This window comes from Salarias fasciatus, chromosome 9, assembly GCF_902148845.1.
Source record: "Salarias fasciatus chromosome 9, fSalaFa1.1, whole genome shotgun sequence".
Taxonomy (NCBI): Eukaryota; Metazoa; Chordata; class Actinopteri; order Blenniiformes; family Blenniidae; genus Salarias; species Salarias fasciatus.
The window spans coordinates 4,363,396-4,435,484 of record NC_043753.1 but is presented as its reverse complement, the minus strand read 5'-3'; the positions used below and the strand labels follow the sequence as shown (position 1 = coordinate 4,435,484).

Here is a 72,089-nt window from a genome sequence, read left to right as displayed (position 1 = left end):
GGATCTCCACCTGTTTAAACAAGGAGACATAGTGAGTATTTAGGGTTTGAATAAAATTTGACTTGATTTAAGACATTAAGACAAAAATTACATCGTCCGTACTCATACATGTACATCTAAGAAGCAGTAGATGATGAAGTAGATTTATTTATTTTTTACAAATCAATTACCTTGGACAACTGGGAGTCCCTTCTTGATGGAATAACAGACTCTGATGTGGAGCTGGACGGTGACAGCAGTGAATCTGCAGATGATGAACCGGGCCTGGACAGCGAAGAACTTTGGGGGGGCAGTGGTGGTGTGCTCAGCTCCAGACTGGATCTCTTTGCAGTTTCTCTACTGCATTTAAGCAAAAGCGTTGTACACTGGGGTCCTCTGTGGACTCACTCAGCCTTCATGTTTGAAGATTTCAACGGTTACCTTCTAAAACAAGTAAAAAGTAGTCAAGCTGTTCCACAACAAATATGCAAACAAGTGGCATTATCCCGTGCTTTCCCCTGTTTAGCAAAGCAGTTCTTGACAAATGCACCAGCAGAAGTTAAAGATTTCTGCAATGAAATGAGACAAGGACCCCAGCATGCCAAGGGGTATAGAAGGTTCACTGAGGTGACTGCCCTTGGTCCACCCAATGTGGGATTCATATCTCTTGGTGACCAAGCTTCGAATGTAATCTGCTGATCTTGTGCAAAATTGAAAATATTTCTACAGGAAGAATGGAATGAATATTACTGGATATAATTGCTCATGAAATGTTGTAAAAATGCAAGACTTAGGAAAAAAAAAAAAGAAAGTCCATTGTCATGATGAGCTGGAAACCTGCTTTTATTCAATCATGTGTTTTCCTGTAATTTCATTATTGAATCATGTTGTCTATTTAAATGTCTCACATTTGTTGCACCACAAGTACAATTTGTACATATTTTCGTTAATATTTGCAACAGTTCAGTTTCCATGATGATTAGGTTGATATTACATTTTCCTACTAAGAATATTGTACGTAACATTACTGTCATATATTGTTCTGATAAATACCCAAATCATACAATTTTCATTTTGTTCAAATTTACCAAGGATCTTATATCTGGTTTCACTATTGTATGCTTTACATACAAGTTTCAGACAAAGGAGATAATTTTTTTATCTGTATCTTTTCCATATGGGCTTCCTCTGGTTGGTTTACGATCACAGCGACTATCGTCTGATCTGGCTCCGACTTTCGGGGACCACGCCATCTTTAGCTCATGAAAAATACTGTTCCTTCTTTCTGGACATGAACTTCATGCTCCGCACGTTTGTTGGAACAGCTGGACTCAGGAGGAGAAAACCAAGAGAAGTTAAGATAAGATAAAACTTTATTGATCCCACGGTGGGGAAATTTCACTGTTACAGCAGCCCAGAAGAAGAAGTATCACAGTATCAAAGTATAATACCAGACGATTCCCACGGAAATTGTGACTTTGTGCCTGCAAGCTGCTGCCGAGTGTGTGTGTGTGTGTGTGTGTGTGTGAGTGAGTGAGTGAGTGAGTGAGTGAGTGAGTGAGTGAGTGAGTGAGTGTTGTGTGGACTGAGCTCTGCAGCATGTTAGTGATCAGCATGTTGATGAGAGCTCTTCTCCTCCTGGAGGCTTCAGCTGTTTGGACTTTACATTTCTAAACTCTTCCAGTCTGAACCTTCTTCAGCTCTCAATGACTTCAACATCAGACTTTGTCCTCTAATCTCACTTCTTTCTCTCTTTATTCAGGTTGTGGAGCTGCAGTTTGTCAGAGATCAGCTGTTCTTCTCTGGCCTCAGCTCTGAAGTCCAACCCCTCCCTCCTGAAACATCTGAAACTTCTGAGCCTGAGTTGGAACCGTCTGCAGGATTCAGGAGTTGAGCAGCTGTGTGGTTTTCTGGAGAGTCCACTCTGCAGTCTGGAGGATCTGTGGTCAGTTGACTGTCTGTTACTGTTGTAGAAGGAGAAATGTTTGTCAGCAGCTGTGATCTGAGACTCTGATCCTGCAGTGAGAGAGTGGACTGAGCTCAGCAGCAGGTTACTGATGTGTGTGTGGACATGAGGAGGTGTGTGACTGTTGTGTTGACGTCGATCAGTCAAACTTTATTTATCAAACACTTTTCATACTTTAAGCAGCACAAAGTGCTGAAAACAAGCTCCAACCATGACGGGACGACAACTAAACAAAGGAAAACCAAATCAGAGAACCCATCCCTTCAACACTCCATATGCAGACACACACACATACTCACACACACACACACACACACACACACACACAGTAAGGAGATCTGGCATGGCACTGAAGATCCTGGAAAACACCACGGTTTGGGGTCGTCCACACTGGGAGGGGTCACAGGTCATGACTGTCGGGGGGGTCTGCACTCGAGGTGGGGAGCCCCCCAACCGGCCGGGCCAAAGGGCCCCATGGACCCCCCAATATACTGGACCCCCTGAGGAAACACTGGGGTAATAAAAGTATGAAAAACAATAAAGAACAGAATGAAAGGCCTAAATTAGGATCAATAAAATAAAGTGAGCATTTAAAAGAGTAAAAATACATCAATAAAATAGATGTAAAACTGACATACTAAAATTACCTAAAATTGACATGAAAAATACAGCAAATGAGCAGCAATAACATAACAAAGGAAGAATTTAAAGAATTTAAAAGGTCAGTTAAAAGCCTGTGTAAAAGGTGAGTCTTTAACCTTCTTTTAAAACTCCCAGCAGTCTCTGCAGTCCTGAGCTTCTCCAGCAGGCTGTTCCACAGATGGAGGCCATCGTGGCTAAAAGCTGCCTCACTGTGAGTTTTTGTTCTTCTTCTGATGTGGATCAGAGGAGCTGCTGGAGGAGCTCAGGATCCACGAGGGTCGATGTGGTCAAAGCTGATCAGATCAATAAGATGGAGCAAGGCCGTTAAGACATTTAGAAAGTAGTTAAAGAAGCTTAAAATCCACCCTGAAGCAGACAGGGAGCCAATGCTCCGACTTTAAAGCTGGTGTCATGTGGACCCGCCCTCTGGTCCTCATCAGCAGGTGTGGCTGAGTTTTGCATGAGGATGATGTGAGTGATGAAGATCCACAACAACAGAACAGCTCATTGATCAGGACACAGTAATGTGGAGCTGCTCATTTCTCCATCAACACATCTGGTTGGTTCCTCCTCATTGATTCTGCTGCTTTCTCTCTTTATTCAGGTTGAGGGGGTGCAGTTTGTCAAAGATCAGCTGTTCTTCTCTGGCCTCAGCTCTGAAGTCCAACCCCTCCCACCTGAAGGAGCTCTACCTGAGTGAGAACCAGCTGCGGGCTCCAGATGTGCAGCAGCTGGTTGATCTCCAGCAGAGTCCAGACTGCAGCCTGCAGACTCTGAGGTCAGTAGATGGTTGGAGTGAGTCCATGCTGCTTTCAGCAGGTTTGTACTAAACACAGTCAGTGTGAGAACAAAGATCCAGTGTTTGACTCTCAGTGAGGCTGTGAGAGGAGAACGCTGAGCAGCTTCAGGATTGGACAGCAGAGGACACACAGTCAGCCAATCAGAGGAGCCACAGGCTTGTTGTGTTGGTGTGACAGTGGTGGTCCTTCATGAGCTCTGAGCTGCTGACTGCTGCTCTGAACAGGACTGAAGTCCTCGCTGCTTCACAGAGACTCTGATCATCTCCTCTCATCTCTCTGCAGGTGGAAGAACTGAGAGCAGAGAGGAAGCTGTGTGTCCTGAAGATCTACTGAGGAGAGCAGAGCTTCATCCAGACTGAGTGACAGAGGAACCACCAGAAGATCTGCTGAGTGTCAGTGGAGCAGTGTGAAGAGCTGAGAGAGTCCAGCATCGAACCAGGGTTCCTCTGGATGTGACGCAGAACCATCAGTGTGTGGACTGAACCTTCTGAGGACAATGAGACTCTGTAGCCTTCAGAGAGTGAACTGGTCTGTGTGGAGTTTCTCAGCTTCTGTAAAGTGGACCAGGAGCTGCTCAACACTCCATCAACAGGGTTCCTACGCAGTATGGAAAGTATGGAAAAGTATGGAATTTGATTTTATAATTTTCCAGATCTGGAAAAGTATGGAAAATTGAAACTATTGTATGGAAAAATATTCATGTTTCCAAGACTTCTATCATTGTTATATTTTCTAAAAAGTGATAAACAAACACAAAAAGAAAGAAAAAGGATATAGAAAAGACAGAATGCATCGATCTGTTGGCAGCAGCTAAAAATGTTTGTGTGAGAGCACACAGATGGTTACGGTCCTGGAAAACATTTGGGCAGATTTCTCAGCTGACATTACACTCCGGCCCAGTAGGTGGCAGGCTGGCAGCAATGCACCTGTAAACTGTATGCCAACATAGATATATATACAAACCCTAGATGGCTCATGCGCGTTGTAACCCAGTGGGGACTAACGTCGTCACATGGCGGCCATCTTGGGACAGGGCCGCTCACTCACTCATCACATTAAAGGGCAACTCCGGTTTTTTGACACCTGGACCTTATTTCTAGGTGTGTCATGCTCATGTACTCACTCAGACAGACATGGTGCAGCTCGGAGTCCTTCAGAAGTTATTTAGATCCACCCGATTTAGCGGGGGCCACGGCAGGGGAGCTTCAGCGCGGGACATCATCTCTGCAAAATCGCTCATTTCGGCTATATTCCTTCATCCATCGCCAGTGTTGTCATAAAGTCAGCTCGTCTACCGTCTTCAGGTGGGTCAGCTGACAGTTTTCGCTTACACCACAATTAGCTCGGATGGGAATGTTGGAGCTCCTCTCCCCAGCAGAAAGGCACTCTGAGTTGCTGCCGTGCCGGGCGGGGGGCTGCAGCCTCCCGGCGAGTCGGACACCCGGGCGCCGTGACAGCCGAGGCCGACTCAAAGTGCCTCTCTGCTGGGGAGAGCAGCTCCGCGACGTTCCCATCCGAGCTAATTGTGGCTAAGTTAGCCCAGCGGAGGTGCACTGCTCGTGGGCTGCGGGGCGCTCCTGGAAGTCTCTCCTCACCGAGAGTCTCTGGACGTCTCCAAGCCGGGCGAGGAGCGCTGTGCGCGGGCCGTTGGGCACGCACACAGCCAATGGGAGAGGCTCCAGCATCCGAGCTAATTGTGGCTAAGTTAGCACGTTGTCAGAGAAGAGCGAAGCACAGCAGATCCCATCAGAGCAGAGCAGAGCTTTGAGCATCCAACCCCGGATCGAAAGGCAACCCGGGGCCGCCACGGGCCCCCCCCACCCCCCCACCCCCCCACCCCCCCGCTGCACGGCGCCCAGCGGCGCCACCGAGGCGGACGATTCCCCCAACCCAGCGGTCCAGCCTCCAGGCCCGGTCGGGCTCCGCAGGCGGGCGACCGGATCCACGCGCCAGCCGCCCCTGGCTGTCCGACCGTGGTGGTAGCTGAGCTGACTTTATGCAGCCTCCCGCCGTGACAGCAAGGCCGACTCAGTGCCTCTCTGCTGGGGAGAGGAGCTCCAACGTTCCCATCCGAGCTAATTGTGGCTAAGTAAGCGAAAACTGTCAGCTGACCCACCTGAAGTCAATTGAGCGTCAACTTTGAAATAGCTGGTGATTGCTCAATTTTTGTTCAATTTTCAAATGACTTGGTTTGTTAGAAACGCCAGACAAGTAGATATTTAACTGTATGCAAAAAGAAAAGTTGTGATTTTAACATTTAGTCTGAATCATAGCAACATAACGTTAGTAATAAATCAAACCGTCTGTAAATCTGTCAAGAATTCAATGAGTTGAGTATTTTAGTGTAAATCACTCACCTTCCCTTAGATTACACAGAGCGCCCCGGTGTGGCCCACTGTCCAAAGATGGCCGCCAGTGAACGACGTTGTTGACTCCGCCTTGAAGGCCTCAGTATGCTCCTTTGTCACCGCGACGTCGTTCCTACGACGTCTGTGCCGCGCCCTACGTTGGTCCTACGCTAGGGCTTGACGTGCGCCTCCCAAAAATCCTGACTTTGCGTCGAGGCGACGCGTGGTGACGTGAACGTCGAGGGCTGTGATTGGTCCGCTTTCGTGTTGTTTATAGAATGAAGTAGAACTCTCCCCGAATGCTTTTCTGATCCGAACAGTGCTTTGGGAGAAATTTAGATCCAAAATTGAGCGGCGCACATCCCTGTACTGTTAGCCGTGTTCAGAGTTGGAGTCCGTTACTCAAAAAAGTAAAGAGTTACCCGTTACTAGTTACTTTTGAAAAAAGTAGTGCCTTACACTACTTGATTACTCTATGGAAATAGTAATGAAGTTACACTACTCGTTACTGCATAGTGCTCCGGAGCTGTGCTCCCTCATCTCTCTCCGTGGAGCGCTGCCATGCGCAGGTCTGTGGATCAAAACGTTTTTTTTTAACAGATTGAAAAGAAAACGCGTCTTTTAAAATGTTTTATAACCATTCGGATTGACTTCACGTGCTAACACGCCGTCCCCTGGACCACTGGAAGGAGGATTTTGTCCATTTGCGTAGTCCGGCTCTGACTGACTTCCAGCTAAGCTTCGAGCTAAGCTACTGCGATGCTAACAGCTGGATACCAGAGACACAGGGATTTCTGAGCTTGTCTAACTTTGTTAATGTTAGGGAAAGGGCGTGGGTTCCTAATCTTCGGAGTATTCATTTAAAAGGGGCATTTACAGTAGGAGGGAGTGCAGTGTTGTCAGTGGGGCACAAATTTATATAAGGCAACCAATGTTACTGTGACGGTTCCATCAGCCCTGACCCGGAAGAGAGAGCGAGCAGTTGCACGCATGGCCGCCTTTCATCTACTGGTGGTAATAAAAAAACTCCGCTTAAATAATATTTTGGTTGCTCTATTTGCAGTCATTGTAAAAGTAACGATCGTAGCGTTTCATTTGTAACGCTGGTTTAACTACCAATTTAGAGAGAGTAGTGCCATTACACTACTCGTTCCCATCAAAAGTAATTTAACTACTTGTAACGCTCGTTACTTGTCGTTACATACCCAACTCTGGCCGTGTTAGCACTGTTAGCAGACAGGGCTATGCGTAGAGCCGCTCCTAAAATGGCTTTAATTGTCCAAAAACTCATTAGTTTCACCAATATTTCATCATGGTCCGCTCAGCCTCTCCTCCACCACAGCCCGGTGTCACCAGATATGTCAGATATGCAGATATATGTTCGGTAAGTGCACGTGTCTAGATATCTATGTCTATAGATCTATGTCTAGGTAAAAGCCGGAGCTACGCATTGTTGTTGTGACTGCCTAGCGGCTTGGTGGTGAAACTGCAGAGGAGGGTGTTCCCTTGACGCAGAAGCAAGATATGTTCAGTAGCGGCGTAGGGTTGCCGGCGTAGGAACGACGTCGCTGTGACGGGAAAGCATACTGAGGCCTTAAGGCATCTACTTCTTATATGATATCTATGGATGCCAACCACCAAGCAAAACCAACAGAAGAAGAAATAGGGCAGGTGAACCAGCTACTGCTCGTGAGCGAGCTAACATGGGAAGATGTAAATTTCCAGAGGAGTAGGGCTGGGTACCGTTTAACGGTACCTCAGTGGTACTGACCGAAAAACTCCAGTATATACCGGTACTGAACAAGAGACGTGCGTACAGGTATCAGTTTTGGTTCTTAAAGTGGCTGCGCGGTCAATAAACATGCGCGGAAATGATGGTTCAGTTCTTCTCTTTTACTGAAAAAAACGGTGCATCCATCATTGAACATGTTACCACGTCTTACCGGCTCACACTCTTTCTAACAACATGCAGAGAGCCTGCAGCCCTTCTTCCTCTGTGGTGTCTGTGTAAAATAAGGTTGAACATGCAAACAGCACACCTCGTGGCATGAAGTGCAAATGCAGTCATGGTGTTGTCTGTGCGCCGTGAAGGCAGGTACCGAAAAAAGTACCGTTCAGGAACTGGTACCATACGTGAGGTATCGAAAAAGTATCCCGAAAAATATCTAACGTTCCCAGCCCTACAGAGGAGTGGCTAAAAAATCCCAAATACAAAGGCTGGTTGGCAAAGGATTCCTGGCAGACGAGAAAAGCAAAATGCAGACTTTGCATGAAGTCCTTCGACATCTCCAACATGGGGGAAGCGGCGGTGCTGAGCCACATGATGGGGAAGAAACAGCTCAGGATGGAAACCAAGGAGTTCCTTGTCACAGCTGTGACAAAGCTGCTGGATAAAGGGCACAGAGCATTCAGTCGCTCTGCTCCCCAGCTCTGGAACGCTCTCCCTCCCGACCTCCGCACCATTGACTTCCTGCCACTGTTTAAATCCCGACTCAAAACTCACCTCTTCAGACAGTCCTACTTCAACAATGGCTCATAGTCGCACTCACCATTCAATGTTGTTGCCTTAAGTTTATGTTGTTAAAACTGCTTTTAATTTTTCTCTGTGTTTTAATGTTCAGCGTCCTTGGGTGTTGTGAAAGGCGCTTTTAAATTGAATAAAATATTATTATTATTATAAATGCCCCCTTAAAGGAATACTCCAAAGATTTTGGACCCACACCCTTTCCCTATCATTGACAAAGTTAGACAAGCTCATAAATACCTTTTTTGTGGCTGGTTCCCAGCTGTTAGCATCGTAGTTAGCTTAGCTCAATTGCTGGAAGTCAATAGAAATCGGAGCCGGACTGACGAAAGTGGACAAAATCCTCCTTCCAGTGGTCCAGGGGACGGCGTATTAGCACACGAAGTAAATCCGAATGGTTATAAAACATTTTAAAAGACGTGTTTTCTTTTCAATCCATTAAAATAACGTTTTGATCCACACAGATCTGCGTATGGCAGCGCTCTGGAAGGATATACCCGAGCACAGCAGTAGCAGCCGTAGACTCAGCCGCTGTGCGCCGGTATATCCTTCCGCAGAGCACTATGCTTACTAAAATGTCACAAATTATTTGATGTTTTTGACGAGAAGTCTGGAAATTTGGGTATGGAAAAAGTATGGAATTTTGAAAAGGCAAATATGTAGGAACCCTGCACACTTGAAGACAACAAAAGACAGATCGCACAAGATCTTCCTCTTCTGATCTTACAGTGTGTGGTGTGTTCCAGAGTGCTGATGTTAGCAGCTGGGAAATAACGCTCAGTTCCTGCTACAACATCTGGGAATAAATGGGTTATTCTGCAGAATGTTTTGAACAAACCTCTTAGAGGGGCTGAAGAATATTGCTGTTTTTCACAATGATTCTTTCTTTGTGTTTTTGTTTGGGGCTACCAGAACATTAAACTTCTAACATGCAGACAAGGCATGACAGCTGATCTTCTATCATTTATTTAACAGCTTTATAACTCATCAACACTCCAGCATGACCTGCATGGCTCTGTGCCTGTACGTCCTCCATGGCATTCTGGGTAAATGAGCTCTTATCAAACTATATTCGCCTCTCACACCCCAGTGAGCTGGAGATGCTGGAGACGTTTTGAGGAATTGTCCTTTGACACCAAATCAGGAAGGTGGGAGACTTCTTGAAGCAACTTCCCTTTTTGACTTCAGATCAAGACTCTGAGAAGCAGCAACTCTGCTGATGTTCACATTTCAGTTGATTTGACGACCTGAACTGCAGCTGATCAGCTGGAATACACACATTGAGTGAGAAACTTTTTAACAGTCAACATTTTGACTTTAGATGTTTGTTGAAATGCATAATGGGTTTTTTCTCTCTTATGTGAAGAATTAAGGCTGCATCACCAACTTTTTGTTCTTCAGACTGGTGTCAGAGTGTTTCTGTAGCTGAAAATAAGGACCTGCAATCGTTGCGTCAGGCGCAAAGCTCTTCCAGAACGAGCTGCTCCATTGGTTAACATCAAAACAAGCAGACCCCTTGAACTGTTGTGTATGGACTACCTATCGCTCGAACCTGATAAAAGTAACACAAAAGACACCTTAGTGTTGACTGACCATTTTACTAAATTTGCCGTGGCTATTCCAACTGCCAACCAAAAGGCTAAAACTGTTGCAAAATGTCTGTTTGACAACTTTATTGTTCACTACGGTATACCTGAGCGCTTACACACAGATCAGGGGCCCGACTTTGAATCGGATCTCATTAAAGAGCTCTGTGACATAGCTGGCATACAAAAGACCAGGACCACCCCTTACCATCCTCGTGGTAACCTGGTTGAGCGGTTTAACCGCACGTTGCTCAGTATGTTAGGAACTCTTGAACCAGAGCAGAAGCAGAGATGGAAGGAATACGTGAAGCCGTTAGTCCACGCTTATAATTGCACCCGCAATTATGTCACGGGCTACACACCATATGAGCTCATGTTCGGTCGCTCTCCAAGATTGCCCGTGGACCTGGCTTTCGGCCTTCCCACTCGAGACGCTCAGTCCATGTCGCACTCTCAATACGTGCAGGCTCTTCATTCTCGGTTGGAAGAGAGCTATAAACTCGCTTCTAAGAATGCTGCTTGATCTGCAGATAAAAACAAATCTCGTTTTGATCAACGAGTAAAACCGTCTATTTTGGAGGAAGGTGATCGGGTGCTCGTCCGCAACGTGAAACTCCGTGGTAAACACAAACTGGAGGACAAGTGGGAGAAAGACATTTATGTTGTGCTCAAACGAGCAGGAGACCTCCCTGTTTACACAGTCCAACCGGAGAAGGACACATCTGGACGAACCCGCACATTACACAGAGACTTGTTACTGCCATGTGGTTTTCTGCCCGAAACCACAGATCCCAAACCGCAACCCGCTGCACCTGTTCGCAGACCTCAAACCAGGAGTCTGAAGAAGCCGGTTGTGGATCCAGATCGCCTGAGTGATGAAGAGGAGGAATGGAGTTATTCGGAGCCCACAGTTCTACCACCTGTGAGGTTCAGTGTTGAAAGTTCTTTTCCTGGCCCGTCCTCAGGCAGTAACCCAGTCCCTGAAACAATACACTCGCCTGTAGTTGACTTACCTGACACTGGAGAGTCCCCTGGTCCATTCGAAGTTGCTGTTCCATCCTTGTCCAGTGAGGGGGAGGATGAAGTCCCTGGTGAACCTGAGGGGGGAGTTTAGCATGTACCTGATCCATACCTACTTGAAGGTCCAGTTCCCCCTGAGACGGTGTCACCGAAGGGTGACCCACTGTCGGGCGGTCCAGCAGAGACATCTCCTAATGCTGCAATAATAGAGCCATTCTCTACTGAGGTGCCTATTTCGATACCTGAGATGATCTCAGAGCCCACCGGTTCTGTTTCGCCTGTTCGCCGTTCTTCGCGACAGCGACAGCCACCTGACCGTTTACAGTACCCTTCCTTAGGCAATCCTTTGATCTCGATCGTGCAAACTCTTTTTCATAGTTTAGCCCATGCCTATGGTGAAGTATTTGATGTCCCGTCGTCTAACGCTGTGTGTTCCCGCATACATGTAGTTTAGCATGCACCGGAGTTGCATGGTTTTAGGAGGGGAGGGTGTAACCCAGGCGTCAAATCCTGACAGCCTGTCATTATGCTGTTCACTCTTGTCCACATCCAGTCATTTACAGATCTGCTGCACTCACTCTCTCTCAAATCCCGCGGCATTTGACATGTTCCCGTTGGCTTGGTGACGCATTACTGTCTGTCAGAGTAGAAAAAGAGTGAGAAAATGTATATTGAGCTGATATTCTGTTTTCTTGTGCAGCTGGTTGAGACTGTTCAGAAAAGAAATTGCTACAGGAAAAGCTAACGTAAAGCTGATGTTTATATTTGTTTCTTAAACTAAGCACTTTATTTTGTTCTTTCTTTCTTCTGATATACATGCTGCCCTTACATGGGCTTGTCATATTTTGTTCTTTGGTAATGTTTCTGTGGATTTGTTAGAAAGGAGAAGAAAATCTGTATTTGCAAATCATGTAGGATTGCTGGCTGTGGAACCTTATCAAGCAACAATTAACTATGCGAAATATCCTGTTTGTGTTAAACAGTATCTCTTATCAAAGGAAAAAGAACTGGGGATCAGACCAGTGGTTCAATCATTGCTGAAACGAGGAGTGTCATGTCTGTCTCCAAACACCACACCGATAAACCCCATTTTTGAAACCAGGAACAAAGAAGTACAGATTTGCACAGGACCCGAGGAAAAATAAATAAATTTCAGCGTCATTCCTTTAACTCCGGCTGTACCAGATGTTAATGCTATCTTAGTATCAGTAGCAGCCAGAGTGAAATGGTACACAGTTGTGTATTTGTATTCTGCTGTACACAGGAATACATAGGATTTGTTTAGTTTCACCTTCTGTGACCAACAATATCGCTTTACAAGATTAACGTTGTTTGTTTTTTTTTCAGACAGTCCAACCGTCTACGCTGCAGCTGTGAGACAGCAGCTTTCAAAGCTGACATGACCTGCTGACTCGGTTTTGTTTGGCGTACATCGACAACATCATTATTGTCTCTTATACAGAAAATTGAATTTGAGTTTGTGAAAATTATCAACCAGTTATTCTGTTTTTTATTCAAGTGTGTGTCTACGCTTCCTGATTAAGTTTGTGTGGCTTTATTTTGAATATTTAGAATGAGACTCTGTCTTTGAATGATTTTACTATTCATTTATACCTTTTCTTGTATTTTATACACTTTTTTAAAAACCTTCCTTCCTTTTGAGTTGTATTTTCAGATCTATATATTAGAACTTGGGTGGATGTGAAGGTTTTCCAGTGATCACGTTAACTGGGAAATATCAGAGAATTTCACGATGCTTATCACAAAGGACACGACATGTTTCAAAGTTTTGAGAGCAGTAACTTAAAATTTCAAGTTAGGAGCAGATTTGGTTATCTTCAGGTCACAAATAGTAGTGCTTTTGATTATTTGCTTTATATGTTAAGATAAAACCTGAGTTTCTTGTTTAGATCATAATTTTTAGGTTCACCTCTGGAGAGCTTTAAAAAGGTCATATAACCATCTAAAGTGCTACAGACACCCGGACATATCTGTTTGTAGTAAAATGTAATATCTAACAGACTGTTTGAAAATTGTATGATTGAAAAATGTTAATGAGTTAAATGTTAATGAGTCTATTTTTTTCCCTTTCTGCAGCTCCGGCTCACAGAATGAACCTTCGATCACTTCGCCGTCATAATCTTTGAGTTTATATACGCAGAGTACGCACAATGCATTCTGACACCGTAAATACTTCATCCGTGAAACTCTGTTCGTATTTTTTTATCGAAGGCCCCTCGCAACTTGGATATTCTGACAACATCGCCGACCTTAAATCCTGTCTTTATTTTTTTTTTTTTCTCTTGTCTCGTGGTGTAGGCGTACCGTACAAATTGTGAAACACTTGAAGGCCCTTAGTCACATCAACCGGGCGCATTTTTATACTGCTGTGGTGAGTGTTGTTATAGCTTTTTACTAAGTCTGGTAGGACTTCCACGCACCGTCTAGTGTTCTTAGCAGTGAAATTCTAGTCTTTAGCATTCGGTTAAATCTTTCAACCACGCTCAAAGGTGAGCCCGTCTTCCTATCGCAAAGGTCTGCCTGAAACTGTTTGAGAGGTCTTGTAACAAAAACTCTGTTCCTTGGAAAATGTATCCTAGCCGGTTTATGCAGAGTATCGGAGTCTTGAGATGATAAAAAGTCTTTCACATCTTCCACCCTAACTTTCTTTCTTTCTACCCCGCCGAAACTACCAGGATGACTCGGCTTGTAATATAACCTCTTCATAACACTTTTCTCCGCCATCTCTAAGTACAATTTAAATTCACCCCCCTCTAACCGTCTGTCTGAACTTCAAAAGACCTCAGACGGAAGGAAGTTTGGGGGGGGGATAAATGCGCAGTGGACATACGGTGGACAAATGGTCCACAAATGGCGAGGGGAGGGGTTTATTTGGGGGCCATAAATCTTTCGACTTGACATATAATATCATATCTGTCTCTCTGGTAGATTTTCAGATGATAGACCTCAGGCGTGGTTTCATAGCTGTATAGATCGACGTGTGGCGATACTCCACCACTCTTAAATTTGACTAACAACCCCCAGCCATCATCAAGACGCCACGTCTTTTTCATCAACAGATCTTTCTCCATGTTTTTTCCCTGCCGAGTAACGATTCCACTGCTATGATCACACTTATGTGAAACATTTTATATACAGTACAGTACAATGCACGCCCACTTTCCCCGTCTCACATCTGTTTCTCATATTACTACATCTTGTTCTCATCAGCCTTCAGCCCGCAACATACAATGGCAACCTTGTGTTTTAGTAAATTTCCCGCTCTTTTCCTCATGATCACACCCGTAGGGTATGAGCTCACTCAGGAAGGCGGGCCTTAATGTAAACAGACATCGGTATGCATGTTATTATTATCACATCTGGTTCTCATCAGCCTTCAGCCCGCAACATACAATGGCAACCTTGTGACAGGCTAACTTTCCCGCTCTTTTTCTGCTGACACTGACACGTGATATTTACATTACTACATCTGGTTCTCATCATCATCCCTCAGCCTGACATAAAAAACTTTCCCTCCAAAAAAAAAAAAAAAAGCCCGCGATTCTTACCTCCCTGAACTCCCACTCAAAGAGAACCCTGCTCTCTGGATGGAAGTTCAACACATTCATGCAGACTACAGAGCAGCCAGTACACATCTACAATATAGCATATGCAAATGTTGACTCACTCTTACGCCTATGGAAAGACAGAACCCCTTTTTTAAATTTCCCGCCTTTTACTCAGACATGACCTCATTCCGGAAGAATGGCGGGGGCGGGGGCGAGGGCGGGGGGGGGCAGGCGGGGGGGTGCTGGGGGCGGGACTTTTATTTTTCAGGTATTTTTTTTTGATGATTAAATTTATATGACGTCATACCATTTTGACAGAAAGTATATCCTTTATTCTCTGAGGGGCCACCTTGTGGTTAAATAAAAACAGCAATGCAGGTCACAGAACAAATACTGAAAGATAGACCTTCTTAAAAACTTTGTGTAAAAGGTAAACTAAGCTTTACATGTTTAGTGTGTTATCATTTATATTAACTATTGAGTTTTTAAAATATGTTCTTTACCATTTCTGGTTAAATAAAAACATACTGGCAAAAATACAAAAAAAAAAAAAATCATAGTACAGTATCTTATGGTTTGTGTACATGCACAAAATGTAGTTTTCAATCCAAACAGTATTCATGTTCATAGCCCTGATGAAGGCACACATTGAAACATCGGCTTTGATTCAGCATACAACAACTTTATTTCAGTTAAATTGTTAAGACTGTGTAACCCAGGTTTATTTCATTGCTCAAGTTAGATTTTCAGTATTAATGAGGTTTTTTTCATATATTGTTTCTATCCCAGGTGCAGTGAATGCACCGCAGTGCAACAAGTAGTTTTGTCCTATGCACCTTGAATGCACCTCGTGCAGCTTCCGTCTTACTTTCGATTCTAGGGGAGTCGGAGGAGACGTGACTCGGATGAATCTGTGTGTTTTTTGTTGGAAATATTTCATTTTTTGTGACAAGGAAGCATCTTTGTTGAGTCCGGGTGACGCCTTAAGCAGAGAGTTGAAGAATATTCCGGTGAGTGGCCGAAAATGTGTGTAAATTGCATCGTGTTCCACCATGAGGGAAAAAAAAAGTGAAACTGAGTGTATGCAAACCTATTTAAAAAAAAAAAAAAAAAAACCAGTCGGGATATGTTTTTTTTTTTTTTCACAGAAATGAGGAAATGTGTTTTGACTTTGGTGAGATGTTAATTTCTGTAGAAAAATGTAGGAAGTGAGTTGTGCATCTACACGTTTTTTTCCTGCAGACGCAATGTGGATTGAATCAACACACTGTGTAGAGTGACACGTGGGCCTGAAGTGACTGTTTTTTTGTGTTTTTATAGATAAAATGTTGTATTGGCCTATAATTGTGAAACTGGGGAACAAGAAAAAAAGAGAGATTTATTGGAAGATGTTCTTTATTATTTTGTGACAGAGAATCAATTGTAAAATCTACTTGCTCATTCATTGATGGCTCTGCATGTTTTGTGCAGGCTGGTTTTTTTTTTTATATTAGATTGATAAGATCGGATTGAGGATCTGATCTGTGCTGTCCATGGGCCGGACTGCATCTGCGAAGACCACAGAGGATCCCAAATTCGGAGGTCACCTACTTCCCAGGAGGGCGGTAGGAGAGAAACCCAATTCATCATTTTCTTTGGGAGTGAATTTCCCTTTCCCCCAATTAATCTGAGATCTCAGACTACCCCCGTTTTTTTTTTGAGTCAGGCCTGACTATAAAAATAGAGACTAACCATAATCAGAGAGACTGATAACAAAAAGAGACTGTGAAACTACAAGAGAAGGATCTGAACTGAAATGGACATTGTATCATCTGTTTTGTTGGTATATTTCTACGGTTGTATCATTGTTTTGTTTTGGAAGAGTTAAAAATCTGTTTTAATACATGTTCTATGTATGTTTTCTTCTTACCAAAAAGCAAGGTGTCGGTGTTTTCATTGGGGTTGGAGGTTTCTTTTCTTTCCCTCTCTAAGCGAGGTCGTCAGCGCCAATCTCCTTACGAACCTATTAGAACCCGAAAATTTGTGTGGATTTAGATGGATTGGTGCTTCTGCGACACCACATTGATTTGATTTTTGATTCTTTAGACCACACAAAGAAGCAAGGGTGACAACTGCACCAAACAAACAGACAAACTATATACAGTTAAAGCTCGTGTCCGGACTTTCCGTTCGTTTCCAATGTATGAATCATTTCTTAACAGAGCTTAAATGTGTCAGTCTGGTTCGATACTATAATATAATATTAGCATAAAGCAATATAAAAATGTATTTATGAGCCCCGCCCTCGTCTCATAGACCCCCATGTTATCCGAAAAAGCGCCGGTCAGCTTCAGCCAATAGATGTCGAGCTTCTGCTTTGTCATGCTGTCAATCACCGTGTGGAGCAGCCAGAGAGCACGGCCGCTCGCCCAGCAGAGGAGAGTTAGCTACGCAGCAGCCGGACCGCTCACCTCGGATATATCCACTGTCTGCTGAACATCCACCGTAAACAGCTAAACATGGAGGATGCTGTAGGACTCGGAGGCTCTCATTTTCACTCCACGGGTAACGCGCGTGCACAGTTAAAGGGGCGTGGCTTGGTCGCTCAAGAAAGCAGAGGGAGGGGGGAACCTTGAGATGTTGAATTAAAAAAAACTCTCATTCTTTCAAAACTCCGGACACAAGCTTTAAGAAATGCAAATGCAAATTTAGAACATATCATAAATTTTGTGTTTATCCATCTTACATCAGATGAATTCTCCTGTTTTGATGGTTGATAGAAAAAAACTTTCATAATCTTCTCCATGTCAAGTGACTTTTCTCTTCCCACCTGTAATATGTTTGAAGTAGTTCCAGAAGCGTTCTGGGAGCGAAATAAGATGTTTATTTTCAAGCAGGCATCCACAAAAAACATGCATCAGCATCGGCCGTCACAAACACACAGCAGGCTTCCGTAGCTCCGGCTTACAGCATAGACCTATAGATATAGAACTCTAGATATAGGTCTATAGAGACGTGCGCTCCTCTCAACTGCGTCAAGAGTAAATCCAAACAGCACATACATCTGCATATATGACATCTCCCTCCTTCTGAAGTGTTATTTATACTTCCTAAATAAGCACTAATGGAAGAATCTACACTTTAAGCTACACCAAATGCAATGTAATATTGAGGAATAAAGAAGAACTGAAAGCATGCATAAATGCACAATTAGCTTATTTTAGCTGGCAAAACTTCACAAATTAAATCACTTAACAAAACTTGAGTGAACATACAAATGTATTTCTTTTGTCTTTTTTTTTTTTTTTTTTACACACACACCTTCCCCCTTTTTTTTTTTTTTTCATGTGTGTTGAACACCCCCCCAAAGGCCATGAGGTAGACATGATTGTCTACAGGTCCATCCTGTGGACCGGCTTGCAGACGCGCCCAGACCTGGTCACAGTCTGACTGGGTGCAGGTGTCGCAGGTGAAGTCACACTCTGGTTGACAGGAACAGTATCAGTCACGGATACAGAAGGATGTGACTGTGCAGCTCCGTTGTCCTCAGATGTTGATAAGGTGGGGCGTTGAAATGGCGCAGGCTGAAGATGGCAGCGGTTACGTCTCAGCTCTGTGCCTTGCGATGTTGTGATGATGATGGATCTTGGCGTTGAACCGTCGCGCTGAACTGTCGCTGGCAGTGACCATGACTTCTCGTGATCCAGCTTGGAAAGTACAGCATCTCCTGGCTGCAAGACAGGCAGTGCCCTCGCTCCGTGGCGACGATTGAAGTAGTAGGCATGCTTGATCTATTCTTTGCTGTCTTTGTTCTTGACCACAGCCCTGTTTGGCCACTTTGGAAGAAGAGTTTTCTCAAAAACAGGAAGCGTAGTGCGAATCTTCCTCCCTATTAACAGTTCCGCAGGACTGTAACCTGTGCTGGAGCAAGGTGTGGATCTGTGGCAAAGCCATTAGTGGATCATCTTGCTTCAGAATTTTCTTCGCGGTCTGCACCGCTCGCTCCGCATGGCCGTTTCCCTGTGGGTGATGAAGACTGGATGTGCAGTGCTTGAAGTCAAATTGTTTTGTGAAGTCCTTGAACTCTACACTTGAGAACTGCGGCCCATTATCACTAACGACCTCATCCGGGATGCCATAGCGTGCAAAGACCCCTTTGATCTTCTGGATGACTTTACTGCTGGTCGTGGAGGGAAGATCCAGGATTTCAAGGAACCTGGAATAGTAGTCTGAAAGAACCAGGTAAGTGTGTTGGTTATGCTCACAGAGATCCATCGCGACTCTCTTCCAGGGACGCTCAGGCAGTGGTGTAGGGATGAGTGGTTCTCTTTGGGGTTCTCCTCGTTTCACAGCATGACTCACAGGACATCACCAGATTGTTTATCTCTGTAGTGATCCCAGGCCACCACACCGAAGACTGTGCTCGCTCCCTACACTTTACAAGTCCCTGGTGACTTTCATGGATTTTGTGTAAAATCTCCGCTCTCAGTGATTTTGGAACTACTATCCTGCTCCCCTTCAGGATGAGTCCACTGTATTCAGACAGTTCTGCTCTGACCTGGAAATATGCCCTGGCGTCAGCAGGCACACTCTGGGAATGATCTGGCCATCCATTCTTAATCAGCTGCTTCACTGACAGCATTTCTGCGTCTTGAGCTGTTGCTTGTCTGATTTCATCCATTTTGCTTGTGGACGCTGGAATAGCGCTTAACACACTTTCCACATAATGGGCGACTTCGCTATCTGTTTCACTCACATTGGGAGAGTTGGTCAGAGGGCTTCGGGACAGCGTGTCTGCCACCAGCAGGGTCTTCCCTGGAGCATACTCAGCCACTGCATTGAATCTCATGAGCCTCATGAGAAGACGCTGACACCGGATGGGGACATTGTCCAAGCTGCGGCTGTTGATGAGAGGCACAAGCGGTTTATGGTCAGTCACTAGTTTGAACTGCTTCAGGCCGACGAGGTATCGATCAAATCTCTCGCATGCCCACACACCAGCGAGCTGCTCCTTCTCTATTTGAGCATAGCGGGTTTCTGCCTCAGTGAGCCGCCTGGAACAATACGCTACAGGTTTCCATTGTTCACCATGTAGCTGCAGCAGCACACCGCCCAACCCATAGCTGCTTGCATCAGCCGACACTGCAGTGGGTTTTGTGACATCATAGAACGCGAGCACTGGTGCAGTTGTGAGCAGTTGTTTTATGCGATCAAATGCAGCTTGTTGTGCGTCACCCCACGTCCACATGTTCTTCTGTCTCAGGAGTTCATACAGCGGCTCTCCCACAGTTGCGAGGTTGGGGACATATTTACCGAGATAGTTTACCATCCCCAAAACTCTCTTCAGATCATGCACATCTGTGGGTGCTGCAAGCTGCTGGATGGCTTCCACTTTATCTGGGTCTGGCCGAACTCCCGACTGGTCAATGAGATGTCCGAGAAACCGCAGCTCTTTCTGCTTGAACAGGCACTTCTCACAGTTGAGTTTCAGGCCAGCAGCCTCAATGCGCTGCATCACTTTTTCCAGCCAGCTGTCATGCTCTGCTTCGGTAGCGCCGTGCACGAGAATGTCATCCATGAAGACTTCCACTCCTTCCAAACCTTGAAGCGTTTCAATCATCTTCCTTTGGAAAATTTTGGATGCGCTTGTGATTCCGAACGGCAGTCTCTTGAATTGGAATCTGCCAAATGGCGTAATGAAAGTCGTCAGCTTACAGCTATCAGGGTGGAGAGGAATCTGGAAAAATCCACTAGCTGCATCCAGGGAGGTGAAGAGTGTGGCACCGCTGAGCTTTGCAGTAATCTCGTCAGTCATAGGTAAGATGTAGTGTTCCCTCTTGACAGTTTCATTCAGTCTCTTGAAATCCACACAGATGCGTGCTTTTCCTGTCGCTTTCTTCAGCACAGGAACCATTGGTGCGCACCACTCTGTCGGTTGTGTGACCTTCTCGATGACGCCATTTCGCTCCATCCTCTCTAACTCCTCCTTTACTTTGGGCAGCATTGGAAGAGGAACACGACGTGCTGCATACTCGGCATATGGTTGGGCATCACTTTTCAGTTGTATTTTAACAGGGTCTGTGTCCAACGTCCCATGATCGCCGTATGCGCCTGTGCTTGTCTGTGCAACTTTCCGCACTGTTTCGTCCACTCTTCGGACCAGATTTAATCGCACAGATGTCTCTCGACCAAGAAGATTGTTCACAGTTGGTCCGCTGACAATGTAGGCTGTGAGGGGTAGAGTTCTGCTTTTGTGTGTGACAGTACTCTCAATGCGTCCAATGCACTTTAGCTTGCCTCCAGGCCCCACTAGTGGAATGTGTGCAGGCTCTAGTGGTGCGTTTGGAGTGAGCGAATGGTAGGTCGCCTCGCTGATGACGGTCACATCAGCACCAGTGTCAATCTTGAAATCGACTGGTGTGGATCCCACGAGCAACTCAACAACCCATTGTTCTGCTGTTGGCTCTGCTTTCGTTACAGCGCCCAGGAAATATGGCTGTGACTGCTGCTGCTCTGGTGGTTCTGCGACCACTTCTCTCACTGACTTTTTGCTTCTGCACACTGAGCCCCAATGTCCAACTTTTGCGCATTTGTTGCACGTTGACTTTTTGGCTGGGCAGGTTTCATTTTCATTGTGCCTCTTTTTTCCACATCGTCCACATTGACCTTGCCACTTATTTCCTCCTTTTGACTTCAGGGAACGATTGGTGTGTCTGCCTTGCTTCTGTGCTACCTCTTGGACTGAGCCTGACGCCCCGGCTGCTCCGCCTTGAATGCTGATCTGAGCCATCACTTCTTCAGCCTGCCTGACTGTCTCAATGGTCAGCGCTAATGTGAGGTCTTTGGTCAGCTGCAATTTGCGAGAGACATCTTTATCCAGCACCCCCACAACAATGCGATCGCGGATATTTTCTTCCCTGCTTGCACCAAATTCACAATGCTCAGAGAGGTCATACAATGCCCTGATGAAAGTTTCTGCCTTCTCACCGGGCCTCTGTACACGTTGATGGAAACACGCACGTTCGTGTATCACATTTCTTCTTGGAACAAAATATTCGTCATATTTGCCCAAAACCACATCAAAGTCATCTTGCTGTGCAGCAGAAGTGAAGACAAAGGAGCGGAAAATATTTTCAGACTCATTTCCCATTGAGTAGATTAGACAACTCACTTGGACGGCGCCATCTTCTTTGTCCAGCTTCGTAGCCGTTCTGTACCGCATGAACCGCTGACACCCATTCCGGCCACTCACTTGGTTTGTCGAATGAAAAGTTCGAAGGCGGGTTAAACTTCGCCATCTTGACTCCTTACTTTGCAGGTAAATCCAGCGTTTTTACTTCTGCCACCATGTAATATGTTTGAAGTAGTTCCAGAGGCGTTCTGGGAGCGAAATAAGATGTTTATTTTCAAGCAGGCATCCACAAAAACATGAATCAGCATCGGCCGTCACAAACACACAGCAGGCTTCCGTAGCTCCGGCTTACAGCATAGACCTATAGATATAGAACTCTAGATATAGGTCTATAGAGACGTGCGCTCCTCTCAACTGCGTCAAGGGTAAATCCAAACAGCACATACATCTGCATATATGACACCACCCAGGACACCCAGGCTGTCAATCTGTCATCAGTCATTGTGCACAAACGGGTCTTGATGAGTTTCAGAGCAGAGAAGCTCGCTCACATGCTGCACTGCTTACTGGGAAGGCTCTGGCTCTCCTGCACAGACGGAAAAGCTCCTGAAAAACATATTGAGCCACATATTTTAATTGATTTTGTATTGAGATTTGCTTTGTTTGGGTCTGGGGTTTTCTATGTATTCACATATAAATATCTCATGTTACACAGTTGGAAATAAGGGGCCAACTTATCCTCCGTGGAACATATTTATTTTGCAAAAAGCCTGCAAAACAGGAAAAGATTTATTAGGAGTGCACTCGGTTCTTGATCTCACAGACTGCAGCATCAGACTGACTTCTTCTCCGCCAGCTCCAGAAAAATCAGAATGCAGTGTACTTAAAGCAGAACTTTGCAACTTTTTTACCTCAATAAATGTGTTTCAGAATCCCTGTGGGGGTAAACAATGACTTGTCACGGTGATTCGCCTGTCCCTTCACTCCCCCCGGGGTCTGTGTCCTGAAAACAGCGCTTGCAATTTCAGAGGAGCGGACCCGACTACATCTCGCGAGAACAAACCTGCTTTACGGCACTCATACGGGATTACAAGTATAAAACCTGTTGGAGTGCGATATCTGTCATTGTGTTGCAATAGACGATCTTTGCATGATGTGTTGATTGGTTCTAATTTCCGTTTGGTAAGTGAAAAATAAAGATGAGTGGCACCTCCTCTCGTAGATGTGAGCGCCAGTAAGTTCGCTGCACTGAGCTGAAAGCAGCATTTCTCCGAGTGTGTTTGTTTTCCAATAAGTTTGAGTATGCGAGGCAGGCATGTCTACGACAGAGGGAGCAACCGGAAGAAGCTCCCGGGCAGCGCGAGGAACTGCCGCTGCAGAAGATTTAACAAAAGCACGTAACCCTCGCTAGCGTTAGCAACGCCACCCTTAGGTGCTCACGGATGGCAGAACCAAAAAGACAGAAAAAAACTTGGTCTAACGAGCGGAAAAAAAGGAAACTGGAGTGGGACGCTCTCTGCATGAGGGGGCGGGAGGGGTGACGCGGAGGACGTTTACGACAGTGAGCTTTCACAGGAGACCAGTAGGGGGAGCGCTAAAGCAAATCTTGCATAGTACTGCTTTAATACTATAAAACAAAAACAACAGCAATCATGACACTCTTCTTCTAACAACAACTCTCGAGTCACATCTGATCACATATTTTACAGTCCTGAACTATCAAAATCACAATATACCCCTTTTATCAATAACAAAAACTCTTACTCAGCTCAAATTACACTTTTACAGTACTTTTAACCCTTATTCTTATTTAACATTTTATTCTCTTACCTCTATCGTTCCTATGAACTCTATTTCTATACTAAATCTATTTCAAGTCAATTCTCCTAACTGTAACCCTGTTTTTACTGTAAATGAAATAAACACAGATCATGCTAACACTCTCTTATCACTGATGAAATGCAAATGCTTCTTCAGTTCAAATACATATGTGACAATTAAGAGCTTTCATCTCAGTTTAACCATTGAATCAGCATCAATATTGAATCACAGAGATACTTTCAACACAGCTTTCCCACTGCAACAACTCATTCTACAAACACTTCACATGAAATGACACACTTATTCCACTCCACACCCGTTCTGATCATAAAATCATGCCCAAGCCACAGTTATGTGCATCTTTCATAAACTCACGTGTCAGCTAAACCTGAAATAAACATGAAACAGTTCTATGGCTCATTACAACACTTTGCAAGGACTACACGTCCGCCATCTTGCATGAAAACGTGGTGAGCTGCCTTTGCCAACTAAAATGTGTTAAATCCAGCTTCCAACTCAACATCTACAACATTCCAGGGCACCCAAGATCACCCCCGACTGCTGTGTGTCATTTGGTTAAAGTTTAAAGGAGCTATATCATGCAAAATCCACTTTTTTTAAGGTTTTAATCATGCCACAAAGTTGATTTCCCTTTTAAACCACCCCCAAAATGTTATTTGCCTTCATCCACGCATGTCTGAGTAATCTCTTTCAGTCTGCTGCTCTCTACAGCAGCCCCTCCCTTCGGGTAGAAAACAGCTTGTTTGAAACTCTTCAAACTTATGTATGTCACAAAAGTTGAACTGCTCCTCCCCCCCCCACAATCAGCGTTGCCGCTTTTTGTAACTCCGATTACGGACATAAAATTTCACCATCGTCTGTAAGCCACAATCAAGCAGGAGCAAGAGTCTGAAGGGTCTGCGCTCGGTGAGTTTCTAACAGGAAAAGACGTTTTCTCGTGTCTTTGCATGTAGAGAAGCTAGAGCTAAAGAGCTAAAGCTAACCCTTAGAGTCGCTAACGCATGATGTATTTGTTTTGAAGCTCCGATTGGTTGAAGTACGCTGTCAGTCAAAGTCCACAGGGGGAGAGGCGGGATTTTCAGTGAAACAGAGGCTGTGTTCGAAACCGCATACTTACGTACTACTCATACTAACTTATTGAGTATGCAGTGCGTTCATACTGGCAGTATGCGATTTTGAGTATGCAAGAAGTTACATTGTGTGCTCACTACTCATACTGAAATTACCCAAGATGCAACGCGACGGACAGCGGTTGCGCCAGACAGAGCTTGCGCCACCTGGCGGCCGGCGGGTGTGGTGGGGGGGCGGCTCGGGTTCGTGTGTGCTCTGCTTCTCTCCCTGCTTCTCTGCTTCTCTGACACCTCGGTGCTGGCCCCGCGCTCTGGGTCCGGCCCCGGAGGGTGTGAGAAACTGCGCTCGCCGGCGGGTCCGCTGCGCCGCCAGACCTCCGGAACTGACTCGGTGTGACGCCCGGGGTGGGCCCGCCCCGTAGGACCGCTGGGAGAGACCACACGTCTCGGTTCCGCTGCCGAGCGCGTCGGCGGGGAGCCGGTCGGAGTGGCGGGGGCGGCCAGCGGTGTGATCCGCGGTCGCCCGCCGCCTCCGTGCTGGAGCCGCTCACTGCGGCTGGCTCACATTTCACCGAATTCGCCCGGACAAAATCATAAACGGCTGGTATTCGGACAAATAAACGACACACTTGGCTCTAAACGACCACTTTGTCGCCGAATTTAAAAAAAAAATCTCGATGAAGTTGTACATTTGAAGAGTTTAGAGCTAAAGTGAAATCAGCTTTCGGCGGTCGATTTCAGCTTGGGGAGGAGTGCAATGCATTGTGGGTTATTATGTAGTATGCTGTAGTGTAAATGCTCTGCATACTGTTTGATGGACTGAGTAAGCAGGATGGATAGTATGAGTATGGAAGGATGTAGGACGCAGTATGCGGTTTCTCGAGGTGTCCCCGACTAAGAATTTCCATAGTCGAATCTGATTCGTCCGATTCTGCCAATAGTCGACTGATAGTCGAATCTATCATCTTGTTTGGCGGAGTGGGGGGAGCGGGGGGCCGCGGAGCATGCCTACACAGGGCGTCGGAGCAGCGCAGCACAGTGCAGAGCGGTGCTCACAAGGTACACGGAGCGTTGGCGCGCCTATGCCTACAGCCAGCCCTGATTGCACTAAGAATAATAAAAAATAAATAAATAAATAGATAAATAAAAAAAAAGCAGTGCAGCCAGGTAAAACAACACTTATTTTTTTCCCTACACACTGAAACACAGACTGGAACAAAGTGTCGGTGACTCTAAACATCAAACAAATGAAGTATAGTTCAAATGACCAGAACCAAACCCACTTCTAACAGGGTTCCTACGCAGTATGGAAAGTATGGAAAAGTATGGAATTTGATTTTATAATTTTCCAGATCTGGAAAAGTATGGAAAATTGAAACTATTGTATGGAAAAATATTCATGTTTCCAAGACTTCTATCATTGTTATATTTTCTAAAAAGTGATAAACAAACACAAAAAGAAAGAAAAAGGATATAGAAAAGACAGAATGCATCGATCTGTTGGCAGCAGCTAAAAATGTTTGTGTGAGAGCACACAGATGGTTACGGTCCTGGAAAACATTTGGGCAGATTTCTCAGCTGACATTACACTCCGGCCCAGTAGGTGGCAGGCTGGCAGCAATGCACCTGTAAACTGTATGCCAACATAGATATATATACAAACCCTAGATGGCTCATGCGCGTTGTAACCCAGTGGGGACTAACGTCGTCACATGGCGGCCATCTTGGGACAGGGCCGCTCACTCACTCATCACATTAAAGGGCAACTCCGGTTTTTTGACACCTGGACCTTATTTCTAGGTGTGTCATGCTCATGTACTCACTCAGACAGACATGGTGCAGCTCGGAGTCCTTCAGAAGTTATTTAGATCCACCCGATTTAGCGGGGGCCACGGCAGGGGAGCTTCAGCGCGGGACATCATCTCTGCAAAATCGCTCATTTCGGCTATATTCCTTCATCCATCGCCAGTGTTGTCATAAAGTCAGCTCGTCTACCGTCTTCAGGTGGGTCAGCTGACAGTTTTCGCTTACACCACAATTAGCTCGGATGGGAACGTTGGAGCTCCTCTCCCCAGCAGAAAGGCACTCTGAGTCGCTGCCGTGCCGGGCGGGGGGCTGCAGCCTCCCGGCGAGTCGGACACCCGGGCGCCGTGACAGCCGAGGCCGACTCAAAGTGCCTCTCTGCTGGGGAGAGCAGCTCCGCGACGTTCCCATCCGAGCTAATTGTGGCTAAGTTAGCCCAGCAGAGGTGCACTGCTCGTGGGCTGCGGGGCGCTCCTGGAAGTCTCTCCTCACCGAGAGTCTCTGGAGGTCTCCAAGCCGGGCGAGGAGCGCTGTGCGCGGGCCATGGGGCACGCACACGGCCAATGGGAGAGGCTCCAGCATCCGAGCTAATTGTGGCTAAGTTAGCACGTTGTCAGAGAAGAGCGAAGCACAGCAGATCCCATCAGAGCAGAGCAGAGCTATGAGCATCCAACCCCGGATCGAAAGGCAACCCGGGGCCGCCACGGGCCCCCCCCACCCCCCCACCCCCCCGCTGCACGGCGCCCAGCGGCGCCACCGAGGCGGACGATTCCCCCAACCCAGCGGTCCAGCCTCCAGGCCCGGTCGGGCTCCGCAGGCGGGCGACCGGATCCACGCGCCAGCCGCCCCTGGCTGTCCGACCGTGGTGGTAGCTGAGCTGACTTTATGCAGCCTCCCGGCGAGTCAGACGCCCGGGCGCCGTGACAGCAAGGCCGACTCAGTGCCTCTCTGCTGGGGAGAGGAGCTCCAACGTTCCCATCCGAGCTAATTGTGGCTAAGTAAGTGAAAACTGTCAGCTGACCCACCTGAAGACGGTAGACGAGCTGACTTTATGATAACACTGGCGATGGATGAAGGAATATAGCCGAAATGAGCGATTTTGCAGAGATGATGTCCCGCGCTGAAGCTCCCTTGCCGTGGCCCCCGCTAAGTGCCGCTAAATCGGGTGGATCTAAATAACTTCTGAAGGACTCCGAGCTGCACCATGTCTGTCTGAGTGAGTATATGAGCATGACACACCTAGAAATAAGGTCCAGGTGTCAAAAAACCGGAGTTACCCTTTATTGTCAATTGAGCGTCAACTTTGAAATAGCTGGTGATTGCTCAATTTTTGTTCAATTTTCAAATGACTTGGTTTGTTAGAAACGTCAGACAAGTAGATATTTAACTGCATGCAAAAAGAAAAGTTGTGATTTTAACATTTAGTCTGAATCATAGCAACATAACGTTAGTAATAAATCAAACCGTCTATAAATCTGTCAAGAATTCAATGAGTTGAGTATTTCAGTGTAAATCCCTCACCTTCCCTTAGATTACACAGAGCGCCCCGGAGTGGCCCACTGTCCAAAGATGGCCGCCAGTGAACGACGTTGTTGACTCCGCCTTGAAGGCCTCAGTATGCTCCTTTGTCACCGCGACGTCGTTCCTACGACGTCTGCGCCGCGCCCTACGTTGGTCCTACGCTAGGGCTTGACGTGCGCCTCCCAAAAATCCTGACTTCGCGTCGAGGCGACGAGTGGTGACGTGAACGTCGAGGGCTGTGATTGGTCCGCTTTCATGTTGTTTATAGAATGAAGTAGAACTCTCCCCGAATGCTTTTCTGATCCGAACAGTGCTTTGGGAGAAATTTAGATCCAAAATTGAGCGGCGCACATCCCTGTACTGTTAGCCGTGTTCAGAGTTGGAGTCCGTTACTCAAAAAAGTAAAGAGTTACCCGTTACTAGTTACTTTTGAAAAAAGTAGTTCCTTACACTACTTGATTACTCCATGGAAATAGTAATGAAGTTACACTACTCGTTACTGCATAGTGCTCCGGAGCTGTGCTCCCTCATCTCTCTCCGCGGAGCGCTGCCATGCACAGGTCTGTGGATCAAAACGTTTTTTTTTAACAGATTGAAAAGAAAATGCGTCTTTTAAAATGTTTTATCACCATTCGGATTGACTTCACGTGCTAACACGCCGTCCCCTGGACCACTGGAAGGAGGATTTTGTCCATTTGCGTAGTCCGGCTCTGACTGACTTCCAGCTAAGCTTCGAGCTAAGCTACTGCGATGCTAACAGCTGGGAGCCAGAGACACAGGGATTTCTGAGCTTGTCTAACTTTGTTAATGTTAGGGAAAGGGCGTGGGTTCCTAATCTTCGGAGTATTCATTTAAAAGGGGCATTTCCAGTAGGAGGGAGTGCAGTGTTGTCAGTGGGGCACAAATTTATATAAGGCAACCAATTTTACTGTGACGGTTCCATCAGCCCTGACCCGGAAGAGAGAGCGAGCAGTTGCTCGCATGGCCGCCGTTCATCTACTGGTGGTAATAAAAAAACTCCGCTTAAATAATATTTTGGTTGCTCTATTTGCAGTCATTGTAAAAGTAACGATCGTAGCGTTTCATTTGAAACGCTGGTTTAACTACCAATTTAGAGGGAGTAGTGCCGTTACACTACTCGTTCCCATCAAAAGTAATTTAACTACTTGTAACGCTTGTTACTTGTCATTACATACCCAACTGTGGCCGTGTTAGCACTGTTAGCAGACAGGGCTATGCGTAGAGCCGCTCCTAAAATGGCTTTAATTGTCCAAAAACTCATTAGTTTCACCAATATTTCATCACGGTCTGCTCAGCCTCTCCTCCACCACAGCCCGGTGTCACCAGATATGTCAGATATGCAGATATATGTTCGGTAAGTGCAGCGTGTCTAGATATCTATGTCTATAGATCTATGTCTAGGTAAAAGCCGGAGCTACGGAAGCCGCATTGTTGTTGTGACTGCCTAGCGGCTTGGTGGTGAAACTGCAGAGGAGGGTGTTCCCTTGACGCAGAAGCAAGTGTAGGAGCTTAAATACAATTTTGGTTTATTTAACGTGGAAATTGTGATTTCATGTTTGAATGTTTATTTTTGTTTGTGATGATAAAGGACTATTTACATGGTTAAAATATTTACATGTGATTATTTACAGTTCATGATGTGGTAATTATATTTGAAAATATGTTTATAAATAAGTTAGGGTTAAAATGCCAAATGGATAAAGTTAGTTAGAAATTGTGGAGGTGTTCTTATAATTTGCATATTTAATCGCTTGTGAAAAAACTTAAGTTTCGTTTTGGAGTGTGGCTGTCTGGGATCTGACAGGCAGACAGGCTAGTGGAGTGGAGCCACACAGTTTTTCGACCTCTCTCTCTCTTTCTCTCATTTTCTCTTTGTTGATTTTTATTTATATCTTTGGATATTACCTTTGTTATTTGCTTGTTTTTGTGGATATTATATTTTTGTAACGTGACTTTAAAGTTCAACTAAACGTTTTAAAAGGAAACGAGGATCGTGTGGAGGTTTTTTTTTTTTTTTTCGGTTTTTCAAGTGTGGACTTAAGGAGGGAATAGGAGCGTCGGACTTAGGCTTCATGAACCAGGAAACTACATTAGTCGAAAAACTTGCTCTTCGTGGACGGACTTATTGTGGAACTGCCTGTCTGAGAATGGATTTTGTGGAGACTTTCGGAAGGAATAATTGGATAACGAGCTGCGCAGTTCTGCCCTGCATGATCGTTAATTGATGAGGATGGCGCTGCTGCTGAAGTCCGTGAGTAAAAAAAAAAAATGGATCGTTGCTCTGATGAATGACGAAGTGGGAAGCTGTGATGCTTTTGATATTATTGTGGATTAAAGTGGAACTTTGACTTGTTATGGATGAACAAGAGAGTGGAAAACGGACAGTAAAAATGACTGAGAAAGCAGCAGAGGATTACAAGGCCAGACAAATGCAGACTCGCAGGTCTAAGCTGGCTCAGTTAACAAGCTTGAAGAAGCAGATTGAGCAATTAATGGAAGATGATGCAAATGTGGATGCTGTGAAAGATAAACTTCGTGTTGACTTTAGTGGTTTGCAGGAAGAATTTAAGGAGATAAATTCTGGTCTGCAGAAAATCATGGATGAGGAGGAATATGTGGAAGACCAAAAGAGCTGGTTTGGTCCGAAGCATGACCTCATGGATGGCTTCTTTTGGAGTTGTGAAAAGTGGATGAAAGAAGTTCAGAAACGTGTGGAGCAGGCTGAGAAGTTTGATGCACAGGTAGCTCCTGCAGACAGTAGATCAACCTCATCAAAGGCAACTGTGAAAAGTAAAAGCAGATCTTCATCACGTTGTGGAAGCTCAGTCTCATCATCTTCGACAGTGAGATTAAAGGCAGAAATGGAGCGAGCCTCATTAAAGGCGAAGGCTGCAGCTTTAAAGGAGAAGTTGGCAATAGAAAAGGAAGAAGCAGAGTGGCTTGCAGAGAAAAGATTCAGGGAGGTTCAACTGCAAGCTGAAGAAAAACAGCGAGAAGCAGAGTTTGAAGCTCAGCATAAGAGGGTTGAAGCTGCTTTGAAGGCAAGGAAGGAGATGCATGCAATGCAGACAGCGTTTGCTGAGTCTGATGCCAAAATGGAAATTTTGCAGAAATATGGAACCATTCAAGAGGATAGCGGCATCATTCACGCTGATCAAAAAGGCAGTAAAGCAGATATCACACCTGCTGTACAGCTATCTTTCCAGGACAACTTTAAGGAATCTAGCTTTACATACAATTCTGCACCAGCACCCATTCAAATGACAACATCTGCATCAAAGACTGAAAATAAAGAGCATCGAGGGCCAGAGCTTGATGAGCTTTGTCAGGCTATCTCTCACCAAGCCAGTGTCACAGAATATCTTGTGAAGAACCACAAAGCATCACTGCTGCCAGATCTCACCATACCAGTATTCAAGGGAGATCCATTGGAATACAGATCTTTTATTGGAGCCATTCAACATGGAATTGAAAGTCGCACTGATAACAATCGTGATCGGCTTCAGTTTTTGCTACAGTACACAAGTGGACAACCACATGAGTTGGTTAAGAGCTGCATCCACATGGAATCTTCAGCAGGATATACTAAAGCAAAACAGATGTTGAAGGAGTTTTTTGGTGATGACTTTAAGATTTCAGAAGCCTACATTACAGAGGCGTTGGATTGGCCTACAATTAAGCCTGAAGATGGTGTTGCTCTTCAGTCCTTTGCATTGTTCCTCACTGGCTGTGCCAACACAATGACAGATATTAGCTACATGGAAGACTTGGACAACACAGCTAATATAAAGGCATTAGCAAACAAACTGCCATACAAACTAAAGGAATCCTGGAGAAAGTCTGCCTGTGATCTGCAAGAAAGGACAAAGAAAAGAGTTAAGTTTAAGGACTTTGTTGACTTTTTGAATCAGCAAGTTAAGTATCTTTTGCACCCCTTGTATGGAAACATAACAGACACCATTTTGACTAAGAAAGATCCTGCAAAATCCAAACCACAACAACAATTCATGGAGAAGTTCAAAGCGAAGAAGGTGTTCACAACGGCTGTTGTGCCCCCTAAGACAGAGAACGACAAACATTCAGCATCAAAAACACATCCCTCATCAGTGGATGCTACCGGCAAACCTTGTGTTTATTGCAGTGGAGAGAATCACAGCCTCACAGTCTGTGAAAAACTCAAGAGCAAGCTACACAAAGACAAGATTGATTTCTTGAGGAGCAAAGGTTTGTGTTTTGCATGTTTGAAACATGGTCATATGAGTAACAGCTGCAAACAAAAGCTTCAGTGTCAAGAATGCTCCAAACTACATCCCACAGTGCTACACATTACGAACAAGGACTCAAACGAAGAATCAGTAAAGAAAAGTTGTGGACAGCAATCTGTATCAAGTGCGCTTGTACAAACAGCTGGAACTTCTGGTGTCACTGGGGCCGGAAGAGAAGAATGTGTTCTTTCGATCATTCCAGTGCGTGTCAAAGCACAAAAGGGAACCAAGACAGTGATGACGTACGCATTTTTGGATTCAGGTAGCTCGGCTTCCTTTGCTACAGAATCACTGATGAACCAGCTGAACATGAATGGACGCAATATCAACATCTCATTGCGAACCATGGGGCATGATTCAGTTGTGAACACGCGCATTGTGACAGGTCTGGAGATCAGCAGCTTGGATGGTGATCAGTTTGTGGAACTTTCAGAAGTGTATGCACAGAAAGACATTCCTGTAACTAAGGACAATATTCCCCGACAAGAGGATATTGATGGTTGGCCTCACCTACAGGAGGTGAGAATTCCCACGATCCAAGCAGAGGTCGGATTGCTCATTGGAGCAAATGTTCCCAAGGCTATGGAACCGCTGCAAGTGGTTAACAGTGTGGACAATGGACCGTACGCCGTAAGAACAATCTTGGGCTGGACAGTGAATGGACCACTAAGAGGTGGAAGCGAAATAGTGGAAACGAACACACCTTCAGGGATCACTGCAAACCGCATCTCAGTGGCTAAGCTAGAAGATCTCTGGCATCTTCAGTTCAAGCAGGACTTTCCTGATGCTGGACAAAATGAAGACCTTGAGATGTCCAAGGATGACCATCAGTTTATCGACATGGTGTCTCAATCTGCGAAACTCGAAGATGGTCATTACAGTGTTTGTCTTCCAGTAAGGAAGAAATCTTTGCACATGCCAAACAACAGAGCAGTTGCAGAGCAACGTGCATTGAACCTACGCCGAAGATTCTCAAGAGACGCCAAGTTTCACGGAGAATACGTTGCGTTCATGAATGATCTTCTCAAGAAGGGCTATGCAGTGAAGCTTGAGGGAGCTGCATGCGAACACACTGAAGGGAGAACATGGTATTTGCCTCACCACGGGGTCAGACATCCAACCAAGCAGAAATTACGAGTTGTTTTTGACTGCGGAGCAAGCTTTCAGGGAACGGCATTGAACCAACAGCTTCTTCAGGGGCCAGACCTGACAAGTTCGTTAGTGGGTGTTCTCATGAGATTCCGTCAGGAGAATGTGGCAGTCATGGCTGACGTCGAGGCCATGTTCCACCAAGTCAGAGTCAACAGTGAAGACACAGATCTCCTTAGGTTTCTTTGGTGGCCTGAAGGAAACTACGACCTGAATCTCATTGAACACAAGATGTTAGTGCATATTTTTGGTGCCACATCCTCACCAAGTGTGGCAACCTTTGCGCTTCAGAAGTGTGCAACAGATTTTGCAGAGGAGTTTGGTCAGGAGACAGCAAAAACGGTCAAGACCAATTTTTACGTGGACGACTGTCTCAAGTCAGTTTCTGATGAAGATGCAGCTATCACGCTGTGTGCTGACTTGAGAAGCATGTTGGAAAAGGGTGGATTTCGACTGACAAAATGGTCCAGCAACAGCAGGAAACTACTCAGCTCAATCCCAGAGAGGGAGAGGGCTCAAGGGTTTCAAGATCTGGACTTGGACGAGGACAATCTTCCAATGGAGAGGACTTTGGGTATCCAGTGGTGTGCTGAATCAGACCAATTCAGGTTCAAGATCAGCCTCAAGGATCGGCCACACACTAGGAGAGGTTTGCTTTCCCTGGTTAGCTCCATCTTTGACCCATTGGGGTTTCTCGCTCCAGTAGTACTTCCTGCTAAAATAATTCTACAAGATTTGTGTCGGCAGAAGTATAGCTGGGATGAAGAGCTGCCAGACAGCGTGGTTAAGATCTGGAAAAAGTGGATTTCAAGTCTAGCTCAGCTTGAGAAATTTGGAGTCAACCGCTGCGTCAAGTCAAGACAATTTGGTGTGCCAGTCTACGCTCAGCTTCATCATTTCGCTGATGCGAGTGAAGATGCCTACGGAACAGCAAGCTACCTGCTGCTGCGATCTGAAACTGATGAAGCGCAGTGCAGCTTGGTCATGGCAAAGGCAAGGGTCGCACCATTGAAGTCTCCAACCATCCCAAGAATGGAATTGACAGCGGCCACAGTTGCGACTAAGATGGACAAACTTTTGAAGAAGGAGCTGGAGCTGGAACTTGATGAGTCTGTCTTTTGGACTGACAGCACGGCTGTGCTAAAATATCTCAACAGCGAAAGCACCAGATTCAAGACGTTTGTCGCTAATAGGGTCTCAGCAATCCTGGAGTACTCTAAAACATCACAGTGGAGATACATCAACACCACCTTAAATCCCGCTGATCATGTCTCCAGAGGACAAACTGTGGAAGCATTTTTGAAAAATGAGAGCTGGCTTTCAGGACCAAGTTTCTTGCTCAGCTCACAGGACCAATGGCCCAAGAATCCGGATCCTGGAAGGCTGGATATTGATGACCCAGAGGTCAAAAGAGTGACTCAAGTGCATGTCATCCAGGCACAAGAACCAAAGCATTTCATGGACCAGTGGATGAACCACTACTCTTCTTGGACAGCATTGAAACGTGCTGTAGCGTGGTTTCTGAAACTTAAGGAGTTACTGAAAGAGCTTAAAGATAAGAGGAAAGAACTAAAGGTGTCAGGAGGAGAAAGCAAGATGGTTGAGATCAAGAAAGCTTTCAAAGGAAAGAAGCTGAAGTGTGACGACTTGGTCGAAGCAGAAACAGAAATCGTGAAGTACTGTCAAAGGCAAAATTTCAAAGAAGATTTGGCTATGCTGAAGGAACATCAAAGGGTGAAGAAAAGTAGCTCACTTTTCAAGCTGAATCCAGTACTTCAAGATGGAGTTATAAGGGTTGGAGGAAGGTTGAGCCGTGCAGCTATGCCTGACGACTCTAAGCAGCAAGCTATTTTGCCTAAGGACTCACACATCACCAAACTTGTGTTGAGACACATTCACGAAGTTACAGCTCATGCAGGACGCAATCACATGTTGGCTCAACTACGGCAGAAATTCTGGATCCCTGGAGCCAGTGGAGCCATCAAAAGTTATCTCTCCAAGTGCGTCATCTGTAAAAGACTACATGGACCTACTGGCAAGCAACTTATGGCAGATCTACCAACATGCAGAATCCTGCCGGATGATCCTCCATTCACGAGAGTCGGCGTGGATTACTTCGGTCCGTTTCTGGTGAAAAGAGGAAGAGGACAAATAAAGAGATACGGTGTGATCTTCACATGTCTTGCCTTAAGAGCGGTGCATCTAGAGATTGCCTCTTCACTTGACACTGATGCATGTCTCAATGCGATCAGAAGGTTTATTGCTAGAAGAGGTCAAGTCAGAGAGATGTATTCAGATAACGGAACCAATTTCAGGTCAGCAGACAGTGAGTTGAAAAAGGCAATCAAAGATTGGAACACTACCAAGATTGAGAAACATTTGCAACAGAAAGGTGTTCAGTGGCATTTCAACCCGCCAGCAGGTTCTCACCATGGAGGAAGCTGGGAGCGATTAATCCGCTCAGTGAGGAAAATCCTGAACATCACAGTCAAGGAGCAGCCTTTGGATGAAGATGGTCTCCACACCTTACTTTGTGAAGCAGAGGCAGTGATTAACAGCAGGCCCATCACAAAGGCATCATCCGACCTCAATGATTTAGAGGCCTTAACGCCCGATCACCTGTTGTTGATGAAGGTCAAACCTGATTTACCACCAGGAGTATATCAGAAGGAAGACCAGTATGCTAATCGCCGCTGGAGACAGGTGCAATACCTTGCGGATGTCTTCTGGAAACGCTGGTGCAAAGAATATCTCACACAGCTCCAAGAACGTCAGCGATGGTCTACACCGAGAAGAAACTTCTGTGTGGGTGATGTGGTCCTGATCGTGGACGACACTGCTCCCAGGAATTCATGGCTACTTGGAAGAATCGTGGAGACTTTTCCTGACAGAAATGGTCTTGTTCGTCAGGTTAAAGTAAAAACCAAAACCAACGAGCTTTGTCGCCCTATAACAAAGCTATGTCTTCTTCAGGAATCAGAAGATAACTGATGGACTGTTCTGAAGTCAATAGGAACAGTGGGCTGAAGAAAGGGCTCAAGAACAATGTTTTACATAATGAAAGTAATATTATTTAAGCTCCTTTGAGTTATGTTTGCTCTTTTTGAGTAATTGTTTCAAGGACGTTGATAACAATTAGGGGCCGGAAATGCAGGAGCTTAAATACAATTTTGGTTTATTTAACGTGGAAATTGTGATTTCATGTTTGAATGTTTATTTTTGTTTGTGATGATAAAGGACTATTTACATGGTTAAAATATTTACATGTGATTATTTACAGTTCATGATGTGGTAATTATATTTGAAAATATGTTTATAAATAAGTTAGGGTTAAAATGCCAAATGGATAAAGTTAGTTAGAAATTGTGGAGGTGTTCTTATAATTTGCATATTTAATCGCTTGTGAAAAAACTTAAGTTTCGTTTTGGAGTGTGGCTGTCTGGGATCTGACAGGCAGACAGGCTAGTGGAGTGGAGCCACACAGTTTTTCGACCTCTCTCTCTCTTTCTCTCATTTTCTCTTTGTTGATTTTTATTTATATCTTTGGATATTACCTTTGTTATTTGCTTGTTTTTGTGGATATTATATTTTTGTAACGTGACTTTAAAGTTCAACTAAACGTTTTAAAAGGAAACGAGGATCGTGTGGAGGTTTTTTTTTTTTTTTCGGTTTTTCAAGTGTGGACTTAAGGAGGGAATAGGAGCGTCGGACTTAGGCTTCATGAACCAGGAAACTACAGCAAGATATGTTCAGTAGCGGCGTAGGGTTGCCGGCGTAGGAACGACGTCGCTGTGACGGGGAAGCATACTGAGGCCTTAAGGCATCTACTTCTTATATGATATCTATGGATGCCAACCACCAAGCAAAACCAACAGAAGAAGAAATAGGGCAGGTGAACCAGCTACTGCTCGTGAGCGAGCAAACATGGGAAGATGTAAATTTCCAGAGGAGTAGGGCTGGGTACCGTTTAACGGTACCTCAGTGGTACTGACCGAAAAACTCCAGTATATACCGGTACTGAACAAGAGACGTGCGTACAGATATCAGTTTCGGTTCTTAAAGTGGCTGCGCGGTCAATAAACATGCGCGGAAATGATGGTTCAGTTCTTCTCTTTTACTGAAAAAAACGGTGCATCCATCATTGAACATGTTACCACGTTTTACCGGCTCACACTCTTTCTAACAACATGCAGAGAGAGCCTCACAGAGAGCCTGCAGCCCTTCTTCCTCTGTGGTGTCTGTGTAAAATAAGGTTGAACATGCAAACAGCACACCTAGTGGCATGAAGTGCAAATGCAGTCATGGTGTTGTCTGTGCGCCGTGAAGGCAGGTACCGAAAAAAGTACCGTTCAGGAACTGGTACCATACGTGAGGTATCGAAAAAGTATCCCGAAAAATATCTAACGTTCCCAGCCCTACAGAGGAGTGGCTAAAAAATCCCAAATACAAAGGCTGGTTGGCAAAGGATTCCTGGCAGACAAGAAAAGCAAAATGCAGACTTTGCATGAAGTCCTTCGACATCTCCAACATGGGGGAGGCGGCGGTGCTGAGCCACATGATGGGGAAGAAACAGCTCAGGATGGAAACCAAGGAGTTCCTTGTCACAGCTGTGACAAAGCTGCTGGATAAATGCCCCCTTAAAGGAATACTCCAAAGATTTTGGACCCACACCCTTTCCCTATCATTGACAAAGTTAGACAAGCTCATAAATACCTTTTTTGTGGCTGGTTCCCAGCTGTTAGCATCGTAGTTAGCTTAGCTCAATTGCTGGAAGTCAATAGAAATCGGAGCCGGACTGACGAAAGTGGACAAAATCCTCCTTCCAGTGGTCCAGGGAACGGCGTATTAGCACACGAAATAAATCCGAATGGTTATAAAACATTTTAAAAGACGTGTTTTCTTTTCAATCCATTAAAATAACGTTTTGATCCACACAGATCTGCGTATGGCAGCGCTCTGGAAGGATATACCCGAGCACAGCAGTAGCAGCCGTAGACTCAGCCGCTGTGCGCCGGTATATCCTTCCGCGGAGCACTATGCTTACGAAAATGTCACAAATTATTTGATGTTTTTGGCGAGAAGTCTGGAAATTTGGGTATGGAAAAAGTATGGAATTTTGAAATGGCAAATATGTAGGAACCCTGGTTCATGGTGAGGCTGGTCTGGAACCTTTGAACAGACACAACCATTAAAATGTGCTTCTGGAGGTGAGGCTGAGTTCAAAGTTCAGCTGCGTGTTGATAAAGTAAAACGTTTATAACTGCACACTTCTTTATCTGCAGGCCGTAAAACATGGAACAAAAGTTAAGCTGTGACTGCAGCAATGAAGATTGAGGAGTATTTGGTCCGAAGTGATTCAAAGCTTTAATTTTATGCATGTTTTGTTATTTGCTGAATTTGGTGCAACAGGGTTTAAATTCATGTCAGTTTTAACATTTTCTCAGGGGCAGAAACAGTGGCGGTGCCTGAGGTTTTTTTTGTTGGAAGTTCCGTCTCTCAGTGGAGATGCTGGGGAGTTTAGGGATCTGTGGTTTATTTTCCACTGTAACACTGACAATATGTGTGCACTGCACTGTGCACGTAGCAACCACGCACATACAGGGAAAGTTTTGCAATTTAACAAGACGCAAGAAATTCTACCAAAGTGATACAGATGAACGTTCTACAAGTGTGAAACTCAAACACACCACTGACTGGAACCCTTCAGACATTTTGGTCATTGACAGGGACAAACAGATCAGTTCCAAGCAAAACACACAGCAGGTTTTCATTTCAGCCTCACACACTGAGACCACAAACTCCTGCTGCCAAATACTGAAACCTTCACTGAAAGACAAAGATTTGGTTCAGTCGTTCTAATGACAGATTAATAAACATCACAGAGAGAAAACCAGAGGGAGTCACCATCTGGATCACAACACCGAATAAACAATAATCATGGACTTACCGTTAGATGTCACAATAAAACGATTCGTCGGTTGTTGTGATTGAGAGTGAAGGCAGAGTTGGGGTTAAATCTCCTTCCTGTTCACTCTGTTTCCAATACGGGGACATTTCAGCTTAAAGCACTTCATGTTTTCTGACTATAAATAAATAAGGCTCACCAGAAAAAAGCGCTCTCATGAACAGGAAGTAGCAAGTTCCAAGGCTGATGAACCTTCAGCTCAGTGTGTGTTCTTGTGCTGCCGTGATCAGAGCCTCCATGTTTTCTCAGTCCAGTATTTTCTCTCCATTGGCAGATCTTCTTGATTTCATCCACTTCCTCTATCTGGCGGTGCTACATACCCTGCAGCACAGCGGCCCCCAAACCTTTTTCCACCACTGACTGCTTTTAAACAACATAGTTTCTCCAAGAACAGCAGGACAGTGAATAAAAACACTACAATGAGGGTTTAATGATGCAGGGATTTAAAAAAAACTGCCAGGAGTTCAGCACGAAATAAGCTGCAGAAGTGAAGCGTTTTTCAAAATAAAACTCAGTACAGACTCATGGATATTTAAATGAACAATTTCAAAATAAAACTTTATTGTTGCTTTGCAACCGGGAACGAAATGATCCACGGACCGATGTCGGTCCACAGCCCAGTGGTTGGGGACCCCTGATGTAGAGGCCTGTCTCTCCATGTTTCCTGCTCCTCCTCATTCTCGTCGGGTTTCTGCTGTCTGATTCATTCACTGAGTTTCTCATCTTTGGGATCTTCTTCCTGATATATTCTTGGATTTTCGATGTTCCATCTTGGATGGAGGCTCCGACTCTCACTCGTCCTCCACCTCCCTCTTTTGAAGAATCCATCAGTCCCCTGTTCTCTGTAAACATCCCGTCTCTCTGGGACTGCTGCTGTTGGAGCATTTCATCATTTGTGTTGGAAAAATGATGAGGAGGCATTCATCTGATGTTAGCAGTCAGAGTTAGCAGCTAGCATGATGGGAAGTGTTCAGCAGTGAGCTCCCTGCAGTCTGAACAGCAGAGGATGTGCTGACGTTTCTGCTGCTGCTGGGTTGAGATTCACTCTGGAGCAGATTGAAAATGTAACGTTGATTTAAAATTATCACCTGCTGTGTGCAAATGTTTCTGCATGTTGGTCGTATTTCCTCCATTGGATGAAATATACACTCTGCAAGTGTTGTTTTAATCCATTCTCATGAAATTGATTGATTGAAAAACTTTATTCATCCCTGAGGGGCAATTCATTTGGTAAGAGCACATTTGGCAGCATCAGAAATGTGGGGAACAGAACATTTGCTCCAGGTGTTTCTGGATGGTGTGGATGATGAAGGCTTTGGCATCATCATCACCTTTGTGTCTTTGATCAGCAAACTGGAGCGGGTCTGGCTGCCAGTCGGTCATGGAGAGAATGTGTTGTTAGACGAGCCTCTCCATGGCTTTCATCACCTGGGAGGTTAATGCAATGGGCTGGAGGTCATTCAAGGTCATGGGAGGGCTCACCTTGGGAATTGGGATGATGGTGGAGAGTTTCCACCGCTTGGGGACAATTCCAGTGGAGATGGAGGCCTGGAACAGGTTCTGGAAAACACCCCCGAGCTGGTCGGCACAGAGTCTGAGAACCAGTCCACTGATGATGTCACCACCAGGTGCACTGTTGACCTTTGACCTCCTCAGGGCCTTCATGATGTCAGTGAGGAAGGCATGAAGACGCAACACAGTTAACACAGAGATTGAAAAGAGAGTAAATCTTCAGGTCTCTGGGAAGAAAATCTGTTCTGTGAAAAGCAGAAAGTAGTTGGGAGTAACTGGATGTGAGCCGAGGATTGAATATCTTTGTGTCCTGTTCTCCGCTGTGTTTTTACCTGATGGCTGCTCATGTGCTGACAAACCCAGCTTCATCAATGTGCTCTGTTGCTGCAAAGAAATGTCTGTGTGGTCAAGATGGTATTGGTTTAGCTGTATTCTGTTTTGGTGTCTGATGCAATTTACTGAGAAATGGGGAAAAAAATAATCGGAGAATTTGTGTTGAATGTAAGAAGAGAAAACGCTGTTATTTAGTTGTGTGATGTTTTAGTGCTGGAGTTTACTGAGCTCACACTCAACACACTGAGCTCTCAGCTCTGCCTCACTGCCTCCGTTCACAAAGCCGCTTAATGGAGTAAAGACTGGACTTACACACGTTTCACCTTTTTTTTTTTTTGGGGGGGGGGGCTTCACTTTCATCCTCATTGTTTCATTGTCAGTCTTTCGCTGCCACACGGTGGCATCAGGGCCACACGGTGGTGCAGTGGTTAGCGCTCGTGCCTCACAGCAAGAAGGTCCTGGGTTCAAATACTGGCCGGGACTCAGGCCTTTCTGTGTGGCGTTTGCATGTTCTCCCTGTGTGTGTGTGGGTTCTCTCCACGTACTCCGGCTTTCTCCCACGGTCCAAAAACATGCATGTCAGGTTGATTGGTCACCCTAAATTGCCCCGAGGTGTGAGTGAATGGTCACAGCACTTGGGATTGGCTCCAGCCACCCGCAACCCCGAAAGGGAGGAGCGGTAGATAATGAATGAATGAATGTAATCATCAGTACAACATCAGGTGGTTTCACCAAAAACACATCTCTCTGAGCAAAAAAATGGAGAAAACAAGTTTTTCTGAAAAACACATTTGATATTTTATCATATGATATCATATAAAAAAATATATATTTTTTGATCTCGAGACGGTTCAATCATCTAAACAGTAGTTTCCTTCTGTAAAACAAGGAAAAACCACAGAAAAGGAATTTGACAGCAAAATAATCATTTATTCACAGATATACATGACTGTCAGAACTTTTCACAGTTTAGCATTTATGTGTTGGGTTTTACATTTGGTTATTAATATTACGGAAAGTATGGATTACCACAGGTAATTAATTGCTTTTATTAAATTGTTAATTTGAGAAAATTCTTATTTAATGGTTAATAATTACTGTGTGTATGTGTGTGTGTGTGCGCGCGCGCAGACCCACAGCAGAGTCTTCAGGATCCAGCAGGTTGTCTCTGAAGAGTGACTGGTCCAAAGGTGATCCACCAGCCTTCAGTGTTGAACCTGGACCTTCAGACACAAAGTAAGAAACTCTTTGTTTCCTGTTGTTTCCTCCAAACCAGAGTGAGAGATGTTTTGCTGACGTTCAGATTCAGTTCTTTATTCTGAATCAGTGTGAGAGTTGAAGCTGGATCTTTGTGTCTCTGCTGTGTGTCGTGTTGCTCAGAGTAAATGTTTCTTGGTGTCCACAGAGAGAAGAAGAGCAGTGATGTCTGTGAGGAGCAGCAGGACCAGGGTTCTTCATCAGGACTGCAGCAGCTTCTAGAAGAACATAAGAAGAGTCTGAGGAGGAGATGTGAACGTGTGACTGAAGGAAGTGATGAAGCAGGAGGAGGAAGCCTCCTCAACAGGATCTACACTGAGCTCCACATCACAGAGGGACTCAGTGAGGAGCTTCAGAGGGAACCTGAGCTGAAGCAGCTGGAGACAGCTTCCAGGAAGGAGAGCCTCCATCACACTGCCATCAGGGTTCAGGACATCTTCAAAGCCTCGGCCCAGCAGCTCAGACACATCCGAGTGGTTGTGACCAGCGGCGTGGCCGGCAGCGGAAAAACCTTCTCGGTGCACAAGTTCACTCTGGACTGGGCCGAGGGCCTGGAGAACCAGGATGTCAGTGTGCTGGTTGTTCTCTCCTTCAGGGAGCTGAACCTGATCAGAGAGCGGCCGTACAGTCTTCTCACGCTGCTCCATGTTTTCCATCCGGCGCTCCAGAAGGTAACGTCAGAGGAGCTGGCTGTCTGCAAGCTGCTGTTCATCTTTGACGGTCTGGATGAAAGCAGACTTTCTCTGGACTTCAGCAGCAAACAGCGGCTGGTTGACGTCTCCCAGCAGTCTTCAGTCAGCCTGCTGCTCACTAACCTCATTCGGGGGGATCTGCTGCCCTCGGCTCGGGTCTGGATCACTTCCAGACCTGCAGCGGCCAATCAGATCCCTCCATCATGTGTGGACAGACTGACAGAAGTGCGAGGCTTCACTGACGCCCAGAAGGAGGAGTACTTCAGGAGGAGGCTGAGTGATGAGGAGCTGAGCAGCCGAATCATCTCCCACATCCAGACCTCCAGGAGCCTCCACATCATGTGTGGAACCCCAGTCTTCTGCTGGATCACTGCTACAGTTCTGGAGCACATGTTGAGCAGCGAGCAGAGAGGAGAGCTGCCCCAGACCCTGACTGACATGTACTCCCACTTTGTGCTGGTTCAGACACACAGGAAGAAGCTCAAGTACCATGAAGGACCTGAGACGGGTCCACAGGAGCTGACGGAGGCTGACAGGGAGCTTCTTCTGAAGCTGGGCAGGATGGCCTTGGAACATCTGGAGAAAGGAAACATCCTGTTCTACCAAGAAGACCTGGAGCAGTGTGGTCTGGATGTGACTGAGGCCTCGCTGTTCTCTGGAGTTTGTACTCAGATCTTCAAAAGAGAGTCTGTGATCTTCCAGAAAGCCGTCTACAGCTTCGTCCATCTGAGTGTTCAGGAGTTTCTGGCTGCAGTCTTCATGTTCCACTGTTTCACCAACAGGAAGACAGACGAACTGAAGACCTTCCTTAGAGAGAAAAACACTAAGGATGGTGGTGATGATGATGAAGAAGAAGATGATGATGCTCTCTCATCTCTGGATGAGTTCCTGAAGAAAGTCCTGCAGAAATCCCTCAGAAGTCAGAACGGCCACCTGGACCTGTTTGTCCGCTTCCTTCATGGCCTCTCTCTGAAATCCAACCAGAGACTCTTAGAAGGTCTGCTGGGTCGGACAGAGATCAGTCCAGAAACCATCCAGAGAGTCATCCAGAACCTGAAGGAGATCAACAGTGATGAAATGTCTCCTGACAGAAGCATCAACATCTTCCACTGTCTGATGGAGATGAAGGACCTCTCAGTACATCAGGACATCCAGAAGTTCCTGAAGTCAGAGAACAGATCAGAGAAACTCTCTGAGATCCACTGCTCAGCTCTGGCCTACATGCTGCAGATGTCAGACCAGGTCCTGGAGGAGTTGAACCTGAAGAAGTACAAGACATCAGAGGAGGGACGACGGAGGCTGATCCCAGCTGTGAGGAACTGCAGGAAGGCTGAGTGAGTCCACATGTCCTCATGATCAATGTCTCAGTGATGTTAGAGACCAGAAGACAAGCTGAACGTGCTGCCATGTCTTCTTCGTGTATTTCTGTGGTAGAGTTACAGCGCCACCTAAAGGCCTGATGTATGTACTGCATTGTTTTAAGTTTTCATGATGTCCTGTGGATGAAGATACATGTAACCCCAACATACGAGGGGGTACCCAAAAAAAAAAAACGGAATTTGGTCAGAAAACAATAATAATCATGAGTTCCGACTTCTGGCCGTCAGATGTGCTGCAGGTAAGCCTCATGCACATCTGTGAGAAATTTGAGCTCCGAGAGTTACACTGACACCTGTCAGGCGCTATGTAAAGCAACAGAGTGCAGAGGCGGTCTGCGATTTTTTCCAAAATGGCGACATTGACGGTGAAGCCAGAGCAGCACGCAAACATTAAATTCTGCTTTTTGATGGGAAAAAACAGCAGCAGAAACACTCACCTTGTTGCAGCAAGCCTACAAGGATGATGCTCTGGGGAAGAATCAGGTCCATGAGTGGTTCGGGTGGTTTAAAAAGGGCCAGATGTTGGCGCGTCAGGTCTGCTCAGCCGTGGAGACAATGCTGATCTGCTTCTTGGCTGTCCAGGGTATCGTCCACAGCAAGTTTGTCCTTCCAGGTCAGACTGTAAATCAGGACTACTACATGGAAGTCCTCAGACGCTCCGTGAGGATGTGAGGAGGAAGCAGAGCATAGTGGCGGAGTGGAGCCGGTTGATCCACCACGACAGAGCGCCAGCGGACACGGCGCTGCGCGTCACGCAGTTTCTGGCGAAGAATGAGATGAATCTCCTCTCCCATCCGCCTTATTCGCCAGATGTAGCCTCGAGTGACTTTTTCTTGTTCCCCAAGTTGAAGAAAGAGCTGAAGGGACAGCGGTTTGCAGATGTGGAGGAGGTGACAGAAAAATCGCAGCCGGCAAAAAACGGCACTTTTACGCGCGGGTCTGACGACGCATTCGTGAAGTGGGAGACACGGCTGGAGCGCTGCATTAATGCAGATTGGGATTATTTTGAAGGCGACGGTGGTGTTTTATTTTGAAATGTCATAAATAAAAAGTTATAATCAAATTCCGGTTTTTTTTGGGTACACCCTCGTATATTGTTCATACTGCAGGCAAATTTTGGCTGAAAGTTAGTTTTATTCAACCAGCAAGTGTCTTTTTTTCCTGACTAGAAATGACTCAGGCTTCTTCCAGAAGTTAATAAGATGATGTACAAGATGTTCTGTTGTGGAAAAAAATATTTCTCAGCTTTTACTTGGATTTGAACAAAAAGTGGCATGTCCAAAATTATCCATCCCCTTCTCAATAATCAATATAAAAACCTTTTTGAGCTACTACAGTCATCAAACTCTTCCTGGAAGTGCTGAGCAGCTTGTTGCATGTCTCCACTGGGTTTTTTCCTCCATTCATTTTCAGCAGTGAGCTCCAACTCTTTCTGTTTGGAGGGTCTTTCCATCACTCTGGTCTTTAGCTTCTTCACAGAATCTCAGTTAGATTCCAGTCAGGACTCTGGTGGACCTGACTCATAAAGTCATCTGAATTCGTCTTCATAATTATTTATCTATGTGTCAATGTGTAAATACTAGGGGTGGGACTCGATTAAAAAAAAAATCTAATTAATTAGGGCCTTTGTAATTAATTAATCTCAATTAATCGCATATCGATATTTGACCCGAGATCAGTGAGAACTTTTCTTTCTCTAATGGATTTTGGTATAGTGAATCAATATAGTGATACATAAGCTTAAGCAACAAAACACTGTTCATTTTTTCAGCAAGGAAGGAGGAATTTAACCAAGACAAATAAACCAATACACATTGATTAGTGCAACTTTTGTTGGGCTGGGCGAGGGTCCTTGAAGTAGTCGGAGTGACGTCCTCTTCCACTCTAGCTGTATGCGAGGTTTGCGTGTTGGCCGCTGCTGTGACAGGCTTAGCGTTCAGATGATATAGCAGGCTCGATGTGCTGCGATGGTATGCAAATTCTTTGCTGCATAATGTGCATACAGCTTTGGTTTTATCCACGCTGCCATCCGCTGGCTTTTTAAATCTAAATTGTCTGTGCACAAGACCAAGCAGTGCGCTGTCGTCGGGAGCAGTGTTGCCAACTCCTCAGTAAGGAAAGTCACTATTGGCTGTCCTAAAAGTCGCCAGAAGTCACTAGATGAGGTCGTTACCTAATTTGCAATTTGCATGTAATTGTAATGGATGCTGTAGGTAGAGTTGCCAACCGTTCCTTGAAAAACTGAATCGTTCCGTATTTGGATGTAAAAATGTGCGTTCCGTATTGAGCTGAAAAGGAACGCACTTTGTTCCGTATTTTTGTGAGAGTCAAAACGTGAGCAATGGAACTTGCGCTTTTTTTTTGAAAACTTACGGTAAATTGTTCACCGGCTCTCTGACGTTCTGTGACCAATGAGCTGAAAGAGATGGCTTGACAACACAGAATCACTCTTATCTCATTGGTCAAAAAAAGACCGTTCCTGGCAGGCTACGGCAGCTCATTGGCCAACAGTTAGTTTGGTCACAGAGCGCACGGGAAGAAGTAAATCATAACATTACAGCAGCGCAGCGTGGCTTCCAGAGACATGTAAGTTTGTGCCGTTTCCATATCGGATATATCATGTTTCCTTCATTGATTTGTGTCTGCTGCTGCAGACTGTGGAGTGTTTTCAGTTTAGAAACGGAACCTTGTTGGTTTTTTTGTTCAAAAGGTTTTTCAGTTTTGATTTTGCACTTTTGTAGTTGAAAATAGAAAAAAAAGAACATGTTAAAATCCAGAAGAGACAGCAGCTGTTTGATGTTATTTTGCACATTTAGCAATAAATATAGAATAGAATAGGAATAGAAGACTTTATTAATCTCACACTGGAGAAATTTACAGGTGTATAGGCTCATAGAACCCACAGCAGGGTGCAAAAGTAATGAATGGTGCAATAATTAACAAGTGACAGTGCAAATCATACTAGGATTGATAATAGAAGCTAAAGACAATGAAGATCTAACTGTATGTACAACCTGAATCCTAAAAATATAACAGGAAATATATAATATATACAATATATACAATACAATATGCAATATATGATGCAATATATAACTATACAGTATGATATAATATGTACAATATGTTTTCTTGGAGTGAATGGATACAGCAGAGTGAATGGATGATAAAGTGTTGCTGAATTTCTTAAAGGGGGGGGTGCAGGATATTATAATGTCCAGGATTATTGCTCATATTCTACACAGTAGAACTGTACAATCTGACAGCGGTGGGGATGAGAGACCTGTGGTAGCTCCTTCCTGCTCTGAGGGTCTCAGTCGCCACTGAAGGAGCTGCTGAGCTGCTCTACCGTCCGGTGCAGTGGCTGAGAGCTGCTGTCCATGATGATGATGATACTTGAATGATAACTGTCTCACTGTAGGCCTCAAATACAAACTGATCAAGCTGATCATGAGTTATTGTAGGTGTAATGCAGTAGCCTAATGTGTTTTTATAGTCTGTAATAGGTATAACTGTGGCAAAATGCTGTTATATATGCGTTTTTCACCCCCCAAAAACCCAGTTTTTTTCAGCTGCCCGCGAGAGGCGTTCCTTATTTCAATCTCTGGGAGTTGGCAACCCCAGCTGTAGGAGAGAGGAATAACGTCATGGGAGAAGCAAAATGTGAGTTAAAAATAACACCCTAAATATGTTTAGAACTACAAATGAACTTTCTTCTGTTGATTCTTGGTTTGTCAGCAAGTGAGACATTTGAAGTGTGGAGGAGTGGTGTGGGTCTCCTCTCTGCTCTGACTGCAGCAGGGGGCGCTGCTGAGACTGGCCGCCTGTGAGTGCTTTGGGACGGGGGAGGGGCTCACGCAGCACCGCAGCTCATTGAGGACAGCGGCTGCAGAACGAGACGTCCTGTCACGTCTCCAGAGCACCAGAAAAAGTCGCTAAATTTGTTGCTCATCGCTTTTGACAAAAAAAAAGTCGCCAGATTTAACGAGAAAGTCACCAAGTCGGGAGCTGTTTCGTTGTTGTGTCACAGCGAAATATATCCGGGTGAAACTCGTCCGGTGACAAACTTTCCGCGACAATTTGCAATATTCTTTTTTATCGTGTTAAAATTTCTGTAATTAATTAATCGTAACTAACGCGTTAAAGTCACAGCCTTAGTAAATACTCATGACCTTCATTCCATTCATGAATTCACATTTGTCTGCATTTTTTTTTAATTACTTGTACCTCTTTTTGTTTCACCAAAACTTATTATTGTTTGTAAGATTTTCAGCTGTTATATTTTATATTTTATTTTCAGATATAAATAAGATATAATTTCCATAAAGTTGTAAGACAGCTATAATGAAATAAATAACAGATATAAAGATATACATGAGCAGATACAAAGAGATAATTACGATACACGTTTAGGACGGACAGATATGTACACTATACTAATAACAGATATAAGTTCTATATATTTTAAATATACTTAAGACAGACGGTGAGTGGGTGATGATTGCACATGAGGAGAGACACTTTGAGGAAGTCACGTTCAGCGCGGAATGTTTTCATCCTCTTCCCTCACCTTTCTACTTCTAAAATAAACACAAAATAAATAGTTCAAAGGGAGCAATCAAACACATCACGTAATAAAAACATGTACGTCTTTGTCTCTGCACTTACAAATACCGACTGTCACTTGTAATGACATCATTTTTCTCATGATGCACACTTCAGATTGTTCTTAATTAAATGGCAAATTGACACAAAAAATGTTTGCTATTTTGCTTGGCCATATCTGACGTCCGAATCCCGAATCATCACGAGTTCACAGCCTCTATGTGCTATAGCGTATTCAAACCGTGTTGACTCAAGAGGCAAAACTATTCTGATAATGCATGAACGCACAATCATATTGTGCCATCAATTTCCACAACATTTTTCTGTTAAGCTTTTTTTTTTTTAAGGTGTTTATGCAATGTTGAGACATCACCTCAAACCTCCACACAGCAGCAGATCCACCGCCTGCATGTGGCGCGTCTCACCTGCCGGCCGACATTTACGTTCTGCGCCTGCAGCGAGATGCTGATCGCCCTAATGCCATGATTACGAGGGTGTACCCAAAAAAAACCGGAATTTGATTATAACTTTTTATTTATTACATTTCAAAATAAAACACCACCGTCGCCTTCAAAATAATCTCCATCCGCATTAATGCAGCGCTCCAGCCGTGTCTCCCACTTCACGAATGCGTCGTCAGACCCGCGCGTAAAAGTGCCGTTTTGTGCCGGCTGCGATTTTTCTGTCACCTCCAACACATCTGCAAACCGCTGTCCCTTCAGCTCCTTCTTCAACTTGGGGAACAAGAAAAAGTCACTCGAGGCTACTTCTGGCGAATAAGGCGGATGGGAGAGGAGAGTCATTTATTTTTCCCCCCCTATAACTGCGTGACGCACAGCGCCGTGTGCGCTGGCGCACTGTGGTGGTGGATCAACCGGGCTCCACTCCGCCACTCCGCGGGCCGCTTCCTCCTCACATCCTCACGGAGCCGTCTGAGGACTTCCATGTAGTAGTCCTGGTTTACAGTCTGACCTGGAGGGACAGACTCGCTGTGGACGAGACCCTGGACAGCGAAGAAGCAGCTCAGCATTGTTTTCACGGCTGAGCGCACCTGACGCGCGGACATCTGGCCCTTTTTAAACCACCCGAACCACTCATGGACCTGATTCTTCCCCAGAGCATCATCCTTGTAGGCTTGCTGCAACAAGGTGAGTGTTTCTGCTGCAGTTTTTTCCCAGCAAAAAGCAGAATTTAATGTTTACGCGCTGCTCTGGCTTCACAGTCAATGTCGCCATTTTGGAAAAAATCGCAGACCGCCTCTGCACTCTGTTGCTATAAATAGCGCCTGACAGGCGTCAGTGTCACTCTCGGAGCTCAAATTTCTCACAGATGTGCACGAGGCTTACCTGCAGCACATCTGACGGCCAGAAGTCGGAACTCCTTATTATTATTGTTTTCTGACCAAATTCCGGTTTTTTTTGGGTACCCCCTCGTATGCCCACTTTTGCTAGTTTGGCTGATCAAAAAGTGTTTTTCTATCGTTGTTGTTCATTTCTTTACGTTTGGAATAATATTTAAAATAGATAATAGATAATAGGTAGAGTTGGGGCGGGATTGTGGGTGGCATCGACCACCGTCACGTTCTCCGCAGGATTGGGATCCATTACTTGGAAATTGCGAACAGTTGTGCTGTGGACTTTTTTTGGGCTCCCAAACTTTTTTTGCAGACCGAAGTTTGCGTTGCGTTCCCACGCACGATTATTGTCAGATTTTCCTGCAGAGTTTTATAGGCAAGACCCCTGATCAGCGAGGTCAGGCTTCCAGCTTCCTCACAATTGTCACGCCCTGTGCCCCTGCACCCATGTGGGGGCGCTCCGGTCCTGTTTTGTTTGTCTGCCCTCTTGTTCTCCTGTCTGGTCTGTCTCGTTAACTCCCTAATGTGCTGCACCTGTCCTGCCCTCTTTAATAAGCCCCATTTCCTGGTGTGTCTGTTTGGCTCCTTGTGGGTCTGTCCGTGTGTTTGCGTGTCCTGGCCTGCACCTGCTGTGTTTTTTGAGCTTTCTGGTTTTCTGCCCTCCTGGTTTCCTGGTTTCCTGCCCTCCTGAGTTCCTTGTTTCCTGACCTCCTGAGCGCGTGGGTCCTTCCACCTCGCACCCGTGACAACAATGTTCAATGGAGAAATGCCTCTTCTTCTATACATTAAAAATTATTTCTGGATTTGGATCGTGTTTGCAGACTGATTTTGTTTCATGGCTTTGATAACAATGTTTTTCAAAGATATTGGCTCTATTATATCTTGCCATAGATACCACAAACACTTTATATCCCCTGGAAAAAATTTAAAAATACAGTTGACAAATCTCGTTCTCACATCTGTCAAAGAAATGAATGAACCAGGATTAACTACTGAACAACTACTTGAACTGAGAGGGGAAGCCTAGTGGAGGAGAAGCCATTTATGTGGACACAAAATTAAAACTAACGCATAAAGTGTCGCGAAAAATCACAACAGCAAGGAAGTGTGTGAAAGGACAACAGTTGAAATCTATATGGAAAAGAAAAATAATGTGATAGTGAGCTGCATTTATGGATCACCAGGTTCTAATATATATAAATGACATCTTCAAGATCTCCACAACACTTCATTTTGATTTCTTTGCTGAGGACACAAATATATTTTGAACAGAGGAGAACTTGGAACAACTCGCAAAGGAAATGTCAGAATTAGATGAATTGAAAAAATGGTTTGATACAAATAAACTATTGTGGTGATCACGTGGACAGAATCCACCATACAAACTGAGGGGCGGGGTTTTGAGGGTACATATATAGCGCCGCACCGAAGGTTGTGTTTTTCTATGTGTGATGAATAAAGAAGTTCAGTTGAACAGATTACTCCGCCCCCGACTCCCTGTCTCTGGCACCACACTGGTGACCCCGACGCGCATCGCCTCGCTGAGGTTTCCAAGGCCGTTCCGACAATGGATGCTAACAACGATGCTTTTGTGAGATTGCTGGGGTTTTGGGAAAACAACGTCAAGGCATGGTTCACCCACGCGGAGGCACACTTTGCCTGCCGGGGTTTGCTCAACGACACGCGGAAGTATTACCGCGTGGTTGCCTCCCTGTGCAGCGCTACATTGGTCAGGCTGGTGGGTTTCGCCTCCAACCCCGCCATGCATGGCAAGTACACCAAGCTCAAAGCCCACCTCCTAAAGACTTTCGAGCTGTTCAAGAAGGAGAGGGCACGCCGGCTGCTGGACCTACAGGGCCTCGGCGACGGAAAGCCGTCTCAGCTCATGGAGGAGATGCTAAACCTGCTAGCGGAGGAGCGTCCAAACTTCCTCTTCATGGAGCTTTTTCTCCACCAATTACCATCCGCGTGCAGACCGCCCTGGCCAACACCACAATCGCCGACCCCCGCCTGCTGGCCGCGGAGGCAGACCGCTTTTTCCTCGTACATTGCCCCTCCCACGATGCGCCAGCTGCGGCATTCAGCCTTGCCGACCCTGCGAGGAAGACGCAGTCCTGGACGGACGGCGCGCAGCCACGGCCGCAGGAGAAAGTTAGACAGTGCTACTACCACGCACGTTTTGGGGACAGAGCAAAGAAATGCCGTCCACCCTGCTGCTTCAAGCCGTCAGGGAATGCCAGGGGCCTGCACTCGTTGGTAGCCGCGAGCGTCGGTGACCCGGAAAAGCTGCTCTTCATCAAAGACACCGTCTCTGGTCGCAGATTCCTCTGAGACACCGGCACGCAGAAGAGCATGGTTCCTACTTCCAGGTCCGACAGAGCTGCAGGCGGGACCGGCCTGCCGTTAGCCTCTGCTAGCGGCAGCCTCATCTGCACGTACAGCACACAGCAGTTGGATCTGTGTTTTGCGGGCCAGTGGTTCTCCTGGTCATTCGTGACCGCTGACGTCACCTTTCCCCTGCTTGGAGCGGACTTTCTCTGTGCACACGGCCTAAGCTTAAGCTTGAGAACTGCCTGTTGCTGGACGCCTTGACCTTTTCATCTCTTCCTTGCTCTCAGGGGAGCGCCTCATATGGCGGACCAGCTGCTTCGTTGGCGGAGGGTGACGAATATCTCTGCCTCCTGCACAACTTTGCACTGCTGACTTCTCCAACCTTCTCCACCCCTGCGGTGAAGCACGGCATGGAGCATCTCATCGTTACCGAGGGCCCCCCCGCCTACTCCAAAGCTCGCCGCCTCAACCCAGACAAACTCGCAGCGGCCAAGGCTGAGTTTGAACACATGGAGAATCTGGAGATTATTTGCCGTTCTGACAGCCTGTGGGCGGCGCCTCTTCACATCGTTTCCAAGCCCAGAGGGGGGTGGCGGCCGTGCAGTGACTATCGCCACCTCAACGACAAAACGCAGCCCGACCGCTACCCGGTCCCTGGTTGGCTGGTAAGCGAGTCGTCTCCAAAGTCAACCAAGTGCGCGGTTATCATCAGGTGCCGGTTCATCCCGCAAATGTCCGTAAAACTGCCTGTTATCACCCCGTTCGGTCTGTTTGAGTACCTGCGCATGCCGTTCGGATTGAAAAACGCAGCTCAGTCGTTCCAGCGCCTGATGGATTCGATCCTCCGTGACATGCCATTCATTTTTGTCTACCTGGACGACAACCTCATTGCCAGCGCTTCCAAATCAGAGCACTTCTCCTATTTACGGGCGCTTTTTTAGAGGCTCAGCGAGCACAGGTTGATCGTTAATTCCGCGAAGTGCATTTTCGGCTGTGCTGAAATTGATTTCCTCGGCCATCGTATCACTGCAGACTCCCCTCATGTCCAAAGTGGAGGCTGTCGCGGCTTTTCCGCGTCCCCACTTCACTCGCGCACCCAGGGAGTTCATCGTTATGGTGACGTTTTACCACCGTTTCATTCTGCGCACGGCCCACATCTTACGCCCGCTCTACAAGGCTCTTAAGGGCACCACCCCAAACCAGACCATCGACTGGTCCACGGAGTGTAAATCGGCGTTTGCGTCCGCCAAGTCTGCGTTGGCGCAGGCTGCACTTCTGGCATACCCGTTACCAACCGTGCCCGTCGCTGTCACCACAAAAGCGTCTGATTACGCCATCGGTGCTGTTATGGAACAGTTCCTGGCAGCCACTTGCTTTCTTCAGCCGGCAACTCACAGTCAGAGAGCGCAAGTACAGCACGTTTGACCGCAAATTACTTGCGTTGTGGTTGGTGGTGCGTCATTTCAGGTTTTCGCTGGAGGGCTGCGAATTTACTGTGTTCTTGGATCACAAGCCGCTAACGTTCATGATGGCTAAAGTGTCAGAGCCATGGTCAGTGCGTCAACAGCGACAGCTCGCGTACATTTCGGAGGCGCGCGGTTTTCGAGGCTTTACACAACCTCTCACATCCTGGCAGGAAAGCCTCTGTCCGCCTCGTGTCCTCGAAGTTCGTGTGGCGGGGCCTCAAACGCGACGTGAGGTACTGGGCTGACAACTGCGTGAACTGTCAACGCGCTAAAATACACCGTCACACAAAGGCTCCGCTGGAAACTTTTCCGGTTCCGGAACGGCACTTCGATCACATTCACGTTGATTTAGTGGGTTCGCTTCCACCTTCGCATGGGTTCTCCTACATTCTGATCATGGTGGACAGGACCACTCGGTGGCCCAAGGCCATGCCCCTCGTTTCTACGTCGACCGCTGACATCGCATTTTGTCCCGTTTTGGCACCCCCGCCGACCTGTCCTCCGACCGTAGCACTCAATTCACGTCGGAGCTGTGGAACGCCATCACAGAGAGTCTGGGCGTTAAGCTTCACCACACTGCCGCCTACCACCCCCAAGCCAACAGCCTCTGTGAGAGGTTCCACCGATCCATAAAGGCTCCCCTGTGGGCCACCCTGACTGACGGCAACTGGGTGGACAAGCTCCCTTGGGTCTTGTTGGGGCTCAGGACGGCGCCTAAAGAGGATCTGCAGTCCTCTGTGGCCGAACTGGTGTACGATCAGCCATTGAGGGTTCCTGTGGACTTTCTCCCTCATCCCACGGCTCCTTGGTCACCCCGCGAGTGGCGTGGCGGCTTCCAGGCTGGTGTTGGCATCTTTGCTCCCCTTCCTCCCAACCTGCACGACAATCTGGCATCGTGGATTCCAGCGGACCTGGGTACCGCCCCGTATGTTTTCGTCCGCCACGACGCTCACCGCGGACCCCTTCAACCTCCCTATGACAGTCCCATTCATGTCCTGGAGCACAGGGACAAGCACCTGGTTGTTGACATGGGTGGCCATGCGGAGCGGGTTTCGATTGACAGGTTGAAGCCTACTCACCTGGACTTGGACTCTCTCCCATTGTTGGCCCAGACACCGCGTCAAGGCCGCCCCCCAGCTGTGCGTCCTCTGGTTCCCCTGGGTTCCCCTCCCTTGTCACCTGGGCCCGTGGAGGGTGCAGCCCCCCCCCCCCCCCCCCCCCCCCCCCCCCCCCCCCCCGCCCCTGCGCCAAGTTCCCAGGAATCGCCTGGGGCGTCCCATTTTCCCCCTTCATCGGCCGGACTTCATGTATGGGTGAATTCTGGGGGGGCTTGTGTGGTGATCACATGGACAGAATCCACCATATAAACTGAGGGGCGGGGTTTTGAGGGTACATATATAGCGCCGCACCGAAGGTTCTGTTTTTCTGTGTGTGATGAATAAAGAAGTTCAGTTGAACAAATTAGTCTGCCTACGACTACCTGTCTCCGGCACCACACTATCATTAAATGAAACAAATTTCATTTTATTTGGTTACTGTAAACGGAACAAGGACATTCAAGTTATAATAGAGGATGTAAAAGTGCAGAGGTTGAAGGAAATTTAATTTTTCGGGGCAATATTCAACCAAAGCATTGGCTCTAAACTTCACTTCTGCCAAGTTCAAGTCAGCAAGGAGCTGAAAATGTTCCTGTCAAGTCCTGTCAATGATCTGTCCTGAAGAAACGTGGCTCAGCACTGTGTGTCAGGCTCTGGATGCACTGATCATACTTGTGATGAAGATCAGAGCTCAGTGACGGTTTATATCTCTTCATGAGGTCTGATTATTAGAGGAATCCAGAAAATGACCACAGATGATTATCTTGATTGAAGACTTTTGATTTGAACATTTTTAAACCAGAGAAATGTGAACAAAGACCACTTCAGTCAGAATAACACACACACACACACACACACACACACACACACACACACACACACACACACACAGTATTAGATTCAAACCCACAACCTTCCTGCTCTGAGGCACTAACCTCTACTCCAGGGTTTCCCAAACCTGGTCCTCGGGGAACACGATCCTGCATGTTTTGAATGTTTTGCTGATTCACATGACCAGCCTGTCATCAAACTCTGCAGAGCCCTGATAACAATCCTGATCATTTGAATCAGGTGTGTTGGAAGAGGGAAACATCCAAAACATGCAGGATAGTGTTCCCCTAGGACCAGGGTACTCCACCTGCGGCCCGTCAGTCTTCACTGCTCCATGACTCCAGAACTCCATGTTCTCTCCTTCATGTCCACATGAAGCCAAAGTCAAACCAGAGAAGAAGATCTGAAGCTCTGATGTCAAACAGTCCAACAAAGTGTCCTCTCTCATAACGTCCTGTCCTCTCTGTGTCTCATTACAGTCTTTCTGAGTGTGGACTCTGTGATTCTCACTGTGAAGTGATCTCCTCAGCTCTGAAGTCTGACCCCTCCCATCTGAAACAGCTGGACCTGAGTGTAAACAAGTTGCAGGATTCATCAGTGAAGATTCTGTGTTCTGGACTGGAGAGTCCAAACTGTAACCTGGAGACTCTGTGGTCAGTTCACTGTCTGAAGTTAGAATCTGTTGAAGTCAAATGACTGAGAGGAGTTTAGGAGGATTCCAGATGTTGGAGGGACAGAGAGTGGACTGAGCTCTGCAGCATGTTAGTGATCAGCATGTTGATGAGAGCTCTTCTCCTCCTGGAGGCTTCAGCTGTTTGGACTTTACATTTCTAAACTCTTCCAGTCTGAACCTTCTTCAGCTCTCAATAACTTCAGCATCAGACTTTGTCCTCTAATCTCACTTCTTTCTGTCTTTATTCAGGTTGTGGAGCTGCAGTTTGTCAGAGATCAGCTGTTCTTCTCTGGCCTCAGCTCTGAAGTCCAACCCCTCCCTCCTGAAACATCTGAAATATCTGGACCTGAGTTGGAACAAACTGCAGGATTCAGGAGTTGAGCAGCTGTGTGGTTTTCTGGAGAGTCCACTCTGCAGTCTGGAGACTCTGTGGTCAGACTTCATGTTTGAGTTTGTGTTGTGTGAAAGTTGTGTTGATCAGATCAGAAGCTGATCAGATCAGTCAAAAAAAATTTGTTTCATCTATTTTAGTTAGTAAGTTCACAAAAACATTCTGGCACTTACAAGAAATCACATCTGGACACATCCTTTTTTCAAATTTCATATATTGAGCAAATTAAAGATGAATAAAATAAAACACAAACAAAAAATGTGCAAAACAAAGTGTCAGACATGGCCCTCGTAAGAAAATCTGTAAAATAACATACAATAATGAATAATTTCAGGAGTGTGGGGGAATGAAACCGAAATATTAGTATAAAGTCAATGAATAGTTGCCATTTCTTGTTACAATTTTTCAGCTCGCCCTGCCTGGAGATTCTCATTTTTTCAACTTTAAAAAAAAAAAAAAAAAAATCACTTTGTTGGTCCAAAGTGTATTGGATGGAGCATTTTGGGATTTCCAGTGAAGGAGGAGATGGCGTCTCGCTGTCAGAGAAGTGAACGCCAAAACCTTGAACTGCTCAGATGAGAAGTGAGAATGTTCTTCAGGAAACCCAAAGACAGCCATATGAGGAGAAATGTCAGTTGTTCTGAAAGTATCTGAGACATGATGTCAAAGTAAGACGGCCAAAAATTCACAAGAGTCTGGCAGGAGAAAAACATGTGAGTGAGGTTACAGGGTGAACCAGAACATCTGTCACAGACGTCGACTTTGTTAGGAGACATCTGAGCAAAGCCAGTTTTGGAATAAAGACATCTAAACACAACCTTCAGTTGTATCAATGTCAGAGGAGCACAGATAGATGTTTGATAAAAAAACACTCCGAGCAGATTCCCTCCATCGTTCCTCAAAGACCAAACCCATCTCACACTGCCAGCCTCCTTTGTTCTGGTAGTTCAATAACCATCATATGACTGAATGATTCTATACATGTTTAAATGAAAGATCTTTGCAGGGGATTGAATTGTGGAGGTTCCTCCTCATCTGCTCAGGTGGGAGTTTTGGAAAATGAGGAAATCAGGCTTTTACCCAGTTCCTCACCTGGAGAAACCTAAAGAGATGGGAGGTTGAACTCAGTGGCCAAATCAACAAAAGAAGAGAAAATCCCATCTTTATAAAGATCCCTAAAACATTTCAGTCCTTTATTGATCCATGAGGTGAAGGTGGGATCAGTAAACTCAGGTTGAAACACATGATTTCCCAGCAGTGGAGCTGATATGGTGGAAGATCTAAATGTAAACTGCTTTCTAAACTGAAACCAAATCTTTCATGTGGAAATGAGCAGCAGGTTTCCAGTAAAGCCAGAGGGGTTGACCAAGACTGATCCAGTTCATGAGGCCTGGAGGACGAGGGACAGGACTGAACACTGACTGATGCTTGTCTCAATGTCAGAGGAAGAAAGTCATTTGACAGAGATTCAACATGAACAGAATCCAGTCTGGGAACCAGTTGGTGGCAAAATGCCTGAAAAAAATTCCTCTGGGAACCCATCTGGTCCCAGATCCTGATGATTCAGTGTGTTTTGTGGAGTCAGTTTAAGTTCCTGAACAGTCAGTGGAGAATCTCACTGATTAATTGTCTCCATGTTTAAAACTGGAAATTCTGGGTCTGCAAAAATGCATGAATATCAGTCAAATCTGAAGGAAGCTCAGAACTATACAGCCACTGATGAAAGGATGAGAATCCTGAATCAATAAGGGCTGGTTCCTCTACCAACACTCCCGACCCGTCTTTAATGTGAGGTATTGATCGTGAGGCTGCTTGGCGACATAACAGGTGAGCTGATAACCTTCCAGGATTTTCCCCACATTCATAATATCTAGAAGGAGAGTGTAGTGAGAGACGTTCTGCCTGGTTGGTTGTAATCAGGTCCAGCTCTGTTTTTAAAGCCAAACGTCGCTTCAACAAGTCTGGAGAAGGAGTGTCGGCCAGCCGTTGATCTACAGATTCTAGATCAGCTGAGAGCTTTTGAGTGTTTGAAAGATTAATATTTCCACATGTACAGAATAAGAAATAATGTGACCCTGTAAATAAACCTTGAAAGACTCCAATAAGAGCACAGTTGAAACAGGCTCAGACTCAGATTGGTTCAAAGAGATTAAATCTTCAGTAGAATTTATAATAAACTTATGAGATTGATCATCAGATAAAAGTGAAATGTTAAATCTCCACTGAGTGGGATGTCGAGATTCAGGTGAAATTTCAATGTCCAGAGATAAAAGTGCCTGATCTGAAACCAGAATAGGATGATATACAATATCTGTCACTTTGAGCATCAGTCTGGTGTCAATAAAACAATAATCTATGCAGGAAAATAATCCAAATCGAAAGTTCTTTTTCACAGACCAGCGTGGTATTTGTTTGTTTACCTTACTGACGGTTTCGAAGGCTGTCAGCCATCTTCCTCAGAGTGTTGTCACGGTATGTTGTTGTGACGTATCTTGTCAGCTGATTTATACAGGTTTTGGTGCTATTCTCCCACTAGTGGAAGCGGGAGAACAGCGCCAACTGTAGTCCAATCTATGCAGGAAAATGTTTGGTGGCCGTGTGAATAAAAGGAATATTGCCTCTCAGTAGAGTTACAAAACCTCCAGAGGTCAGTGTAGTCATTATTAGGCATAGAACTCCAGAGAGCTTCAGCCATTTGGGACTGGATTAATCCAGGTTTAGAATTGAAGGATCAGTGAAAAACCTCAGCAACCAGGGACGCCTCAGTCTAACTTGATCGTTGTTTCTCATGTGAGTCTCCTGCAAAAAGACAATTCCAGGTTTGAAGTGCTTTAAATGAGAAAACACCCGAGAGCATTTGATCACACTGGCAAACCCTTAATATTCCAACTGACAAATCTCCAGAGTTGGGTATATAACTACAAGTAGCAAACGTTACAAGTAGTTAAAATACTTTTGATGGGAACAAGTAGCGTAACGGCACTACTCCTCCAAGATTGGTACGTAGTTAGACTAGAGTTACAAATGAAATGCTATGATCATTACTTTTACAATGACTGCAAATAGAGCAACCAAAATATTATTATTTAAGCGGAGTTCTTTTTATTACCACCAGTAGATGGAACGGTGGCCATACGAGCAACTACTCACGATCTCTTCCGGGTCAGGGCTGATGGAACCGTCAAAGTAAAATTGGTTGCCTTATAAAAATTTGTGCCCCACTGACAACACTGCACTCCCTCCTACTGTAAATGCCGCTTTTAAAGGAATACTCCGAAGATTTTGGACCCACGCCCTTTCCCTATCATTGACAAAGTTAGGTAAGCTCATAAATACCTTTTTTGTGTCTCTGCATCCAGTGGCTGGCTCCCAGCTGTTAGCATCGTAGTTAGCTTAGCTCAAAGTTTAGCTGGAAGTCAATAGGAATCAGAGCCGGATTGACGAAAGTGGAAAAAGAATTCCTCCTCACTGTGGTCCAGGGGATGACGTATTAGCACTTGAAGTAAATCCAAATGGTTATAAAACATTTTATTTATTTATTTATTTATTTATTTATTTGATAGGGACAACTGCAGACAGACATAGTTGCAAAACAATGTTTGCAGCTGATGTGGTGCATAAGAGTTTATAGCCAAAGCCAATTTACAACTCCCATCCGTGTTTTCTTTTCAATCAGTTAAAATAAGGTTTTGATACATACAGACCTGTGCATGTGCAGTGCTCCACGGAAGGATATACCGGACCACAGCAGGAGAAGCCATAGACTTAAGCTGCTGTGCGCCGATACCGTATTTTCCACACTATAAGGCTCACTTCATTACAAGGGGCAAAGTCAATGAATGGCTTTTTTAAAAACTTTTTTCATATATGGGGCACACCCCATGAAAAGGCGCATAGAATACACAACTCAGTATGCAACCCAGATATGCAGCGCAGAGTGAGGCCATGACCAGCGCAACCGCTGATGCCCAGCCAGCCTGTGAAGACCCCCCACCACCCCCGGCGGCCACCCCCGCACCCTGGCACCGCGACGCGCCTTCCGATCCGCTCCATGCGTCCCGACGAGCGGCCGATCCGCCAGCCGACACCCCGGGGCGGCCGGCGGGAGAACCCCACCAGCCGGCCGGACACCAGCGACCAAGCGGGCCACACCAGCCGTGGCCGCGCCCTGCACCGCACACCCGCAGCTCCCGGCGTCTCGGCCGTCCCCAGCGTCACAGCGCGGGGGCCGCCAGCCGAGCTCTCTGGCTGGGAGACTGGAGGACAAACTGTGTGATTATGGTGACTGACAGGTTAGAGGTGGATGCCGTTGTTGTTTGCGTTCTGTTTGAACTGGCTAGCTTAGTTACAAGCAACCAGAGGTTGTTTGCGCATGTGATCATGTCGCAAAGAATTATGGGAACTGTAGTAAAGCCAACGGACTGACAACCGGGTGATCTTTATTACCATATTTTCCGGAAAAAAGGTGCACCAGATTATAAGGTGCGCTTTGAGGTTTTGAGAAAATTTAAGGCTTTTATGTGTGCCTATAGTGCGGAAAATACGGTATATCTTTCCGAGGAGCACTATGCAGTAACGAGTAGTTTAACTTCTTTACTATTTCCATGGAGTAATCAAGTAGTGTAAGGCACTACTTTTTTCAAAAGTAATGAGTAACGGGTAACTCTTTACTTTTTGAGTAACGGACCCAACTCTGCAAATCTGACATCTGGAGCTCTGATACCAGCCAGATTTAATTTATATTAGAACAGAACTGCAACCACATTTTTGGATGAAGAAAAGGAAGACAAAAAAAAAAAAAAAACACTGATGGAGTTGTTCAGCAGCAAGAATACCCAGATCCCCCCTCAGCGACCACCACCCCGTCCCCAAACAACAGGATACCAGAGCAGACTCCACTAGGAGCCAAGAACCAACTAACTTTCATGCTCCAAACGCAGCAGGAGCTCCTGCAACACAGACTGAATGTAGACAGAAACTACAGGATGTACATTCAGCAGATCAGTCCAACCTGAACATGTTATTAACTTGTTAGAGGATTAAAATATTCGTCCCTCTGCCATTCATATATCAAACATTACATCAACACCACAGTAAAACTGTTTCAGTGTTTAAAGTCATTTTGTAGGCAGCTGGCTCTTAAATCAGATCTCCAAGGTCCATTTAAACGCCTCATCTTCCTGTTTTTCTTCCTCTCCTCCCAACAGCCACACCTGCTAACTCACAGCGCCCCCCCCACGGCCATTTCTGAACATATACATGCTGGATGTTGTATATTTCTATGGCTAAACTGTGATTTTAGTACTTTGCATTGTGACTGCTTGTGTGCCCTGTGACTGCGTCAGTGGAGGGTCACCATAGCGAAACCTTTGATCTCTTTGTGATAATGTAAGAACCACAGCCCTGAGGGACAACAGGTCTGAACCAGCCAAGATAAGGAGCTGATGCCAGGTCAGAAGCCACAGGAGGCAGTTCATCGTTTATTCAGGCTGCATTCCGGTCGCATATGGCCTGCTGAGATGAGCTGGATTGTTGTTAAATGCCCCAAGCTAAGGTGTTGTAACCGCAGGACCCCAGATTTTAAGCATGATTGCTGACTCCTGAAGAAGAGGAGTCCCATGTGCCCCCCTTAATTATGCGAAAATGGAGGATAAAGTTGTCCCACCACCAACAATCGGGGCCATTCAGCCTGGGGTTCAGACTGAGATCTGTTCTCGCAGGGCTGATGGACCGAGAGCCTCGTATTTTGATTTTATTGCTAGCATGAGACCTTCTTCGCTGTCTGATCATCCTCAATCAAATAAAAGAATCTGTGCTGAGACTTTGAGGTTTCAAGCATCCTTTTTTCATTTCAAACTCAGTCTCAACAATGTCAACCCACAGCATGAACAAAACTTCAACACACCTGTAACCTGATATCTGTGTCAACTGAACTTTAACATTTGCATCCTCATTTTCATTCTTACAATATCCTGATTATTCTGATGTTTTTTCTGTGAGATCTCCAGTGTTGGCAAGTTACTTTATAAAAGTAATTAGTCATAGTTATAAGTTACTTCTTCAAAAAGTAACTGAGTAACATTTTAAAAGTAACTAATTACTAGGCAACGTAACTGTTGCGTTACCTTTAATAAAACATGTTTAAATACTGTATGTCAAAGTTTTTGGATTCCCTCTCAATGACACTCTAAGTTCATTATTTATTCTAAAACTGAATCTATGATGAATGAAATAAATGGACACTTGACAGAATAAATTACAAACAGGAAACACTACATTAATCTAAATTATTCAAAAGTTGCTGTGTGGTAATATGAGACAAGACACCAATCAAATGTGATTAGTAACTGTAGACTGAGCTCTGCAGCATGTTAGTGATCAGCATGTTGATGAGAGCTCTTCTCCTCCTGGTGGCTTCAGCTGTTTGGACTTTACATTTCTAAACTCTTCCAGTCTGAACCTTCTTCAGCTCTCAATGACTTCAACATCAGACTTTGTCCTCTAATCTCACTTCTTTCTCTCTTTATTCAGGTTGAGGAGCTGCAGTTTGTCAGAGATCAGCTGTTCTTCTCTGGTCTCAGCGCTGAAGTCCAACCCCTCCCCCCTGAAACATCTGAAACTTCTGGACCTGAGTCGGAACCATCTGCAGGATTCAGGAGTTGAGCAGCTGTGTGGTTTTCTGGAGAGTCCACTCTGCAGTCTGGAGGATCTGAGGTCAGTTGACTGTCTGTTACTGTTGTAGAAGGAGAAATGTTTGTCAGCAGCTGTGATCTGAGACTCTGATCCTGCAGTGAGAGAGTGGACTGAGCTCAGCAGCAGGTTACTGATGTGTGTGTGGACATGAGGAGGTGTGTGACTGTTGTGTTGACATCAATCAGTCACATTTTATTTGTAAAACACTTTCCATACTCAAAGCAGCACACAGTGCTGAAAACAAGAGAAAATTATGATAAGGACAAAACTAAACAAAAGAAAACCAAAACATCAGAAACAGAGAACTCATCCCCTCAACACTCCATGCAAAAACACACACACACACACACACACACACACACACACAAACACACACAGTAGTGAGATCTGGCATGGCACTGAGGATCGTGGAAAACACCACAGTTTGGGTCGTCCACACTGGGAGGGGTCACAGGTCATGACTGTCGGGGGCGTCTGCACCCGAGGTGGGGAGCCCCCCAACCAGCCGGGCCAAAGGGCCCCATGGACAGAACCCCCAGCAGCAGAGCTGATACAGCCACCAGTGTGGAGGACCTCCTGAGGAAACACTGGAATTAAAACAATGTGAAAAAGGAAGAAAAAAACAGTATAAAACATCTAAATGAGGATAAATGAAAAAAAGGGAGTATTTAAAATAGTTAAAATCGATCAATAAGATATATATGATGTAAAACCTGAAATAGTAAAATGACGTCAAATTAACTTTAAAAAAATACAGCAAAATAGCAGCAATAACATAAAATAGGAAGAATTTCAAAGATCAATTTAAAGTCTGTTTAAAAAAAGGTGAGTCTTTAACCTTCTTTTAAAACTCCCAGCAGTCTCTGCAGTCCTGAGCTTCTCCAGCAGGCTGTTCCACAGATGGAGGCCATCGTGGCTAAAAGCTGCCTCACTGTGAGTTTTTGTTCTTCTTCTGATGTGGATCAGAGGAGCTGCTGGAGGAGCTCAGGATCCACGAGGGTCGATGTGGTCAAAGCTGATCAGATCAATAAGATGGAGCAAGGCCGTTAAGACATTTAAAAAGTAGTTAAAGAAGCTTAAAGGGGCTGTATCATGCAAAATTCACTTTTTGTATGTTTTAACCTTGTTATATAGCTATGTCCTCACCAAAAACACCTCCACAGCATTTTTTTTTCCTTCGTGCGTGTGTTTGAGCTTTCCTCGTTTTTCTGCTGCTCAGAGAGGCAGCCCCTCCCATACCCGTGAAAACGGTGTGTTTCCCATTTTGACGTCACACGCAGAAGATGGCTCCCCTGAGCCCCCCTCCTGCAGGCCCTCGGCAATCAGCGTTGCCGCTTTTTGTATCTCCCATTACGGATATAAACTTTAACCATCGCCTGAAAGCAACAATCAAGCAAGAGCAAGAGTCTGAAGGGTCTGAAGGGTCTGCGCTTGGTGAGTTTCTAACAGGAAAAGACGTTTTCGTGTGTCTTTGCGTGTAGAGAAGCTAGAGCTAAAGAGCTAAAGCTAGCCAGCGTATTTGTTTTGAAGCACTGATTGGTTGAAGTTCGCTGTCAGTCAAAGTCCACAGGGGGAGAGGCGGGATTTTCAGTGAAACAGAGCGTTTTCTCTTCCGGGTTTCAGAATTAGCCCCAGAAAATCTTTTAATTCACACAAAATGACTTTTCCTTAGCGTCAAAAATAAACTATTACCATGATAATGCTATTTCTAGGGTTTGGACTAGCTAAAAAAGCATGATACAACCCCTTTAAAATCCACCCTGAAGCAGACAGGGAGCCAATGCTACGACTTTAAAGCTGGTGTCATGTGGACCCGCCCTCTGGTCCTCATCAGCAGGTGTGGCTGAGTTTTGCATGAGGATGATGTGAGTGATGAAGATCCACAACAACAGAACAGCTCATTGATCAGGACACAGTAATGTGGAGCTGCTCATTTCTCCATCAACACATCTGGTTGGTTCGTCCTCATTGATTCTGCTGCTTTCTCTCTTTATTCAGGTTGATTGACTGCAGTTTGTCAAAGATCAGCTGTTCTTCTCTGGCCTCAGCTCTGAAGTCCAACCCCTCCCACCTGAAACATCTGAAACATCTGGACCTGAGTGAGAACCAGCTGCAAGATTCAGGAGTTGAGCAGCTGTGTGGTTTTCTGGAGAGTCCACTCTGCAGTCTGGAAACTCTGAGGTCAGTTGACTGTCTGTTACTGTTGTAGAAGGAGAAATGTTTGTCAGCAGCTGTGATCTGAGACTCTGATCCTGCAGTGAGAGAGTGGACTGAGCTCAGCAGCAGGTTAATGATGTGTGTGTGGAGGAGGCGTGACATGAGGAGGCATGTGACTGTTGTGTTGACGTTGATCAGTCAAGCTTTATTTATCAAACACTTTTCATACTTTAAGCAGCACAAAGTGCTGAAAACAAGCTCCAACCATGACGGGACGACAACTAAACAAAGCAAAACCAAAACAGAGAAGCCATCCCTTCAACACTACATAAGCAGTCACACACACACACACACACACACACACACACACACACACACACAGAGTAGGAAGATCTGGCATGGCACTGAGGATTGTGGAAAACACCACGATTTGGGGCCGTACACACTGGGAGGGGTCACAGGTCATGACTGCCGGGGGCGTCTGCACCCGAGGTGGGGAGCCCCCCAAGCACCTTCAAGCACGCCATTGTGGAGCCTTTACTCAAAAAAAAGGAGGTTTGGACCCGGCAGACTGAAATAGTTATAGGCCCATCTCTACGCTGCCATAACTGTCAATGATTCTTGAGAAGGTGGTCTGAAATCAGCTGTCTTCCTACCTTGACCAACATAACTTCTTTGACTAATTTAAATCTGGCTTCCGTGAGCACCACTCCACGGAAACTGCCCTACTGAAAGTATCCAGTGACATAATGATGTCTGCCGATTCGGGTAAATGCACCGTGCTAGTTCTCTTGGATCTGTCCTCAGCTTTTGACACTGTTGACCATCAGATCCTGATAAGTCAATTGAGGGACCATGTGGGACTGTCGGGGTTGGTTTCCAGTGGTTTACCTCAAATTTGTCTGGATGTAGCTTTTGTGTGTCAACAAACCAGATAAAATCAGAGTCCATGAATCTAGCGTGTGGGGTGCCTCAAGGCTCCGTCCTGGACCCTATTTTATTTTTCCTGTACTTGATTCCCCTGGGTAAGATCATCCAAAGTTTAAGATTTCTTACCACTTGCATGCCGATGACATCCAGCTCTATTTTTCTTTTCAGCCAGATGGGATAAAGAAGCTTGATTCCTTCTTCCATTGTTTGGCAGAAATAAAACAATGGCTCAGTGAAAGTGCCCTTCAGCTCAACGCAGACAAAACTGAAACACTCGTAGTTGCCCCTGATGCTTCAATTCCAGGGATCAAGCAGTACCTTGGTGACTTAGGGCAGTCCGTGAATTCGTGCCTTAGAAATTTGGGTGTTTTCATTGACAAAGACATGTCTCTAGTGCAGCACTGCAAGCAGCTGACAAGAAACTGTTTCTTTCATCTAAGAAATATCTATAAACTCAGGAAAATGGTATCATGCAATGATCTAGAGCTCATCATTCATGCTTTTGTTTCTTCACGCTTAGACGACTGGAACAGCCTGTTTTCATGTCTGAACAAGAAGGAGCTTTCGAAGCTGCAACTTGCGCAAAACTGCAGCGATAATATTGACCCACACAAACAGATGGACTCGCATATCTCCCATTTTAAAGGAGCTTCATTGGCTACCAGTTTTTTACAGAGTCAATTTTAAGATTATAGTTTTAACCTTTCGGGCCTTGCATGGCCAAGCTCCTTCTTATATTTGTGACCTGCTGCAGCCTTACTCCCCTGCGAAGGTTTTAAGGTCTGCAGATCAGAACTTGCTAAAGGTGCCATGTACTCGCTTTAAGACCAGAGGAGCCCAATCATACCAGGCCATTGCTCCCAGGGTTTGGAATGATCTCCCGCTCGCTCTCTGCTCAGTTGCGTCTGTTGACTCTTTTAATTCACAACTTAAAACCTTTCTGTTTTCCCAAGCATTTGCTTAGTTTTCCGGGCCTGTTTTGATCTCCTTTTTAATATTGACTATTTATCTGTATTTAATTGTTGTTTTTGTTGTTTTTATAAATGTTGTGAAGCACTTTGTGGCTCGTTGCCTGTGAAAGGTGCTATATAAATAAAAATTACTTACTTACTTACTTACTTACTTACCAGCCGGGCCAAAGGGCCCCATGGACAGAACCCCCAGCAGCAGAGCTGATACAGCCACCAGTGTGGAGGACCCCCTGAGGGGGATAAAGAAGTATAAAAACCAATAAAGAACAGAAAGAAATGCCTAAATTGGGATAAATAAAATCCTACCATAGAACCTTAAAATCCACCCTGAAGCAGACAGGGAGCCAATGCTACGACTTTAAAGCTGGTGTCATGTGGACCCGCCCTCTGGTCCTCATCAGCAGGTGTGGCTGAGTTTTGCATGAGGATGATGTGAGTGATGAAGATCCACAACAACAGAACAGCTCATTGATCAGGACACAGTAATGTGGAGCTGCTCATTTCTCCATCAACACATCTGGTTGGTTCCTCCTCATTGATTCTGCTGCTTTCTCTCTTTATTCAGGTTGATGAACTGCAGTTTGTCAAAGATCAGCTGTTCTTCTCTGGCCTCAGCTCTGAAGTCCAGCCCCTCCCTCCTGAGGTTGCTCGACCTACAGGACAACAATCTGCAGGATCCAGATGTGCAGCAGCTGGTTGATCTCCAGCAGAGTCCAGACTGCAGCCTGCAGACTCTGAGGTCAGTAGATGGTTGGAGTGAGTCCATGCTGCTTTCAGCAGGTTTGTACTAAACACAGTCAGTGTGAGAACAAAGATCCAGGGTTTGACTCTCAGTGAGGCTGTGAGAGGAGAACGCTGAGCAGCTTCAGGATTGGACAGCAGAGGACACACAGTCAGCCAATCAGAGGAGCCACAGGCTTGTTGTGTTGGTGTGACAGTGGTGGTCCTTCATGAGCTCTGAGCTGCTGACTGCTGCTCTGAACAGGACTGAAGTCCTCGCTGCTTCACAGAGACTCTGATCATCTCCTCTCATCTCTCTGCAGGTGGAACTGAGAGCAGAGAGGAAGCTGTGTGTCCTGAAGATCTACTGAGGAGAGCAGAGCTTCATCCAGACTGAGTGACAGAGGAACCACCAGAAGATCTGCTGAGTGTCAGTGGAGCAATGTGAAGAGCTGAGAGAGTCCAGCATCGAACCAGGGTTCCTCTGGATGTGACGCAGAACCATCAGTGTGTGGACTGAACCTTCAGAGGACAATGAGACTCTGTAACCTTCAGAGAGTGAACTGGTCTGTGTGGAGTTTCTCAGCTTCTGTAAAGTGGACCAGGAGCTGCTCAACACTCCATCAAGCTGTTCACCACCTTCACCTCCATCAGCTGAGGATTTGTCCACAGCACAGAGAGTGAGCTGCATAAACAGAGACACTTCCTGTTCCGGTCGGCTCTGATTGTGTCTTGAAAGTGAAATGAATCCTCTGCTCCCCCAATCCTGTCAGGACTCTGTCAACATGGACGGCATCAAATCCTTCCAGCTGAAAGTCCACATCTTTAGTGAGCCTCTTAAAGCAACAGATACTGGCTCGTTGAGCATCTAACATGAACTTCATTCATGTCAACTTTTTACCTTTACATCAATATATATGTACATTTTTTGTCTTTTGATGAACTTAAAGGTCCATGTTGCTCTTTTGTTCTGCAACTTGCAATCCTAAAGAGTCTTCAGCAATCCTCAGTCAGCCTCTTAATCCTGGAACAACAGGAATCTTCAAACCTGCCCCGACTGAGAGAATACACACTTGAAGACAACAAAAGACAGATCGCACAAGATCTTCCTCTTCTGATCTTACAGTGTGTGGTGTGTTCCAGAGTGCTGATGTTAGCAGCTGGGAAATAACGCTCAGTTCCTGCTACAACATCTGGGAATAAATGGGTGATTCTGCAGAATGTTTTGAACAAACCTCTTAGAGGGGCTGAAGAATATTGCTGTTTTTCACAATGATTCTTTCTTTGTGTTTTTGTCCCGACTTGTTTTGGTTTGGGGTTACCAGAACTTATGTGGGTCTTCTTGTTTTCTTTTCATCTGTCTTTAAATGAGCTATATTGTGATTTTTGGGGACTGTCAAAGACAGCTTCAGGCAGTTAGAGGCTATTTTCGCAGCTGTGGCACCTTGGAGTGTTTTTGTGTTATGAAATATCAGTAATTCTGCACATCAACACAGAGGTCCAAACGACTCGACCTCACTGAACCAGGCCTTGGAATTCAATATGGAGAAGTTCCTGTTTGCAGCCTGCAGGTTGGACTGACTGGTAGAGTCTGTCCATCTGGGGTCTTTAGTGTCGGAATCGCACCACTTTTAAGAGTCAATCTCACAGAATCCACATTGAAACTGGTCATCATTTGTGAGGCAGTCCAGAGTCAAATGTTTGTCAAACCAAAAGAAAAAACAGGGTTTCTTGTGGTATACTCTGCAATAAAAAAATCTGACCGCTTTTGAAGACAGTGCTTTTCTTTTGGAGGGGAAAACAAATGTGTGTATTTGGCACTTCATTGTTGGTGCCAGACATTTGAAGGGAGGGCAGAGCTTGGACTGAATATTCATATAGTTTACTCAAATATATGTGAATGAAGAGAAATATTGACTTAAGTTTTTCTGATCTAATCACACACTAACAATGTTAAAAGCTCATAAAATCCATTTTTCATGACGGGTTTCCTTTAACATGTTCACTGTGTGAATGTGCAGGTTCCAGTCAACATGTTTCTTCTTCTGAGTGTTTTCTTCCTCCCAGGTGAGCTCTCTGTTATGATTTAACATGTTTCTTCAATAATTTGAAGGTTTTAAATCAGTGATTCAGATGGTAAATTGAGCTCACAAGTTATTTGGTTTTCCAGCTGTTTGGGTTCATTGTGCCGGTAAAGAAGCCCGTCTCTTCATCACTGCACCGAAGAGTCTGGAAGCAGTGACTGGATCCTGTTTGATGATCCTGAGTAGCTTCAGACCTGCTTCAGAGGAAGAGTTGAGAGTATTGAGTGGAGTATTAAACAGAGCTGATGTCTGTTTCCATTCTGAAGATAAATCAACTTGTATTGAAGCTTCATGTTTCTCTGTACATTTAAACAAGTTTCATCTCAATTTATTGTTGCATTTTTTTCCACTTTGTTCTGGTTTCACGAGCTTTGGATCTCCTGTAATGAGCATGGAAATAATGACAACAGAAAACAAATATCTCTTTCCACAAAATCATTGTGTTAATGCTTTACAGAAACAAAGTTTTTTCTTTGACATAAAGTCATGAGAATCTGTGAAGTGATGAAAGTGAAACTGATTAAATGGAAAAACTGCTTTAATTTTTTTCTGTCAAGACAAAAGGTTGTGAACTGCTGCTGCACAGGAAGCATGTATAATGTGTTAAAGTATGGACCCAAACACAGAACCCTGCAGAACTCCATTTCGTCTGAGCTGAAGAGTCATCAGCATGAAGGAAGTGGAATTTTTTGAGACAGACCAAACAAAACAAACTAAAAACAGTAATACAACTGTGATTGAACTGAACTGTGGAACGTCTTGGTCTGGGGATGCTCTGGTCCTGGTCTTCACTGCAACATGAAAGAGGATTCTTCCTTTGCTTTTGTTTTTCTCAGGAGAAAACCTCAGACCACTAGAGGGCGTCAGAGTCCTGGACTTGACAAGGTGAGATCAGTTATTGAAACTCCACTGATATGTCAGGATGTGTGTGTTCTGGCCGGTCTCCTCACCAATATGAAACTCGGACACGGAGCTGTCTGTGGTGCTGAAACGTCTCTCTCTCTCGTCAGTTTATCTGAAGCTTTAAGATGTGTTTCCTGCAAAAAATCACTTGGGCATCCAGTTGGCTGCTGAACAGGTAGCTGAACGGGGCTTTGTCGGGCTCCTCAGGTGACTCATCCAAGATGGCGGCGCGCACAGACGCTGCGGCTCGTCGCTCCGTGTTTTTCCTTCTTTTAAGTGTTTTGTTTGTCCTTTCACGCGCAAATCTCGTCTACAGCCGCCAGGAACTTCTGGATATTGGATTTAATGCAAAACGAACAATATCAGCAGAATCGAGCCGTTTCTACAACATTCCAAACAACATCGGGAGACCGCCCGGCGCTCCGTGGATTGTTGTCGGGCCCGGCAGGCGGCGTAGGCGGAGAAGAGAGAGGAAGCAGAAGCGAGGCTGCCGGTCTGGCCTGCTAGCCCGACTGAGGAGAAGCCCACA

At 45.5% G+C, this 72,089-nt stretch overlaps 1 protein-coding gene across 1 annotated transcript; it reads left to right on the top strand.

Moving 5' to 3' along the window:
• Positions 1–33,330: 33,330 nt before the first annotated feature.
• On the top strand, positions 33,331–70,330 carry LOC115394673 (NACHT, LRR and PYD domains-containing protein 3-like). Its single transcript, XM_030100026.1, has 8 exons — positions 33,331–33,360; positions 33,508–33,593; positions 42,813–44,309; positions 56,518–56,691; positions 56,961–57,143; positions 63,634–63,816; positions 68,419–68,592; positions 68,897–70,330. Exons 1-8 carry the CDS (start codon positions 33,331–33,333, stop codon positions 68,904–68,906), a joined length of 2,337 nt encoding a protein of 778 aa, XP_029955886.1. The 3' UTR covers positions 68,907–70,330.
• The last annotated feature ends 1,759 nt before the right edge of the window (positions 70,331–72,089 follow it).

What these genes read in the sequence shown, in the direction of transcription:
- LOC115394673 (XM_030100026.1), top strand. Translation starts at nt 33,331, where the DNA reads ATGGCTGACGTCGAGGCCATGTTCCACCAA. An exon ending in TCGAGGCCATGTTCCACCAA is followed by an intron (nt 33,361 to 33,507) that starts GTCAGAGTCAAC and finishes TTTGCGCTTCAG; the next exon opens with AAGTGTGCAACAGATTTTGC. An exon ending in TGCAGTCTGGAGACTCTGTG is followed by an intron (nt 57,144 to 63,633) that starts GTCAGACTTCAT and finishes CTCTTTATTCAG; the next exon opens with GTTGAGGAGCTGCAGTTTGT.